Raw genomic sequence first — 72089 nt, 5'->3', positions numbered from 1 at the left:
CAGCTCTGGAGAACCAATTTCATGAATGGTTGTCTCCACTGGACCTGAAACCAGGGAAGGCCGTGTGCGACAATGCTGCAAACCTGGGTGCGGCCCTTCGCCGGGGCAATGTCACACACGTGCCTTGTATGGCTCACGTGTTGAACCTGGTTGTCCAGCAATTTTTAGCCCACTATCCCAGACTAGATGGCCTTCTGCAGAGGGCACGGTCGCTGTGTGCTCACTTTCGCCGTTCGCATCCCGCAGCTCAGCGACTTACATCTCTACAGAAGTCGTTGGGCCTGCCACTTCACCGGCTAAAATGCGATGTGCCTACCCGGTGGAATTCAACTCTGCACATGTTGCAGCGACTGTGGCAGCACCGACAAGCCCTGGTGCAATACGTTCTGATGTATAGCCTGGGCCAACGAGATTCAGAGGTGGGGCAAATCACGCTGGAGGAGTGGTCTCAGATCAGGGACCTATGCACCCTTCTGCACAGTTTTGAAATGGCGACGAAGATGTTTAGTGCTGACGATGCCATTATCAGCATGACTATTCCGGTGATTTACATGCTGGAGCACATGTTAAACAGAATTCGGAGTCAGGTGGTGGCACAAGAGGAGGTGGAGGAAGTAGAGGAGGAGGAGTTGTATGCGGAAGGGCTAACATCTGCAAGGTCCAGACGGTCGGCAGCACCAAGGCGGCAGGCATGTGAGGGTGGGGGAGATGATTTTACCAGGGCGCATGGTAGCAGCCAAACTAGTGAGGAAGGTGCAGGAGCCCAGGAAGAAGTGGAGAACGAACTGATGGAAGACTCATCAGATGAGGCAGACCTTGATCACATTTCTGTTGTGCGAGGTTGGGGGGAGAGGACAGAGGAAGGAAGCATGATTGTTACCTCGCCACCAACACAACAGGGACTTGGTGCTCCTGGATGCGCAACACACATGAGTGCCTTCTTGCTGCACTACCTGCAACATGACCCTCGAATTGTGAGAATTAGAAATAATCCTGACTACTGGGTTGCCACACTGTTAGATCCCCGGTACAAAAGTAAATTTGCAGAAATTATTCCTGCCATAGAAAGGGATGCACGCATGCAGGAGTATCAGCAGAGACTGTTGCAGAATCTTACATGTGCTTTTCCACAAAATACCAGTGGTGCACGTAGTGAATCTCACAGTTCCAACTTGCCAACCGTGGGACCGTCAAGTGTTCAGCACTCAAACCGTAACAGAACCACAGTATCTGCTGGTAACATCAATTTTGCGGAATCATTTCACCACTTTTTTAGCCCATCCTTTGCAAGGCCACAGGAGACAAGAAGTCTGACACATAGTCAACGCCTAGAGACGATGGTACAGGAGTATCTCCAAGTAAACATTGAAGCCACGACTGTGTCACTGGACCCTTGCTCTTTTTGGGCTTCCAATCTGGATAAATGGCCGGAGCTAGCCACTTACGCCTTGGAGATCTTGTCATGCCCCGCAGCCAGCGTTCTGTCTGAACGTGTGTTCAGCGCTGCTGGTGGTGTGCTGACAGATAAGCGCACGCGGCTCTCCACTGATAATGTAGACAGACTCACGTTCATAAAGATGAACAAATCATGGATCCGAAACGACTTTTCTACCCCTGTGTCATCCTGGGGAGAGTAAAAGCTTGATGATTGGTTAAAATCACCCTACCAACCGTTTTAAGCTTTCAAATTACTAATCATGTTTATCTGTATCTTGACTGGAAAATAATTTGGGCTTTGTAGCAGTGTGCAGCACTGATCCTATTAGGCCATCTATAATAAGCTTCACCAGATTTAAAATTAAAAATAATTTTTAGCTGCATCTAGCCCGGAAAATAATTTTGGGGCTCCGAGATGCGCAAGACACATAAGTGCCTTCTTGCTGCACTACCTGCAGCATGACCCTCATATTGTCAGAATTCGAAGTAATCATGACTACTGGGTTGCCACACTCTTAGATCCCCCAAACTTTTCGATCAACCTTTTCATTTTAATAAAGACCAAAAAAATGGTCATTTTTGAAATTATAAGCATTAGCAGGTTGTTAGAAACTGAAATCAAACAGTTTTCAACTCAAAACCTTATTCTAGGTGATGTTACATTTTCACATAGGACCCCTTGTTCGAAAGGAGCTTCTGAACTCTCTCGTCCATTGAATTTGTCAGGTTTTGGATGGTTTCTGCTTCAATTGTTTTGCATGAGGACAGAATACCCTCCCAGAGCTGTTGCTTAGATGTGAACTGCCTCCCGCCATCATAGACACTCCTTTTAATGATGCTCCAAAGGTTCTGAATGGGGTAGAGGTCAGGGGAGCATGGGGGTCACACCATAAGTTTGTCCCCTTTTATGCCCATATCAGCCAGAGATGCAGATGTTTTATGTGCAGCATGAGATGGTGCATTATCATGCAGAAAAATGATCTTGCTGTGAAATACACGGTTCTTCTTCTTGAACCATGGCAGGAAGTGCTGTTTGAGAAAATCCACATACATTATGGAGTTCATCTTTAGCGCCTTCAGGGATCCTAAAGGGGCCGACAATCTCTCTCCCCATGATTCCAGCCCAAAACATTACTCCACCTCCTCCTTGTTGGCGCTGTAGCCGTGTTTGCGTGGGGTGTCCATCAACCAGCCATCCTCCACTCCATTCATCTGGACCATCGAGCGCTGCACGGCACTCATCCGTGAACAAAACAGTTTTGAAATCAGTCTTCATGTAATGTTTGGCCCACTGGAGCCGTTTCTGCTTGTGTGAAGTGGATAGAGGAGGTCGACAGGATGGCGTATGCACAGCTGCAAACCTCTGAAGGACCCTGCATCTTGTTGTTCGGGGGACGTTGGAGGCACAAGCAGCTTCAAAAACTTGTCTGCTGCTATGACAAGGCTTTTTTGCCGCTGCTCTTTCAACCTGACGTAATTGCCTGTAGGAAAGAGTCCTCAATTTGCCCTTATCAGCACGCACACGTGTGTACTGTGAATCAGCTACATACTTCTTGATTGCCAAGACACTTCATCCTGATCATCGCACAATGTTGATTGTAGTCATGCCTTGACCTAAACACTCCACAATTTGTTGCTTCTCAGCAGCCGACACATCCTTTTTCTTTCCCATTTTGGCAGAAAATGTAGGCTGCTTAATAATGTGAGAGATCCTTCTTAAGTAGTCTTGCCTTTCATTGGACACACCTGCCAAACTAATTAGCACAGGTGTCTGCAATTGCTTACAGTGATATAAAGAGCCCTGACACACATCACCATCAATGAGTTTAACTGACAAACAAACAAATTCTTCCCTTATCACTCCTAAACACTTTTTGCATAATAATTTGGAACGCGGTGTACATGTGCTTTTCCACAAAACACCAGTGGTTCACGTAGTGAATCTTACAGTTCTAACTTGCCAACCGTGGTCTGTATGGAATTGTTCAATAAAGGGCCCAAAATTAAGATAACATAGATGGGAGAGGTCTCTATGAATAGGAATTCCTAAGTATTTGATACCCTGTGAGGGCCAGGCAAAGGGAAAGTTGGACTGGATGGAATCCTATATGGATTTAGGGAGGGAGACATCGAGGGCCTCAGACTTCGCTGCATTGATTTTAAAATTTTACCATGTAGCAAAGTGATCTATTTCAGCCATAACAGCAGGGATGGATATATGTGATTGAGTGATATATACTAGGACATCATCAGCAAATAGAGAGCACTTGTACTCGGTGCCTCCCACCTCAATCCACCTAATATTGGGGTTATGGCGAATTGATGAGAGCAGGTGCTCCGTCACTAGGATGTATAAGAGAGGGGACAGAGAACATCCCTGCCTTGTCCCATTGGTGATTGTGAAAGGTGATGAAAATGTTCTGACGCACCCCCTGGGCCTTGGGACACCCGGAGCCGGACCCTTTTTGGTGGATGCTGGTGGTTGTAGTCTTCGTGGCGGCGATCCGGTTCCGTGGCTCAGGGCGGTCAAACCAGTGGCGGAACTATTTATGTGGTTTTGATGTTTAAATGTCCGACTACGCCACCCGTGGATTGCGGTCAGAGTGAACCGCCGCTACAGGGCAGACCGCTAAGGCTGGTGTTGTGGGTGCAGCAGAGCGTAGCATAACTCCCCACGGGAGGAGTATAGCCTCAGGGCAGTGTATGCGGAGGATGGGGGTGATGGTGCAGGGCAGCAGCAGTAACGACACGGAGTCAGTGATGCAGTTCAGGGCCTTTACTCACAGTTCTTATTATCCAGACCACGTCTGCAGGTAACGGCTGCCCACGTCGTACTGTGCTCACCAGGTGAGGGGCTCAGACAACTCCCAGATAACTTTGGAGCGCTTCACAGGACCCCCTTTGTGTGTCCTTTGTCTGGCCTTTCTTACCAACACTTCTGTCCGGCTGCCTCGGGCCTCCTCTTGGTAAGGGGCTGCGCCACATAAAATGTCAGAGCCTCCGGTTTCTAGCTGAGGGTCGTTTCCTGCCTCCACTAGTTCGGGGACCGGTCTCCCCCTTTGGCCTGACCCCTCCACGCAGGTGGATTCGGGCTTGCGGTGGCGACTCGCCCGTCCGCACCCCTGGGATCCCTTCATTCCTCGCTCCTGGAGCCTTCTCCGCTCCTCTTCCTTCCTTCTCCCTCTTGCAGGCCTGGGCCTCTGTTACTAGGCCCGCCTCCGGAGCAGAGCTCATGCAGAGCCCCTGCTCCCTGCCACTTCTGCTCAGACTTCTCTGCACTGAACTAAGATGGTGCCCACCTTTTATACTCCCTTCTCAATGCACCCAGGAACTGCTTCCTCCCTGCTCCTGCACTACAGGGTTCCCCTTCCTCAGTGTTCCCTCCCCCCACTCCAGCCAGGGACAGGGACTGTCGTGCCCATCTCAGGGGCATATTGGTCGCCCTGCCCCACGGCAATGTGGTGTAATGCATGCAGGTGTCGGGTCCTGATCCACACTCCATCCTTATCTGAGAGTGAGATATCACACCTCTGGGTGAGGTGCAATACGTCTGTAGCAACCGAGCCCTCGGTGCTACAGTTCCATTTATCTTCAGCCTAGGTGACGTATTGTGATACAGGGCCATGATTTTGGCTATAAAAGGGTCCCCTAGACCCCTACCCCAAGCTTTTTAAGAGAATCATATATGGCGTGCCAGGAGACTCTATGGAATGCTTTCTCAGCATCCAACGAGAGTATCTACTTACAAATTTTTAACTGCATCTAGCCCAGGAAATACTTTGTGCCTAGTAGCAGTGTCTGCTAGTCAGCGGATTATCCCGGCTGTTAAGCAAGCTACACCACCTGTAGTTTGGACACTTAATTTTTTCAAAGGAAATGCTTCGGGACCACGGGATACTCAGTGAAGAGCATCAGGAGGCACCCCAAGGCATAGGGGCTGGGACTGGCACTAGGATGCCTTGCGGTGGACAGCCGAGCTCGATCCTTATAAAAGCTTTTTAACTGCAGCAGCTTTAGTGGACGCTACTGGAGCTGGAATTACGCGGCTGCTGGCATGAGACTTGCCCTCCAATAGATCCTTGTAAATGGATTTAAAGTGTATTAATTCAAATTAGAGGGGCAATTTAAAAAGCTTAGAGCTGTCTCCACCACAGGGGGGCTCTCTCGACCCACCAGCGGACAGGCACCAGTATTGGGAGAGCGGGGCTGGCCGTCAGGGTTCACCGCGGCTCTGGCACAAACCCGGCGACACGGAGGAGGCACGGGCAGGAGCGGACTGGCCGTCTCGGCTTCTCACTTTTTGGATTTTAGAAGGGCATGACATGCCTATATCTGTGTCTCCCCCTCCTTTTACTCCTCCACCTCTTTTCTTTTCGCATGACTATATGTACTTGTCACTTTTCCATGTGTTAGTTGTGTCTTCTGAGCAGTTTGTCAGCTTTTGGACACCTTTGAAGGTGTTTTCTATGTGTTTCTATGTGTTTTTGTTTGCCTGCCATTGGTTTTAACGGTGTTCGAAGGTGTTCGAACTCGAACACTACGGGGGTGGCTCAACACTAGTTAGGACTAAATTTAATTTGGACCAACCAAAATCTGAGGGATGTTTGAGCTTACGTAGTTTTTGTGGACTGTCTCCAAAGTGGCATAGACTGGGAATAGTCTGTTTTGTGAGATCTGCTGGGGCTGTAAAGACATCAGCCAAGACATATGGTCTATGGGTTGCTTACTGTTAGGCTCAAACTAGAGGGAAACTGTGGGAAGGGACAAGCCGGGAGTTATAGCGATATTCCTCTTTGTTTATGAGTTGAGAGTTCCCAGAAAATGCAGCTACATTCCCTGCTTAGGCTTTTATATAGGCTATGATAGTTTCTCCTGATTGGCTGTGCTATACAATGTGATGATAGGTAAACCTACCATGTCTGAGGTCATGGGAGTCTTTTTTACAATCCTCTCCATTGTTGGTTTTGGGCATTTTAGGTGATTTTCGCAAAGCGAATCACAAATTATTGAAATTCACTGGTTTCAGAGACTTCTCAAAATCTCGAAACACAAATCAACTGTTTTTTTTTTGTTTTTAATGACAAAAATTTAGTCCAGCGCCATGCATGAAACAAATGCTCCTGAGGAATAAACATCAATCGAGGGCGTTGTGCTGTAAAGTAGGTGTCTGTTTTATCTTTTAGGTGTTCCCACATCTAGACCACAGTTATTTCCCCACTGTCAGGAGGGTTAAAGCTTTATTTTTATCTTCATGAATAGGTACAGTCGGATAGTGCCTGTAAATACAAGCAATTTTGAAATTTACTGGTTATTAAAATTTCCATCCGTTCTTGAAATACAAACACTTTTCTTTAGTTTATAGCTCATTGCCTTGGAGACCGACCACCGCTGCTAGACCTTAGAACAGCACAGTGCTCTTTACTATTGAACTTATAAGCACTGTTTTTTGGAGCTAATATTACACTGTTACTTCCAATTTCTTGACAGCCAAACAACAGCGGTGGTCGGTTTCCTAGGAAACAAGCTGTAAACAAAAAAAAAAAGTGTCAATATCTCAGGAACGAGTGCAAATTTTAATACGCAGTAAACAGTAAAGTGCTTATTTTACGAGCCTTATCTGACAATATCCATCTATGATGATGGGAGTAAACCTTAAATCATATTTCTGTTATACCTCCAAGTTTGCCGAATTATTGAAACTATGTCACAAATCTATTAATCCATAAAGTAGCTACAATGTAATGAGGTTTTAAGGCCAACGCCGTAACGTCCATACGAATCAGAAGCGCAATCTAACAATATGCAAACATATTAAAAGCGAGAAATAGGTTAAATCGAAAAGTTTAACAAATCCCGCTCTGCTTTTATTTTCCAGGTCTTTGAATTTCCGTGCTCATTTTTTTTTTGTTTCCCGCTTATTTTTGCCCATTATTACAGACTTCAAGTCTCTTTTCTTGCAGATATATTGAAGCTTTATGTACATTTCTCCTTTTAACATCTTCCCCTCAGGGCATGAAATACACAAACTGACCCCGGCTTGAAAAAATAAAAAAAAAAACTCTAGTAGAACAAAATGTAACAAGGCTTGTGTGTTTGCAGAAACATTTTCTTATTCTGACAGGGACTGAACGCGGCTATTTGAAGTCTGCAAGCTGGACATAGATAATGGTGCATCTTGAGACCATTGTCATTCTTGTCAATAAAACGGCCTCGGGGAACGCTCAACAAAGCCACCTTTTTTGAATCAACATTTTTCTGTCTTGCTAAGACATCTGTAAAGCTCCGGTCTGCGAGGTCACGTTATTTTCATTCTGATGTGTCTCCGTGATAGCATCATGCCGACGAAAAATAAATACAAAATAACATTTGACAGAACGACAATGCCGACGTCCCCTTATCTTATTTACTAGAGTCTCTCATTAACAAACACTTTTATTTCCTATATCAAAGACTTTCTTTATTTTTTTAGGGCAGAGGAGGAGGGGGGTTAGCATTTAGCATTTATTTTTGCTTCATCTGAAATCCAATATTTAAAAATTACAGAATATTTACCTCTATAGGAACTGAAACGTATACATTCTATTAGAGATGAGCCAATTGATTCAATGCAAATGTGAATATTTTTTGTCGAATTTTAGCAAATTTGCGATTCGGCTGCCATTTTGAACAAAGCTTGTATCAGGCAGAGAAGGCTCATATGTCCTCAGGATCAGCTATGCAGACTTCCCTATAATGTCTTTCATCACTTAGTAAAGCACATCACATGGTATAGCACAGCCAATCAGGAAGAACTATCAGGACCTGTATAAAAGCCGAGGCAGGGAATGCAGCAGATATTTTGTAGTGAATCTGGATAGTTAGAAGACATTACAGCCCAACAATAAAGAAAAGGAGAAAAAGCCATAAAACACTGAATAAATACTACATATAGTGTGTGACAACACAGCAGTGAATAACAGATACCATCAGTTTACCCATATATGTTGAGGTCAGTTGGACATTACTAAGGCTGTGTTTGCATTAAAGAGCTTGGAAAGTGTTCAATAGAGTCTTAGGAGACCTTGGAGTTTTACACACGTGGGCTGAGGGTTTTGGGCACTCTCTGAAGCACTACTCCAGCGTTGTTGTTTTTTCAGTGCTTTAGTGGCACTTTAAATGTAAGCCCCCTGCCCCCAGTCATATACTCACTTTCTAACGGTTTCACCTTTTAACAACACCGCTCCAATACCGTGGCGCCATCGTATAGCCGTAACTTCTGACTGGCCGGAAGTCAGAAATAACGTAACAAAAGATCACTGCAAGTCTATGAAAGCTAGAATTGAAAAGTGACCTCCTGCGCACTCCACAAAATACTGGAGCTGCCAGCTGGTCACTTTTCACCGGAGACCGACGGGAGTGAATCTGAAGAATGATGAAGGCGGCAGCAGGTGAGTGTGAGACCGGAGCTGGGAGAATTACATTTAAAGCACCACTCCAGCAGTGCAATAAAAAAAACGGTGGAGTAGTGCTTTAAATCTTGCTATGTTTTCCTTTACCGCTTCCTTATCTGTGTCTGTTCAATCTTTAAAGCAGATTTCTCACCTGATTTCACAATACAAATTGCATACATTGTTATATTTAAGGGCAGCAGGGCTGCTACTCAGTGTCCCTCCTCCTCTGCTGCTGCTGAGATGTCACGCTGTTCAGTACAAGCTGCAGCTGTCAGTCAGGCTGGTTGGGCAGAGACTGAATACAGAGATATTACATTTTACAGCTGGACTCATAAAATGTTCATCTGAACATCTGCATGGATTTTCAAAGTAAATACAACATCCTCATCAGGTCTAAGAAATCTACTTAATAGTGTATATAATTTATGTTGTGAAACAGATCTATTATTATTATTATTATTTATTATTATAGCGCCATTTATTCCATGGCGCTTTACATGTGAAAAGGGGTATACATAGCAAAAACAAGTACAATAATCTTGAACACAATGTGACAGCGACTGGTACAGGAGGAGCGAGGACCCTGCCCGCGAGGGCTCACAATCTACTAGGGATGGGTGAGGATACATTAGGTGAGGGTAGAGCTGGTCATGCAGCGGTGGTTACTGCAGGATGTAGGCTTGTCGGAAGAGGTGGGTCTTCAGACTCCTTTTGAAGGTTTCCACGGTCGACGAGAGTCTGATGTGTTGGGGTAGAGAGTTCCAGAGTAGGGGGAAGCACGGGAGAAATCTTGTATGCGATTGTGGGAGGAGGAGATTAGAGAGGAGTAGAGAAGGAGATCTTGTGAGGATCGGAGGTTGCTTGCGCGTATGTAACGAGAGACTAGGTCAGAGATATATGGAGGAGACAGGTTGTGAATGGCTTTGTATGCCATGGTTAGGGTTTTGAACTGGAGTCTCTGAGCAATGGGGAGCCAGTGAAGAGATTGACAGAGAGGAGAGGCCAGGGAATAGCGGGGGGACAGGTGGATTAGTCAGGCAGCAGAGTTTAGGATAGATTGGAGGGGTGCAAGAGTGGTAGAAGGGAGGCCACAGAGCAGGAGGTTGCAGTAGTCGAGGCGGGAGATGATGAGGGCGTGCACTAGTGTTTTTGCAGATTGATGGTTGAGGAATGTGCGGATCCAGGAGATATTTTTGAGTTGGAGTCGGCAGCAAGTGGAAAGGGCTTGGATATGTGGTTTGAAGGAGAGATCAGAGTCCAGGTTTACTCCAAGGCAGCGAGCTTGAGGGACTGGGGAGAGTGGACAGCCATTGACATTGATAGATAGGTCAGTTGGGGGGGCGAATGGGATGGCGGAAAGATGATGAACTCTGTTTTGTCCATGTTAAGTTTTAGAAATCTAGCAGAGAAGAAGGATGAAATAGCGGACAGACATTGTGGGATTTTGGTTAGTAGGGAGGAGATATGGGGTCCAGAGAGGTAGATCTGTGTGTCATCAGCATAGAGGTGATACTGAAAGCCATGGGACTCTATGAGCTGTCCCAGGCCTAAGGTGTAGATGGAGAAGAGCAGAGGTCCTTGGACTGAACCTTGGGGGACACCGACAGATAGGGGGCGAGATGAGGAGGTGGGAGACACTGAATATCCTGTCTGTTAGGTATGAGGAGATCCAGGATAGGGCCAAGTCTGTGATGCCGAGAGATGAGAGAGTTTGTAGTAAGAGGGAATGGTCCACTGTGTCGAAGGCAAAGTACCTGTGTGGCACCCCAGGGGTCTGGTTGCCACAGTAATAGAAATATTATGTCTGAGAGCAAGTGGGAGGTTTCTCTGGTCAGGAGCCCTAAGCATGCAACACGGCCCACCCAGACCTGGGAGGGGAGGAATCTGCCCTTATAAACTGGGTCTGGGGCGGGAATAGGAGAGACAGAGCCTGCAGAACAAGCAGAGCAATCAGAGCCTGGAGAGGGAAAGTAAGAACCAGAAGCTCTGTAGGAACAGTAGCTGAATACCAGGGGCTGGAGCTGAGCAGAGTTTGCCCTGGTTGAAGACACTAATACCGGACACGGAGTCCGAGGCTGTGGGAACATCCAGGTCCAGCAGCAGAATCCAACCGGCAGGGGATTCCATGTCCTCTGGCCATAAAAACCCGAAGGCACGGTCACAAGCAAGGGACCAGCAACGCCATTGTGAAGCGGAGGCTAACAGAAGGCCCCAAGTCACCGGCCATACGGGTGAGCACCACACGGTATACTCAGGGACGTGGGCTACTTCTACCCGCATAGAGCAAGGTAGCCAGGAAAGAGTACAGATAGTCGGGGAGGCCTACAACTCCACCTGGCCAGGGGAGATCCTACTTGCTTACAGACTGACCAGGCCCCTACTGCTAACCAGTACTCCCGGGAGGGTCTGCATTATACTATCAGTAAAGACCCTGAACTGCACAACACATCTCTGTGTTTCATCGCCGCACCAGCACCATCAGTCCTGGGATGCTCAAAGCATCACTCCCATCATCCACACTAGCTGCCCTGAGGCAATACTAACCCCTGGGGAGTTATCCCATACTCGGCTGCGCAAACAACATCAGCCTCAGCGGTCTGCAGCGCAGCGGCGGTCCCCACTGGCTTGACCGCCCTGGGCACGGACTGGGTCACCGGCACGGAGGATTACAACCCCTAGCGATCCGGCTCCGGGTATCCCCTGCACAGCACAGGCCCAGGGGGCGCGTCACTTGTCTAGGAGGAGGAGGACAGAGTAGTGTCGCTTAGATTTGGCGGTTAGTAGGTCGTTGGTGACTTTAGTCAGTGCAGTTTCAGTAGAATGGTGCGGTCGGAAACCAGATTGTAGGCGGTCGAAGAGGGAGCAGGAGGAGAGGTGGGAGGACAGTTCAGAATGGACGTGTTGTTCCAGTAGTTTTGAGGCATAGGGGAGAAGTGATATGGGGCAATAGCTAGTCAGAGAGGATGGGTCAAGGGAGGGCTTTTTGAGGATGGGTGTGATTGAGGCATGTTTGAAGCATGAGGGGAAGATCTATGTTGTTTCCCGCATGTATACCGTATATGGTACATAACTGTCATGGTGGTTCAATGGTCAGTACTGTATAGTGGCACAGTGGTTAGCACTGTAGCTTTGCAGCGCTGGGTTCTGGGTTTAAATCCCACCAAGGACAACATCTGCAACATCTGGCTTTGGCGCATGCTGACAACTTTCCTGGGAGCATGCGCGTTCGTATGTGGAAGCGTGTGAGTGCCTTACATTGAACATGACTGGTGACCGGTCAGTACAGCCAATATGGCGGACACCCCACAATGGCCATACTCTGTGACTGTACCAAGCATCAGTGGAATGGATTACCTTCTCAGCACCGGTGTTTTCACTCTATGAAGTATTATTTCCTATTTTCCAGGCCTGTGGGATTACGATGTAAATGTGACATTAGCGTGGTGGATCTTAGCGATCACGGCCGTTGTTTGATGTTCTACACATGCTCTTCGTCCCCACAAAGATTTGGATGAAATGCTGAAACTTTGCAGCGCGATGGTCTCGGAGGAGAACGTAGACTGCGCAGTTTACTTTGAACTGACATTGTTTATTTCTAACATTTACAGAAATAAACAGGAAAATCTTTTCAACACTAACAATCGGATTTGATTCCTGATGCTTTCTGGCAACAAATCACATCTTCTCTCAAGCGTCAAGTGCTGGGTATGTAAATACTTGACATAAGAGTCTATAGATCTGCAAAGCTTTAATGCACTTAATGATGCCAAATTGTGTTAGTGTACAGTAGACTTACATGAGATACATGGAGGAAGACCATTAGGCTCCATTTTTCTGCTGTGTCTGAAAGATATGGATTTAATGGGTGTCAATCTCAATTGAGACGCTGGATGATAAATACATTTCTGCAATACAGTACGACAGAGGATGATGCCACGTAGCGATAAAGGCGGGATGGCTGAGAAGTAACCATTGAACCCCAAAGCAAACCTTGGAATTGGGGCGTCACTCCGCCATGAGTACTATAAGATGCCGGTGAGTTTGCGAAATGCAATTGTCATGATTACTATGTGATATGCTAACAATGGCAATAACCCTTCCAACAGCAGAAGACAAGGGATGAACTAGTGTTTGGTATCTTCACCACCCAAGCCCCATACTACTTGTATGGTAAGTACACTAGAAAACAATTGTGATCCCCCATAAATATCTGTATAATACAGTTCAATTCCAGACTCTGAAAATATGGACAACTCTAGGATCCCCAATAATTCCAAATGAAGATCTCCAGTTGATTCTGATTAAAACTTGTTCAACATACTGTATTTATTTCAGCAGCTTAAAATTCCAGGTACGGTGAAATAAGACATTAAGGCATCAACCTACCCATTTCGGAAATGACACTGCCCTTAAGCATGATACCATACTATGACTAAGGACAGTGTGATGAGTAAGGTACTGTACCATGAATAAGGACAGTGTCGAGTCTGAAACGCTTACGTTGATGTTTTCATGCTAAATTTCAGAGTACCTAGAATTTTTACCTGTTGAAATAAATATGGTGAAGAAATTTTAATCCAAATTGGTTGGAGACCTTTGTTTGTAATGATTGCCCTTAGAAACAAATGATCGATTCCGAGGATTAATAGGAGCCACAACAGAAGTGATCTGGTTCATCCCCTAAAAATTGCCTGATAGTATGAAAGCCCATATGTCATCCCAATAAATCCAATGGATCCACAATAGATTCTAATAGATACTGTTATACACCTATTCCAGGTATCCTGGACTCTGCTCCCTTCTCCTGGCTCTGCTGTCCTCTGTTGTGCTCCACCTCGGTTTTTGCAGGTTGACTTAAATCAATGACATCAACTCCCTATACATATTTAAGGTCTATTGGCACACATACCTGTGTCTTGGGATTGAGTTTCTAGACCTTTATGTTGAGTGTGCTCTACTTTCTTTCCATGCTTTGTTTACTTGCTTCCATTACTGCTGGGTTACTCTTCATCATCCCCGCGATTCCTGAGATTTCAGAGTGTCCGAAGTCCTCGCTGCCCACACGCCTTCAAGCTTGTGCATACGCATCCGGGGTCAGTGTGCCCATCTGGGCCTGGGATTTGGAGGATCCACCTCACCTGGTGAGCCTTGACAGATACACTGGGTTCTCCAGGGTGAAGAGCATGCACCTTGCGCAGCTCAAGCATTACTCAAATCTCAGCCACCTACCTTGCATTTTTATTGCAACCTTAAGCAATGTGCCTCTTGCCTTTTGCCTGCCTCTAACCCTGATTATTGATATTGCTGGGTGTTCATGGATCCTATTTTTTGTGCTTTCCTCTGGATATAATATCTTATCTGCAGACTTCTGATCCTTACCTTTTGGCAAGATCTGTGGTCTTATATATGGTGCTGCTCCTGTCTGACCCTTCTTTGGACTTTTTAACTTCACCTCCACCGTCTGATGGCCGTACTACTTTTGCCTCTGATCAGACACTTTGTGTGACATGCAGAAGTAGTGCTGTTGCTTCAAAAGTATCCAGCAACTGTTAGAAGTAACATAAGCACAGGGGATAGGAAGTGTTGTGCTCCAGAAGCATCCAGCAACTAGAGGGGTTAACACAGTCACAGGAGAAAGGGAGTGTTTTAGCAGAGCCCCAGGAGGATTGTGGGGAAGTTGTGTACTGTTTGGCTGGAGCCGAATAGAAAGGTGGTGTGTGATCTGTATCTTACAGAAGGCAAGGGAACAGAATTCAGGTCAGGAGGGAAGCTAAACACAGGTCAGACAGACTCCCTGAGCTAACAGTGTGAAGTATTATCAGGCAGAAAGATAAGGACTGGAAGGAATTGTGTCATAGGGAATCTTCTCCCTTATCAAGCCCCCCCCCTCCATCTCCATGCAGGACAAAGAATCCTGTGCACTATTGAGTCCTTGTGAAGGAAAAGCCTGTGGTTGTGTATGCATAGAAGTGTGCTGCTAAAAGATCTAATCTGTGCTGAATTATGCTACTGAAGAGACTGACGGTACTGTGCTTGCTCTATCAGACTGTACTGTAATGAAGATTGTTGCTGTAATATCCCTGAATTGCACTGACCGTGCTTCAGATTAAATTCCACTGTTAAACTGTTGAAAAAGACTCTTGTCAGATGTGTCTGGTCAGCAACTGAATCTATCATGTGCCTGAGAGAAGCTGCAGCCTATGGTCGCCCTGACTAACGGTTCCTCCAGGATTCCAACAAGAGGATAGGTCATCAATATAATTTTAGTGGAACAGCCCTGTAAGGACTCCAAATTGAAAACATTGTGGTAACATATTAGCAAAATCTTCTCTGAGGTGGAATTTACATCAAATCCACTATGTGGCCACTTGTGGACACAGGTAGTATAAACATTTCCTGACAGAGTATCACAAAATCACATTTTCTTCATTCCTGGTCATTTTACATCCTTTATCTTTGTCTGTCTGTATGTCTATCCCATCTTGTACAAAGGATATGCTACAAATGCATGATATACAGTATGCAGGTCCCACTGCTGGTACACACATCTGTATAGCTAAAACTGGGCCCAATTACGTACCTCTTAACTCATTTGTATGGGTGTTCCGAAAAACCAAGTGTGCTCAGCGATTTTTAGAAACTTGGAAACAAATGAATGGAGAGAATCACACAAATGTAGCCACCTCTTTACCGACAGGACCAAGTTCTGGAGATACAGGACTATAAGAAAATGACACTTCCAAATGCAATAAAAAATGTATATATTCATCTTTATTAGTACAAATCCACAAAAAACATTTGCTAATACAGATGGGTCCACATTGTAAAACAGACTAACGCGTTCCAGGTGACGGTATCGCCCTTAGTCATAGCTGGTGTGGGTCTAGTGGTAGAACCTGCATCTATTTTACATTTATGGCATATTTATGGATGAATGAGGTGGGACAACCCCTTAAAGGAAGAAAGCAATCGCTCCGCTAGCTTCCATACCCCTAGGTTACTCTGGCGAATCTGACCGTCGTACAGAAGGTCCACTACTATCTCCCCCTGCAGCATATTGTGGAGCCTTTCTACTCTACCTTAGTTATGGATCCTAATAGGTGTCCTGCCCTTTATTTTGCCAACATACCCTCCTAATAAAAAGGGATGGTTTATAGCAGTCACCAAACATTAGAACCAATGGCGCAATTACCATAAATGTCTATCTCGTTGTGATCCGTGATCCAAACTGACCTCTTTGTATCCATTTTTCCTATTCCATTTTTTTTTGTTATACAGCTCGTTCAACCTTGACAGATTTAATACATTGTAATTATTATTTTTGGAAAGATGTAATATGTGAGACAATGTTCCTTGGGGCTACATGTTATTAAGCTTGTTATGTACTGTTACTAAAGAGGAAATACCAATTATCATATCATTTAGTGGAGCAAAATATTATCCTTCTTTCATGAGTAACTACTTCCTTGAAGTTTATTCAAGTGTTTATTACCATTTAATGTAATATTGCTTCTTGGAGGTATCCATTACATTGATAGATTCAGCAGGAAATTAGCTATGTCTCCATCATGTCTTGCAAGAAAATTCATATGATTTTCTCTACTTTTTATTTGTATCATTTAAATGACTTGGACGGCATTCAGATAATACTTGAAGAAGGTCAGAGCTGAAGAAGGGAATTTTGTGGTCTTGAAGTTTCAAATAAATGACTACAGGCAAGAAAAGAAGAAAACTAATGTTAACACCAAGGTTGGATCTGTAACACCAAGGTTGTCAGTAATTTGATTGCAAAACCTTAAAAAAATATGGAAGTTGTTGAGAGAAGAGAAAAAAAAAAAGAAGAAAAGAATATACGAGTGAATTCGATTTTATGAGATTCCATCTTGGGGAGAAAAAGTGCGGTGTCCATAAATAATGTGATAAATTGTACATTAGAGGAGCAGGAGAGGGAATCGTTAATTGTGAAACTTTAGGAAAATGGTCGTTTCTTTAATTAAATCTGTTTTTAACACATTATGTCTCCACGTTTGCGAAATGAGACATGAATGTAAAGAGCTGGAATTGCAACTAGGAAACTCACCTCCGGTGTTTTAGAGGTGATCTGCCGGTAGGATCCGACATCCCTCAAATTGAGTTTACATTTATATTGCAACAATAGATGACATATTCCTGGGACAATAAAATTAACTTTAAAGGGCATTTGTCAGTAGGATCAACCCTCCTAAGCCGTCTATATGGGCATGTAGGTAATAGAAAACTGAATAAAATGACACCTTGATATCTACGATCCGATGCCTTATTCCAGAGAAATCCACGTTTTTTTTCTTAATATGTAAATGAGCTGCTAAGATCTATGGGCCGGACATAGATCTCCCCGAGAAACTACCTCCACGGCTTATTGTAAATGAAAGGAGGCATTACCAGTGTGAGACATGTAATGACTGACAGTCTGCTCTCCTGATCTACATGTCTCACACTGGTAATGCCCTGTTCCAATTAGGCTTGGGTCACATGAGAAAATTGGTCCAATTATACTAATCAAAGTTTGATCAGAGTGTGATCCGATTTTCTCGGAGGTGGAGAAAAATAAAAAAGCTTCACCACCTTCTCTATATTGTAAGTCCATGAAAATCAGAGTGCAGATGAATTTTTTCCATGGACCAATAGACCTGAATGGACCAGTACCATCCGATTCCTACAGGCAAACCGTGCATGCTGCGATTCTTTCATTGGTCCATCTGGAGGAAAAAAATCGGACATGTGCACAGCCCCATAGAATAACATGGGAACAAGTGCTATCTGTCAAAGCGAAGGATAGCACTAATCTGATTCTTAGGTTCATGTGCATAAGCCCTTAAAATACGGTCCTGAGGCAGATTCTATGGGTAAACTGCTGGTAGCTGTTCTTTACTGCTGTGCTGTCACACACTATACGTAATATTTATTCAGTATTTTATAGCTTCTATCCCTATCTTTATTGCTAAGCTGTGACTTTCTATGAATATCTAGATTCACCCCCAAATGGCTGCTGCATTCCATGTCTCTGCTTTTATACAGGCTATGCTACTCCTTTTAATTGGCTGTGCTATACCATGTAATATTATAGCTTCAAGGCATTATGTGGAAGCCCGTCCAGCCATGCATCCTTCTCTGGTTGACGCAATCATCTGCAATGAAATATGTAATGTTCTGCAGCCATTTGAAGTACATTAAAAATTGTTTGAATTTGCCGAATTGAGCAAATTCCTAAAAATTTGTCTCAAATTCAATTTCCATCAAATTGATTCATTCATCTCTACACATGCTAATTTTTGATACCAGAAGGGCCTAAAGTTTTTTTTCCACCCACATACCATTTCCATTAATCTTTTGGCCACTCTTCCACCGTTTTTCTCTAGCAGAGCAATTTTCCTGTAAAGATTAATTCTCCAATGCTCTCTCCATTAAATAGCAAATAACCAGTGCTGGACCCTCTACTTTCCAAGGACCCCCCATAGAAGCCACCTTCTGCATTTATCTTGTCTATCAACCCCTATTACCTCTTCTTGATTTGGAATCATTTTGGACCTCATCGTTGGGGAAGTCACATCGCTTGTATCCCTTTATTGCTGACTTGTTACATTGTTACATTTCCGCTGAGCATTAGAAATAATCTTACGACTCTGGCGTTATTGGAAAGTATTTATCCATTAATCAGCCTGTCTGCAACCCCCCCGACAACCATTATAAAGGGTTAAAATGTAATAAGAGCAGTCGTTATTTTTTATAAAAGAAGGCCCTTCCGCGGAATAATCCTTCCCGATGCTACAATCACAAATAACTGACACAACTCATTGTGCCGCCTGAACCTCACCGTCATTTTGCAGCGTATATTTCAATATCGAGGTGACAGAGATAAGTAGAGTGCGCTTATTGAGGCGTCGTCTGCGGATAATGATCTGCTGGGTGACTACGAAATCTGCAAATAAAATTGTGTTCCAACCTTACGAGTAACTCGGTTACGGCGCTTTAATTTATTTCTTAAGAAAGTTACGAACACCAAAAATCTCATTTCGCATGTGAATTTGCGCGAGGTAAAACCACTTACAATGTGTATCGTTATAATGTCATAAATTACTACAGGTTATTGATGGCACATGCTGTTCCCAGAATCAATAATAAGGATTTTTTTCTTTTTTTTTTTGTCTTTTCAGTCGATGGTAAGAGAAGAGGATATGAGTCTATATTCGTGCGGGATCATTGTGTGTTCCTAGACTTGCACGTTAAATACATTTCATTCGCAGGAGGTTTATTTATCTTGTATAGGAAGGGAAGGTCTCGTAATGGAGTATATACTGTTTATGCTGCGATGTCTCAATCATGTCCGAGCGCTGGATATACAATGTATGATCATTTTCTGCAGATTTTCTGCTTCTTGGAAGAATATTTTAAGAAAATACTTGCCGTGTTACGTAGAAATTGCAAAGGACTATTGAGGCCCCCATAAATGCAGCTGTGATCGTGAGAAAGTTGCAATTGACCATAATGTAACATTTCCTTAATTAGATCCTACTGTGATAGATTTATCATCAGATTTCACAATTCAAACTCCATACCTAATTAGATATTTTAAAACTGATGGGGCTGGTATACTAACTGAGAAAAAAATACATGTCAGAATGACTGTATTCTTCATTTTGAACCACTTAGCCTGATTGACAACTCATCAATGTTCCTCCTTCCTGCTGAATCTCTGACCACCTAGATTTTTTTTTTTTACAGCTCCTCAGTGTTCCTTCTCCCTGCTGCAAAATAACCTCCCACATAGCTTGATTGACAACTCCTCAGTGTTTCTCCTCTCTGCTGTTGCAGAATATCCATAAACATAGCCTGATTCCTCCCTGCTGCTGTAAAATATCCTCCCTTGTTGCCTGATTTACAACTGCTCAGTGTTCCTCCTCCCTGCTGCTGCAGAATATCCTCACATGTAGCCTGATTGACAGCTGCTTAATGTCCTTTTTTGCTGCTGAACCTCTGCCCACCTAGCTTGATTGACATCTCCTCAGTGTTCCTCCTCTCTGCCGCTGAACAATATCCTCCTACGTAGCATGATTGACAGCTCCTCAGTGTCCCTCTTACCTCCTGCTGCAAAATATCCTCTCACGTAATTTGATTGTCAACTCTTCAGTGTTCCTCCTCTGTACTGATGCAAAATATCCTCAAACTAGACTGACTGACAGCTCCTCAGTGTCCCTCCTTGCTGCTGCTAAATATCTCCCCACATAGCCTGATAGACACCTTATCACTGTTCCTCCTCTTTGTTTCGGCAGAATATCATCAAACATAGTCTTATTAATAGTTCCTCAGTGTTCCCATCCTCTGCTGCTGCAAAATATCCTCCCACATAGTCTGATAGACATTTCCTCACTGTTCCTCCTCTTTGCTGCTGCAGAATATCCTCACACAAAGCCTGATTGACAGCTCCTCAGTGTTCCTCTTCCCTGCTGCTGCAGAATATCCTCAGCACGTTGCCTGACTAACAACTGGTTAGTGTTCCTTCTCCCTGCTGCTGCAGAATATCCTCATATGTCACCTGAATGACAGATCCTCAGTGTCCCTCCTCCTTGCTGCTACTGAGCTCTCACACTGCTCAGTATAAGTAGTAGTTGTCCGGCTGGGTGGGTGAAGACTATGCCTGGGACTGAAACCCAATTAAGAAGATATTTTTTAGCCTAAAATGTATACATATGAGTAAAAAAGAGCAAAAAAGAAAGTGTAAATATCATGATTATCACTACAACGACATTTTAGTCAATACTCAGCAGGGGGCGACAATGAGCACTGTAGAAAAATCCTGCCAGGACATCTGCAATCATCGTGGATCCTAATGTATCATGGGAGTGATAGTAAAAAAAAAAAAAAGGAGAACAAAAATGCAACTTAGCACAATCTCATTTTTTTTTTTATTATTTCATTACAATGTTTACTGGTGTCATTGCTTTTAATATCAATTTGCCTGGCATTGCCTTTGAAATCTGAATATGTCGGCAAATTTGGCATTTCCTTTGCTGGTTTGCATTTTTTTTTTAAATGAATCTGATGAAAGACACAAAAATACTGAAAAAATACAAATATTTCCTTAGTAATTTTTGGATTACGTATGTAAGCAAATTTACCAAGTCTCCCTGGCTGTGATGTTCTATACTTGTCGGATTAATTATAATGTAAATGTGACATTAGGGAGGACCTTGAGAATAAATTGAGCTCAAACTACTCTGTACGCTCCTCAGACTTGACTACCCTTTATTGCCATCTTTCAACATTATTGCTGTAGCCTGCCGGTTTAATTGTTTCAATATATGGAGGGCTAACTCCTTTCACGACTTAATTATTGTTCATAAGAAAGGGAGACAGCGAGTCATGAGCTTTGTTTCGGAGAATGCTGGATGTAAATACGTGGCTGCATCGTGGCGGTAAAGAAAACGATCGGTTTACCTACCGCTGCTAAGACTTAAACAGGCAAGAAAAAAAGAAATTACGTGAAATCCAGGATGGTCTCAGCTACGTGGAGGTCGCCGGCCTGAAATGTGTCGGAGCCAAACTTGTTATTTTTTTTTTTTTTCCGTTTCAAGAGAAATGAAAAGTAATATTGACATAATATTACCTAAATAATAGTGCCGTATAGTGACGAAATAATACTGCTGTATGTTGTAAAATATAGTAATGCCATGCAGTGCTTAAATAATACTGACACAAAATGCATACTACTGTAAACTATAGGTAAAGTTGTGCAGTGCCTAAGTAATACTCCAATACAACCAATAGTAAAGTAATGCCATGCAATGTCAAAATAATAGTGTTATATAGTGCATAAATAATAATACAATATGGTGACTAAAGAATACTGCCGTATAAGCACAGCTTATAATACAGTAAGGCCATGCAATGTTTAAAGAATAGTGTTATATAGTGCATCAATAATAGTGCAATATGGTGACTAAATAATACTGCCGTACATTAAAAATAAAGTAATGCCTTCATAATACTGCCATACAATGCATAATATATGATAATAATGCTGTGCCGTTGTCTAAATTATACTACCATACAACCCATGATAAAGGCCTAAATAATAGTGTTGTAGAGTGCATAAACAATAGTGCAATATGGTGACTAAATAATACTGCCGCACATTAAAAATAAATTAATGCCTTGCAGTGCCTAAATAATACTGCCATACAACCCATAATATAGTAATACCATGACAAGACTAAATAATGGTGTTACGTATATAGTGCATAAATAATAGTGCGATATGGTGACTAAATAATACGGCTGTACATTGCATAATAAAGTAATGCCCTGCCTAAATAATACTTCCATATAACCCATAATATAATAATGCCACAAATAATAGTATTATGTAGTGCATAAATAATAGTGCTATATGGTGAATAAATAAAACTGCCACACAATCCATAATTAGTAATGTCATGCAATGGCTGAGTAAGAGTGATGAGCGAATCTGCAGAAATTCAAACTTATTTCATATGAATCGATTATCTTGCTGTGCGCTCCAAACCCCAAAGCATAATAAGCATGGAGAAAGGTAAAAAACATCAAACTCACTAGGCCCTTGCCTGTCCCCTACTGTGCAGGTGTCTTCTTGAGGCGGATCACTAGTGTAGTCTCTTCTGGGCCATCTTTAGCGTCTTCAGGTGCCCGGCATCTTCACCGTCTCCCAGCGCCTGGGATATTCGAGTTCTTTGGTGCTCGGCTGCTTCGGAGCCTCCTGAGCTGACTTGGACCTGACCTTATGGCGCTGTACAATGCACATCATTATGTCATGGGTTAGTCAGCAGAGGAGACACCCAAGATCCCAGAACACACTGAAAATGGCCACATGCACTGCATAATAGTAATATCATTCTATAAATAATGATGCCATTCACTGCATAATAAAGTAATGCCATGCTATAAATAATGATGCCTCACACTGCATAATAAAGTAATGCTATGCTGAAAATAACGATGCCATACACTGCACAATAAAGTGATGCTATGCTGAAAATAATGATGCCATACACTGCATAATAAAGTAATGCAATGCTATAAATAATGATGCCATTCACTGCATAATAAAGTAATGCCATGCTGTAAATAATGATGCCATTCACTGCATAATAAAGTAATGCAATGCTATAAATAATGATGCCATACACTGCATAATAAAGTAATGCCATGCTATAAATAATGATGCCATACACTGCATAATAAAGTAATGCCATGCTGAAAATAATGATGCCATACACTGCACAATAAAGTAATGCAATGCTATAAATAATGATGCCATTCACTGCATAATAAAGTAATGCCATGCTGTAAATAATGATACCATACACTGCATAATAAAGTAATGCAATGCTATAAATAATGATGCCATACACTGCATAATAAAGTAATGCCATGCTGTAAATAATGATGCCATACACTGCATAATAAAGTAATGCCATGCTGTAAATAATGATACCATACACTGCATAATAAAGTAATGCAATGCTATAAATAATGATGCCATACACTGCATAATAAAGTAATGCCATGCTGTAAATAATGATGCCATACACTGCATAATAAAGTAATGCCATGCTATAAATAATGATGCCATACACTGCATAATAATGTAATGCCATGCTGTAAATAATGATGCCATATATTGCATAATAAAGTAATGCCATGCTGAAAATAATGATGCCATATACTGCATAATAAAGTAATGCCATGTTGAAAATAATGATACCATACACTGCATAATAATGTAATGCCATGCTATAAATAATGATACCATACACTGCATAAAAAAGTAATGCCATGCTGTAAATAATGATGCCATACACTGCATAATAAAGTAATGCCATGCTGTAAATAATGATGCCATACACTGCATAATAAAGTAATGCCATGCTGTAAATAATGATGCCATACACTGCATAATAAAGTAATGCCATGCTGTAAATAATGATGCCATACACTGCATAATAAAGTAATGAAATGCTGTAAATAATGATGCCATACACTGCATAATAAAGTAATGAAATGCTGTAAATAATGATGCCATACACTGCATAATAAAGTAATGAAATGCTGTAAATAATGATGCCATACACTGCATAATAAAGTAATGCCATGCTGTAAATAATGATGCCATACACTGCATAATAAAGTAATGCCATGCTGTAAATAATGATGCCATACACTGCATAATAAAGTAATGCCATGCTGTAAATAATGATGCCATACACTGCATAATAAAGTAATGAAATGCTGTAAATAATGATGCCATACACTGCATAATAAAGTAATGCTATGCTGAAAATAATGATGCCATACACTGCATAATAAAGTAATGCCATGCTATAATTAATGATACCATACACTGCATAAAAAAGTAATGCCATGCTGTAAATAATGATGCCATACACTGCATAATAAAGTAATGCCATGCTGTAAATAATGATGCCATACACTGCATAATAATGTAATGCAATGCTGTAAATAATGATGCCATACACTGCATAATAAAGTAATGCCATGCTATAAATAATGATGCCATACACTGCATAATAAAGTAATGCCATGCTATAAATAATGATACCATACACTGCATAATAAAGTAATGCCATGCTGTAAATAATGATGCCATACACTGCATAATAAAGTAATGCCATGCTATAAATAATGATACCATACACTGCATAATAAAGTAAAGCTATGCTGTAAATAATGATGCCATACACTGCATAATAAAGTAATGCTATGCTATAAATAATGATACCATACACTGCATAATAAAGTAATGCAATGCTATAAATAATGATGCCATACACTGCATAATAAAGTAATGCCATGCTATAAATAATGATACCATACACTGCATAATAAAGTAATGCCATGCTGTAAATAATGATGCCATACACTGCATAATAAAGTAATGCCATGCTATAAATAATGATACCATACACTGCATAATAAAGTAATGCCATGCTGTAAATAATGATGCCATACACTGCATAATAATGTAATGCCATGCTGTAAATAATGATGCCATACACTGCATAATAAAGTAATGCTATGCTGAAAATAATGATGCCATACACTGCATAATAAAGTAATGCCATGCTGTAAATAATGATGCCATACACTGCATAATAATGTAATGCCATGCTGTAAATAATGATGCCATACACTGCATAATAAAGTAATGCTATGCTGAAAATAATGATGCCATACACTGCATAATAAAGTAATGCCATGCTGTAAATAATGATGCCATACACTGCATAATAATGTAATGCCATGCTGTAAATAATGATGCCATACACTGCATAATAATGTAATGCCATGCTGTAAGTAATGATGCCATACACTGCATAATAAAGTAATGCCATGCTGTAAATAATGATGCCATACACTGCAAAATAAAGTAATGCCATGCTGTAAATAATGATGCCATACACTGCATAATAAAGTAATGCCATGCTGTAAATAATGATGCCATACACTGCATAATAATGTAATGCCATGCTGTAAATAATGATGCCATAAATTGCATAATAAAGTAATGCCATGCTGTAAATAATGATGCCATACACTGCATAATAAAGTAATGCCATGCTGTAAATAATGATACCATATACTGCATAATAAAGTAATGCTATGCTGAAAATAATGATGCCATACACTGCATAATAATGTAATGCTATGCTGAAAATAATGATGCCATACACTGCATAATAATGTAATGCCATGCTGTAAATAATGATGCCATACACTGCATAATAAAGTAATGCTATGCTGAAAATAATGATGCCATACACTGCATAATAAAGTAATGCCATGCTGTAAATAATGATGCCATACACTGCGTAATAATGTAATGCCATGCTGTAAATAATGATGCCATACACTGCATAATAATGTAATGCCATGCTGTAAATAATGATGCCATACACTGCATAATAAAGTAATGCCATGCTGTAAATAATGATGCCATACACTGCATAATAAAGTAATGCCATGCTGTAAATAATGATGCCATACACTGCATAATAAATTAATGCTATGCTGAAAATAATGATGCCATACACTGCATAATAAAGTAATGCCATGCTGTAAATAATGATGCCATACACTGCATAATAAAGTAATGCCATGCTATAAATAATGATGCCATGCTATAAATAATGATGCCATACAGTGCATAATAAAGTAATGCTATGCTGAAAATAATGATGCTATACACTGCATAATAAAGTAATGCCATGCTGTAAATAATGATGCCATATACTGCATAATAAAGTAATGCCATGCTGAAAATAATGATGCCATACACTGCATAATAATGTAATGCCATGCTGTAAATAATGATGCCATACACTGCATAATAAAGTAATGCCATGCTGTAAATAATGATGCCATACACTGCATAATAAAGAAATGCCATGCTGTAAATAATGATGCCATACACTGCATAATAAAGTAATGCATTGCTATAAATAATGATGCCATACACTGCATAATAAAGTAATGCCATGCTGTAAATAATGATGCCATACACTGCATAATAAAGTAATGCAATGCTATAAATAATGATGCCATACACTGCATAATAAAGTAATGCCATGCTGTAAATAATGATGCCATACACTGCATAATAAAGTAATGCCATGCTATAAATAATGATGCCATGCTATAAATAATGATGCCATACAGTGCATAATAAAGTAATGCCATGCTGTAAATAATGATGCCATACACTGCATAATAAAGTAATGCCATGCTGTAAATAATGATGCCATACACTGCATAATAAAGTAATGCTATGCTGAAAATAATGATGCCATACACTGCATAATAAAGTAATGCCATGCTATAAATAATGATACCATACACTGCATAAAAAAGTAATGCCATGCTGTAAATAATGATGCCATACACTGCATAATAATGTAATGCCATGCTGTAAATAATGATGCCATACACTGCATAATAAAGTAATGCACTGCTGTAAATAATGATGCCATACACTGCATAATAAAGTAATGCTATGCTGAAAATAATGATGCCATACACTGCATAATAAAGTAATGCCATGCTGTAAATAATGATGCCATACACTGCATAATAAAGTAATGCCATGCTATAAATAATGATGCCATGCTATAAATAATGATGCCATACAGTGCATAATAAAGTAATGCTATGCTGAAAATAATGATGCTATACACTGCATAATAAAGTAATGCCATGCTGTAAATAATGATGCCATATACTGCATAATAAAGTAATGCCATGCTGAAAATAATGATGCCATATACTGCATAATAAAGTAATGCCATGTTGAAAATAATGATGCCATACACTGCATAATAATGTAATGCCATGCTGTAAATAATGATGCCATACACTGCATAATAAAGTAATGCCATGCTGTAAATAATGATGCCATACACTGCATAATAAAGAAATGCCATGCTGTAAATAATGATGCCATACACTGCATAATAAAGTAATGCATTGCTATAAATAATGATGCCATACACTGCATAATAAAGTAATGCCATGCTGTAAATAATGATGCCATACACTGCATAATAAAGTAATGCAATGCTATAAATAATGATGCCATACACTGCATAATAAAGTAATGCCATGCTGTAAATAATGATGCCATGCTATAAATAATGATGCCATACAGTGCATAATAAAGTAATGCCATGCTGTAAATAATGATGCCATACACTGCATAATAAAGTAATGCCATGCTGTAAATAATGATGCCATACACTGCATAATAAAGTAATGCCATGCTATAAATAATGATGCCATGCTATAAATAATGATGCCATACAGTGCATAATAAAGTAATGCCATGCTGTAAATAATGATGCCATACACTGCATAATAAAGTAATGCCATGCTGTAAATAATGATGCCATACACTGCATAATAAAGTAATGCTATGCTGAAAATAATGATGCCATACACTGCATAATAAAGTAATGCCATGCTATAAATAATGATACCATACACTGCATAAAAAAGTAATGCCATGCTGTAAATAATGATGCCATACACTGCATAATAATGTAATGCCATGCTGTAAATAATGATGCCATACACTGCATAAGAAAGTAATGCCATGCTGTAAATAATGATGCCATACACTGCATAATAAAGTAATGCCATGCTGTAAATAATGATGCCATACACTGCATAATAAAGTAATGCTATGCTGAAAATAATGATGCCATACACTGCATAATAAAGTAATGCCATGCTATAAATAATGATACCATACACTGCATAAAAACGTAATGCCATGCTGTAAATAATGATGCCATACACTGCATAATAAAGTAATGCCATGCTGTAAATAATGATGCCATACACTGCATAATAAAGTAATGCAATGCTATAAATAATGATGCCATACACTGCATAATAAAGTAATGCCATGCTGTAAATAATGATGCCATACACTGCATAATAAAGTAATGCCATGCTATAAATAATGATGCCATGCTATAAATAATGATGCCATACAGTGCATAATAAAGTAATGCTATGCTGAAAATAATGATGCCATACACTGCATAATAAAGTAATGCCATGCTGTAAATAATGATGCCATATACTGCATAATAAAGTAATGCCAAGCTGAAAATAATGATGCCATATACTGCATAATAAAGTAATGCCATGTTGAAAATAATGATACCATACACTGCATAATAAAGTAATGCTATGCTGAAAATAATGATGCCATACACTGCATAATAAAGTAATGCCATGCTGTAAATAATGATGCCATACACTGCATAATAATGTAATGCAATACTGTAAATAATGATGCCATACACTGCATAATAAAGTAATGCATTGCTATAAATAATGATACCATACACTGCATAAAAAAGTAATGCCATGCTGTAAATAATGATGCCATACACTGCATAATAAAGTAATGCCATGCTGTAAATAATGATGCCATACACTGCATAATAATGTAATGCAATGCTGTAAATAATGATGCCATACACTGCATAATAAAGTAATGCTATGCTGTAAATAATGATGCCATACACTGCATAATAAAGTAATGCCATGCTGTAAATAATGATGCCATACACTGCATAATAAAGTAATGCCATGCTGTAAATAATGATGCCATACACTGCATAATAATGTAATGCCATGCTGTAAATAATGATGCCATACACTGCATAATAATGTAATGCCATGCTGAAAATAATGATGCCATACACTGCATAAAAAAGTAATGCCATGCTGTAAATAATGATGCCATACACTGCATAATAAAGTAATGAAATGCTGTAAATAATGATGCCATACACTGCATAATAATGTAATGCCATGCTGAAAATAATGATGCCATACACTGCATAAAAAAGTAATGCCATGCTGTAAATAATGATGCCATACACTGCATAATAAAGTAATGCCATGCTGTAAATAATGATGCCATACACTGCATAATAAAGTAATGCCATGCTGTAAATAATGATGCCATACACTGCAAAATAAAGTAATGCCATGCTGTAAATAATGATGCCATACACTGCATAATAAAGTAATGCCAAGCTGTAAATAATGATGCCATACACTGCATAATAATGTAATGCCATGCTGTAAATAATGATGCCATACACTGCATAATAATGTAATGCCATGCTGTAAATAATGGTGCCATACACTGCATAATAAAGTAATGCCATGCTATAAATAATGATGCCATACACTGCATAAAAAAGTAATGCCATGCTGTAAATAATGATGCCATACACTGCATAATAAAGTAATGCCATGCTGTAAATAATGATGCCATACACTGCATAATAATGTAATGCCATGCTGTAAATAATGATGCCATACACTGCATAATAAAGTAATGCCATGCTGTAAATAATGATGCCATACACTGCATAATAAAGTAATGAAATGCTGTAAATAATGATGCCATACACTGCATAATAAAGTAATGCTATGCTGAAAATAATGATGCCATACACTGCATAATAAAGTAATGCCATGCTATAAATAATGATACCATACACTGCATAAAAACGTAATGCCATGCTGTAAATAATGATGCCATACACTGCATAATAAAGTAATGCCATGCTGTAAATAATGATGCCATACACTGCATAATAAAGTAATGCAATGCTATAAATAATGATGCCATACACTGCATAATAAAGTAATGCCATGCTGTAAATAATGATGCCATACACTGCATAATAAAGTAATGCCATGCTATAAATAATGATGCCATGCTATAAATAATGATGCCATACAGTGCATAATAAAGTAATGCTATGCTGAAAATAATGATGCCATACACTGCATAATAAAGTAATGCCATGCTGTAAATAATGATGCCATATACTGCATAATAAAGTAATGCCAAGCTGAAAATAATGATGCCATATACTGCATAATAAAGTAATGCCATGTTGAAAATAATGATACCATACACTGCATAATAAAGTAATGCTATGCTGAAAATTAAGATGCCATACACTGCATAATAAAGTAATGCCATGCTGTAAATACTGATGCCATACACTGCATAATAAAGTAATGCATTGCTATAAATAATGATACCATACACTGCATAAAAAAGTAATGCCATGCTGTAAATAATGATGCCATACACTGCATAATAAAGTAATGCCATGCTGTAAATAATGATGCCATACACTGCATAATAATGTAATGCAATGCTGTAAATAATGATGCCATACACTGCATAATAAAGTAATGCTATGCTGTAAATAATGATGCCATACACTGCATAATAAAGTAATGCCATGCTGTAAATAATGATGCCATACACTGCATAATAAAGTAATGCCATGCTGTAAATAATGATGCCATACACTGCATAATAATGTAATGCCATGCTGTAAATAATGATGCCATACACTGCATAATAATGTAATTCCATGCTGAAAATAATGATGCCATACACTGCATAAAAAGTAATGCCATGCTGTAAATAATGATGCCATACACTGCATAATAAAGTAATGAAATGCTGTAAATAATGATGCCATACACTGCATAATAAAGTAATGCCATGCTGTAAATAATGATGCCATACACTGCATAATAAAGTAATGCCATGCTGTAAATAATGATGCCATACACTGCAAAATAAAGTAATGCCATGCTGTAAATAATGATGCCATACACTGCATAATAAAGTAATGCCAAGCTGTAAATAATGATGCCATACACTGCATAATAAAGTAATGCCAAGCTGTAAATAATGATGCCATACACTGCATAATAATGTAATGCCATGCTGTAAATAATGGTGCCATACACTGCATAATAAAGTAATGCCATGCTATAAATAATGATGCCATACACTGCATAAAAAAGTAATGCCATGCTGTAAATAATGATGCCATACACTGCATAATAAAGTAATGCCAAGCTGTAAATAATGATGCCATACACTGCATAATAATGTAATGCCATGCTGTAAATAATGATGCCATACACTGCATAATAATGTAATGCCATGCTGTAAATAATGGTGCCATACACTGCATAATAAAGTAATGCCATGCTATAAATAATGATGCCATACACTGCATAAAAAAGTAATGCCATGCTGTAAATAATGATGCCATACACTGCATAATAAAGTAATGCCATGCTGTAAATAATGATGCCATACACTGCATAATAATGTAATGCCATGCTGTAAATAATGATGCCATACACTGCATAATAAAGTAATGCCATGCTGTAAATAATGATGCCATACACTGCATAATAAAGTAATGAAATGCTGTAAATAATGATGCCATACACTGCATAATAAAGTAATGCTATGCTGAAAATAATGATGCCATACACTGCATAATAAAGTAATGCCATGCTATAAATAATGATACCATACACTGCATAAAAAAGTAATGCCATGCTGTAAATAATGATGCCATACACTGCATAATAAAGTAATCCCATGCTATAAATAATGATACCATACACTGCATAATAAAGTAATGCCATGCTGTAAATAATGATGCCATACACTGCATAATAAAGTAATCCCATGCTATAAATAATGATACCATACACTGCATAAAAAAGTAATGCCATGCTGTAAATAATGATGCCATACACTGCATAATAAAGTAATGCCATGCTGTAAATAATGATGCCATACACTGCATAATAATGTAATGCCATGCTGTAAATAATGATGCCATACACTGCATAATAATGTAATGCCATGCTGTAAATAATGATGCATTACACTGCATAATAATGTAATGCCATGCTGTAAATAATGATGCCATACACTGCATAATAATGTAATGCCATGCTGTAAATAATGATGCATTACACTGCATAATAAAGTAATGCCATGCTGTAAATAATGATGCCATACACTGCATAATAAAGTAATGCCATGCTGTAAATAATGATGCCATACACTGCATAATAAAGTAATGCCATGCTGTAAATAATGATACCATACACTGCATAATAATGTAATGCCATGCTGTAAATAATGATACCATACACTGCATAATAAAGTAATGCTATGCTGAAAATAATGATGCTATACACTGCATAATAAAGTAATGCCATGCTGTAAATAATGATGCCATACACTGCATAATAAAGTAATGCCATGCTGTAAATAATGATGCCATACACTGCATAATAAAGTAATGCTATGCTGAAAATAATGATGCCATACACTGCATAATAAAGTAATGCCATGCTGTAAATAATTATGCCATACACTGCATAATAATGTAATGCAATGCTGTAAATAATGATGCCATACACTGCATAATAATGTAATGCCATGCTGTGAATAATGATGCCATACACTGCATAATAAAGTAATGCCATGCTGTAAATAATGATGCCATACACTGCATAATAAAGTAATGCCATGCTATAAATAATGATGCCATACACTGCATAATAAAGTAATGCTATGCTGAAAATAATGATGCCATACACTGCATAATAAAGTAATGCCATGCTATAAATAATGATACCATACACTGCATAAAAAAGTAATGCCATGCTGTAAATAATGATGCCATACACTGCATAATAAAGTAATGCCATGCTGTAAATAATGATGCCATACACTGCATAATAAAGTAATGCCATGCTGTAAATAATGATGCCATACACTGCATAATAAAGTAATGCCATGCTGTAAATAATGATGCCATACACTGCATAATAAAGTAATGCCATGCTATAAATAATGATGCCATGCTATAAATAATGATGCCATACACTGCATAATAAAGTAATGCCATGCTGTAAATAATGATGCCATACACTGCATAATAAAGAAATGCCATGCTGTAAATAATGATGCCATACACTGCATAATAAAGTAATGCATTGCTATAAATAATGATACCATAGACTGCATAAAAAAGTAATATCATGCTGTAAATAATGAAGCCATACACTGCATAATAAAGTAATGCCATGCTGTAAATAATGATGCCATACACTGCATAATAATGTAATGCAATGCTGTAAATAATGATGCCATACACTGCATAATAAAGTAATGCTATGCTGTAAATAATGATGCCATACACTGCATAATAAAGTAATGCCATGCTATAAATAATGATGCCATGCTGTAAATAATGATGCCATACACTGCATAATAAAGTAATGCCATGCTGTAAATAATGATGCCATACACTGCATAATAAAGTAATGCATTGCTATAAATAATGATACCATACACTGCATAAAAAAGTAATGCCATGCTGTAAATAATGATGCCATACACTGCATAATAAAGTAATGCCATGCTGTAAATAATGATGCCATACACTGCATAATAAAGTAATGCTATGCTGTAAATAATGATGCCATACACTGCATAATAAAGTAATGCCATGCTGTAAATAATGATGCCATACACTGCATAATAAAGTAATGCCATGCTGTAAATAATGATGCCATATACTGCATAATAATGTAATGCCATGCTGTAAATAATGATGCCATACACTGCATAATAAAGTAATGCTATGCTGAAAATAATGATGCCATACACTGCATAATAAAGTAATGCCATGCTGTAAATAATGATGCCATACACTGCATAATAATGTAATGCCATGCTGTAAATAATGATGCCATACACTGCATAATAATGTAATGCCATGCTGTAAATAATGATGCCATACACTGCATAATAAAGTAATGCCATGCTGTAAATAATGATGCCATACACTGCAAAATAAAGTAATGCCATGCTGTAAATAATGATGACATACACTGCATAATAAAGTAATGCCATGCTGTAAATAATGATGCCATAAACTGCATAATAATGTAATGCCATGCTGTAAATAATGATGCCATACACTGCATAATAATGTAATGCCATGCTGTAAATAATGATGCCATACACTGCATAATAAAGTAATGCCATGCTGTAAATAATGATGCCATACACTGCATAATAATGTAATGCCATGCTGTAAATAATGATGCCATACACTGCATAATAAAGTAATGCCATGCTGTAAATAATGATGACATACACTGCATAATAAAGTAATGCCATGCTGTAAATAATGATGCCATAAACTGCATAATAATGTAATGCCATGCTGTAAATAATGATGCCATACACTGCATAATAATGTAATGCCATGCTGAAAATAATGATGCCATACACTCCATAATAATGTAATGCCATGCTGTAAATAATGATGCCATACACTGCATAATAATGTAATGCCATGCTGTAAATAATGATGCCATACACTGCATAATAAAGTAATGCTATGCTGAAAATAATGATGCCATACACTGCATAATAAAGTAATGCCATGCTGTAAATAATGATGCCATACACTGCATAATAATGTAATGCCATGCTGTAAATAATGATGCCATACACTGCATAATAAAGTAATGCCATGCTGTAAATAATGATGCCATACACTGCATAATAAAGTAATGCCATGCTGTAAATAATGATGCCATACACTGCATAATAAAGTAATGCTATGCTGAAAATAATGATGCCATACACTGCATAATAATGTAATGCCATGCTGTAAATAATGATGCCATACACTGCATAATAATGTAATGCCATGCTGTAAATAATGATGCCATACACTGCATAATAAAGTAATGCCATGCTGTAAATAATGATGCCATACACTGCATAATAAAGTAATGCTATGCTGAAAATAATGATGCCATACACTGCATAATAAAGTAATGCCATGCTATAAATAATGATACCATACACTGCATAATAAAGTAATGCCATGCTGTAAATAATGATGCCATACACTGCATAATAATGTAATGCCATGCTGTAAATAATGATGCCATACACTGCATAATAAAGTAATGCCATGCTGTAAATAATGATGCCATACACTGCATAATAAAGTAATGAAATGCTGTAAATAATGATGCCATACACTGCATAATAAAGTAATGCTATGCTGAAAATAATGATGCCATTCACTGCATAATAAAGTAATGCCATGCTATAAATAATGATACCATACACTGCATAAAAAAGTAATGCCATGCTGTAAATAATGATGCCATACACTGCATAATAATGTAATGCCATGCTGTAAATAATGATTCCATACACTGCATAATAAAGTAATGCTATGCTGAAAATAATGATGCAATACACTGCATAAGAATGTAATGCCATGCTGTAAATAATGATGCCATACACTGCATAATAATGTAATGCCATGCTGTAAATAATGATGCAATACACTGCATAATAAAGTAATGCTATGCTGAAAATAATGATGCCATACACTGCATAATAAAGTAATGCCATGCTGTAAATAATGATGCCATACACTGCATAATAATGTAATGCCATGCTGTAAATAATGATGCCATACACTGCATAATAAAGTAATGCCATGCTGTAAATAATGATGCCATACACTGCATAATAAAGTAATGCCATGCTGTAAATAATGATGCCATACACTGCATAATAAAGTAATGCTATGCTGAAAATAATGATGCCATACACTGCATAATAATGTAATGCCATGCTGTAAATAATGATGCCATACACTGCATAATAATGTAATGCCATGCTGTAAATAATGATGCCATACACTGCATAATAAAGTAATGCCATGCTGTAAATAATGATGCCATACACTGCATAATAAAGTAATGCTATGCTGAAAATAATGATGCCATACACTGCATAATAAAGTAATGCCATGCTATAAATAATGATACCATACACTGCATAATAAAGTAATGCCATGCTGTAAATAATGATGCCATACACTGCATAATAAAGTAATGAAATGCTGTAAATAATGATGCCATACACTGCATAATAAAGTAATGCCATGCTGTAAATAATGATGCCATACACTGCATAATAAAGTAATGAAATGCTGTAAATAATGATGCCATACACTGCATAATAAAGTAATGCTATGCTGAAAATAATGATGCCATTCACTGCATAATAAAGTAATGCCATGCTATAAATAATGATACCATACACTGCATAAAAAAGTAATGCCATGCTGTAAATAATGATGCCATACACTGCATAATAATGTAATGCCATGCTGTAAATAATGATACCATACACTGCATAATAAAGTAATGCAATGCTATAAATAATGATGCCATACACTGCATAATAAAGTAATGCCATGCTGTAAATAATGATGCCATACACTGCATAATAAAGTAATGCCATGCTGTAAATAATGATGCCATACACTGCAAAATAAAGTAATGCCATGCTGTAAATAATGATGCCATACACTGCATAATAAAGTAATGCCATGCTGTAAATAATGATGCCATACACTGCATAATAACGTAATGCCATGCTGTAAATAATGATGCCATACACTGCATAATAATGTAATGCCATGCTGTAAATAATGATGCCATACACTGCATAATAAAGTAATGCTATGCTGTAAATAATGATGCCATACACTGCATAATAAAGTAATGCCATGCTATAAATAATGATGCCATGCTGTAAATAATGATGCCATACACTGCATAATAAAGTAATGCCATGCTGTAAATAATGATGCCATACACTGCATAATAAAGTAATGCATTGCTATAAATAATGATACCATACACTGCATAAAAAAGTAATGCCATGCTGTAAATAATGATGCCATACACTGCATAATAAAGTAATGCCATGCTGTAAATAATGATGCCATACACTGCATAATAAAGTAATGCTATGCTGTAAATAATGATGCCATACACTGCATAATAAAGTAATGCCATGCTGTAAATAATGATGCCATACACTGCATAATAAAGTAATGCCATGCTGTAAATAATGATGCCATATACTGCATAATAATGTAATGCCATGCTGTAAATAATGATGCCATACACTGCATAATAAAGTAATGCTATGCTGAAAATAATGATGCCATACACTGCATAATAAAGTAATGCCATGCTGTAAATAATGATGCCATACACTGCATAATAATGTAATGCCATGCTGTAAATAATGATGCCATACACTGCATAATAATGTAATGCCATGCTGTAAATAATGATGCCATACACTGCATAATAAAGTAATGCCATGCTGTAAATAATGATGCCATACACTGCAAAATAAAGTAATGCCATGCTGTAAATAATGATGACATACACTGCATAATAAAGTAATGCCATGCTGTAAATAATGATGCCATAAACTGCATAATAATGTAATGCCATGCTGTAAATAATGATGCCATACACTGCATAATAATGTAATGCCATGCTGTAAATAATGATGCCATACACTGCATAATAAAGTAATGCCATGCTGTAAATAATGATGCCATACACTGCATAATAATGTAATGCCATGCTGTAAATAATGATGCCATACACTGCATAATAAAGTAATGCCATGCTGTAAATAATGATGACATACACTGCATAATAAAGTAATGCCATGCTGTAAATAATGATGCCATAAACTGCATAATAATGTAATGCCATGCTGTAAATAATGATGCCATACACTGCATAATAATGTAATGCCATGCTGAAAATAATGATGCCATACACTCCATAATAATGTAATGCCATGCTGTAAATAATGATGCCATACACTGCATAATAATGTAATGCCATGCTGTAAATAATGATGCCATACACTGCATAATAAAGTAATGCTATGCTGAAAATAATGATGCCATACACTGCATAATAAAGTAATGCCATGCTGTAAATAATGATGCCATACACTGCATAATAAAGTAATGCCATGCTGTAAATAATGATGCCATACACTGCATAATAAAGTAATGCCATGCTGTAAATAATGATGCCATACACTGCATAATAAAGTAATGCTATGCTGAAAATAATGATGCCATACACTGCATAATAATGTAATGCCATGCTGTAAATAATGATGCCATACACTGCATAATAATGTAATGCCATGCTGTAAATAATGATGCCATACACTGCATAATAAAGTAATGCCATGCTGTAAATAATGATGCCATACACTGCATAATAAAGTAATGCTATGCTGAAAATAATGATGCCATACACTGCATAATAAAGTAATGCCATGCTATAAATAATGATACCATACACTGCATAATAAAGTAATGCCATGCTGTAAATAATGATGCCATACACTGCATAATAATGTAATGCCATGCTGTAAATAATGATGCCATACACTGCATAATAAAGTAATGCCATGCTGTAAATAATGATGCCATACACTGCATAATAAAGTAATGAAATGCTGTAAATAATGATGCCATACACTGCATAATAAAGTAATGCTATGCTGAAAATAATGATGCCATTCACTGCATAATAAAGTAATGCCATGCTATAAATAATGATACCATACACTGCATAAAAAAGTAATGCCATGCTGTAAATAATGATGCCATACACTGCATAATAATGTAATGCCATGCTGTAAATAATGATTCCATACACTGCATAATAAAGTAATGCTATGCTGAAAATAATGATGCAATACACTGCATAAGAATGTAATGCCATGCTGTAAATAATGATGCCATACACTGCATAATAATGTAATGCCATGCTGTAAATAATGATGCAATACACTGCATAATAAAGTAATGCTATGCTGAAAATAATGATGCCATACACTGCATAATAAAGTAATGCCATGCTGTAAATAATGATGCCATACACTGCATAATAATGTAATGCCATGCTGTAAATAATGATGCCATACACTGCATAATAAAGTAATGCCATGCTGTAAATAATGATGCCATACACTGCATAATAAAGTAATGCCATGCTGTAAATAATGATGCCATACACTGCATAATAAAGTAATGCTATGCTGAAAATAATGATGCCATACACTGCATAATAATGTAATGCCATGCTGTAAATAATGATGCCATACACTGCATAATAATGTAATGCCATGCTGTAAATAATGATGCCATACACTGCATAATAAAGTAATGCCATGCTGTAAATAATGATGCCATACACTGCATAATAAAGTAATGCTATGCTGAAAATAATGATGCCATACACTGCATAATAAAGTAATGCCATGCTATAAATAATGATACCATACACTGCATAATAAAGTAATGCCATGCTGTAAATAATGATGCCATACACTGCATAATAAAGTAATGAAATGCTGTAAATAATGATGCCATACACTGCATAATAAAGTAATGCCATGCTGTAAATAATGATGCCATACACTGCATAATAAAGTAATGAAATGCTGTAAATAATGATGCCATACACTGCATAATAAAGTAATGCTATGCTGAAAATAATGATGCCATTCACTGCATAATAAAGTAATGCCATGCTATAAATAATGATACCATACACTGCATAAAAAAGTAATGCCATGCTGTAAATAATGATGCCATACACTGCATAATAATGTAATGCCATGCTGTAAATAATGATACCATACACTGCATAATAAAGTAATGCAATGCTATAAATAATGATGCCATACACTGCATAATAAAGTAATGCCATGCTGTAAATAATGATGCCATACACTGCATAATAAAGTAATGCCATGCTGTAAATAATGATGCCATACACTGCAAAATAAAGTAATGCCATGCTGTAAATAATGATGCCATACACTGCATAATAAAGTAATGCCATGCTGTAAATAATGATGCCATACACTGCATAATAACGTAATGCCATGCTGTAAATAATGATGCCATACACTGCATAATAATGTAATGCCATGCTGTAAATAATGATGCCATACACTGCATAATAAAGTAATGCTATGCTGAAAATAATGATGCCATACACTGCATAATAATGTAATGCCATGCTGTAAATAATGATGCCATACACTGCATAATAATGTAATGCCATGCTGTAAATAATGATACCATACACTGCATAATAAAGTAATGCTATGCTGAAAATAATGATGCCATACACTGCATAATAAAGTAATGCCATGCTGTAAATAATGATGCCATACACTGCATAATAATGTAATGCCATGCTGTAAATAATGATGCCATACACTGCATAATAAAGTAATGCCATGCTGTAAATAATGATGCCATACACTGCATAATAAAGTAATGCCATGCTGTAAATAATGATGCCATACACTGCATAATAAAGTAATGCTATGCTGAAAATAATGATGCCATACACTGCATAATAATGTAATGCCATGCTGTAAATAATGATGCCATACACTGCATAATAATGTAATGCCATGCTGTAAATAATGATGCCATACACTGCATAATAAAGTAATGCCATGCTGTAAATAATGATGCCATACACTGCATAATAAAGTAATGCTATGCTGAAAATAATGATGCCATACACTGCATAATAAAGTAATGCCATGCTATAAATAATGATACCATACACTGCATAATAAAGTAATGCCATGCTGTAAATAATGATGCCATACACTGCATAATAATGTAATGCCATGCTGTAAATAATGATGCCATACACTGCATAATAAAGTAATGAAATGCTGTAAATAATGATGCCATACACTGCATAATAAAGTAATGCTATGCTGAAAATAATGATGCCATACACTGCATAATAAAGTAATGCCATGCTATAAATAATGATACCATACACTGCATAATAAAGTAATGCCATGCTGTAAATAATGATGCCATACACTGCATAATAATGTAATGCCATGCTGTAAATAATGATGCCATACACTGCATAATAAAGTAATGCCATGCTGTAAATAATGATGCCATACACTGCAAAATAAAGTAATGCCATGCTGTAAATAATGATGCCATACACTGCATAATAAAGTAATGCCATGCTGTAAATAATGATGCCATACACTGCATAATAACGTAATGCCATGCTGTAAATAATGATGCCATACACTGCATAATAATGTAATGCCATGCTGTAAATAATGATGCCATACACTGCATAATAAAGTAATGCTATGCTGAAAATAATGATGCCATACACTGCATAATAATGTAATGCCATGCTGTAAATAATGATGCCATACACTGCATAATAATGTAATGCCATGCTGTAAATAATGATGCCATACACTGCATAATAAAGTAATGCTATGCTGAAAATAATGATGCCATACACTGCATAATAAAGTAATGCCATGCTGTAAATAATGATGCCATACACTGCATAATAATGTAATGCCATGCTGTAAATAATGATGCCATACACTGCATAATAAAGTAATGCCATGCTGTAAATAATGATGCCATACACTGCATAATAAAGTAATGCCATGCTGTAAATAATGATGCCATACACTGCATAATAAAGTAATGCTATGCTGAAAATAATGATGCCATACACTGCATAATAATGTAATGCCATGCTGTAAATAATGATGCCATACACTGCATAATAATGTAATGCCATGCTGTAAATAATGATGCCATACACTGCATAATAAAGTAATGCCATGCTGTAAATAATGATGCCATACACTGCATAATAAAGTAATGCTATGCTGAAAATAATGATGCCATACACTGCATAATAAAGTAATGCCATGCTATAAATAATGATACCATACACTGCATAATAAAGTAATGCCATGCTGTAAATAATGATGCCATACACTGCATAATAATGTAATGCCATGCTGTAAATAATGATGCCATACACTGCATAATAAAGTAATGAAATGCTGTAAATAATGATGCCATACACTGCATAATAAAGTAATGCTATGCTGAAAATAATGATGCCATACACTGCATAATAAAGTAATGCCATGCTATAAATAATGATACCATACACTGCATAATAAAGTAATGCCATGCTGTAAATAATGATGCCATACACTGCATAATAATGTAATGCCATGCTGTAAATAATGATGCCATACACTGCATAATAAAGTAATGCCATGCTGTAAATAATGATGCCATACACTGCATAATAAAGTAATGAAATGCTGTAAATAATGATGCCATACACTGCATAATAAAGTAATGCTATGCTGAAAATAATGATGCCATTCACTGCATAATAAAGTAATGCCATGCTATAAATAATGATACCATACACTGCATAAAAAAGTAATGCCATGCTGTAAATAATGATGCCATACACTGCATAATAAAGTAATGAAATGCTGTAAATAATGATACCATACACTGCATAATAAAGTAATGCTATGCTGAAAATAATGATGCCATTCACTGCATAATAAAGTAATGCCATGCTATAAATAATGATACCATACACTGCATAAAAAAGTAATGCCATGCTGTAAATAATGATGCCATACACTGCATAATAAAGTTACATAGTTACATAGTTACATAGTTTATAAGGCCGAAAAAAGACAAGCGTCCATCCAGTTCAGCGTATTTCTTGTGCACTGCAGCTATTCCGCTATTCCTATACCATGCGGTATAGGCCAATTTACATCATTGAGGAAAAATTCACTTCCCGACTCCAATCTGGCAGTCAGATTAAATCCCTGGATTAATTAACTATCACTAAGCATAAGATGTAATTTTATTGTTCTCAAGAAAGGCGTCCAGGCCTCTCTTGAACTCATTAAGTGAGTTGGACATCACCACTTCCTCTCCCAGAGAGTTCCTGAGTCTCACGGCTCTGACCGTAAAGAATCCCCTTCTATGCTGGTGCAGGAACCTCCTTTCCTCCAGACGCATAGTGTGCCCCCTCGTCTTTGTCACCATCCTTGGTATAAACAGGTCATGGGAGAGATCTCTGTACTGCCCCCTGATGTATTTATACATGTTTATGAGGTCTCCCCTAAGCCTTCTCTTTTCCAATGTAAATAGGCCTAATTTTGACAACCTCTCTGGGTATTCTAGTCCCTCCATTCCCTTTATTACCTTAGTCACCCTCCTTTGTACCCTCTCTAGCTCCAATATGTCTTTGCTGAGCACCGGAGCCCAGAACTGTGCACAATATTCTAAGTGCGGCCTTACCAACGCTTTATACAGAGGAAGAACAATGTTCTCATCACATGCCCCTATTCCTCTTCTGATGCATGCCATGACTCTATTTGCCTTTGCAGCTGCTGCCTGACACTGGGCACTCCAATTTAATTTGCTATTAACCAAGATGCCTAGGTCCTTCTCCATGTCAGATTTCCCCAACGGTTTCCCATTTAATATGTATGGGTGACTGCTGTTTTTCTTTCCCATGTGCATGACCTTACATTTATCGGCATTGAACCCCATTTGCCATTTTTTGGCCCAACTCCCCAATTTATCTAAATCCTCCTGTAGCTGTGCCCTATACTCATCTGTATTAACTACTTTACAAAGTTTAGTATCATCTGCAAATATTGCTATTTTACTATGCAACCCTTCCACTAGATCATTAATAAATATATTACATAATATAGGGCCCAAGACAGACCCTTGAGGCACCCCGCTAGTAACCCTGACACACCCTGAGCTTACTCCATTGATAACCACCCTCTGCTTTCTATCACTCAGCCAGCTATTTACCCACTTGCACACATTATCCCCCAGACCAAGCATTCTCATTTTATATACCAACCTTTTGTGTGGCACGGTATCAAGCGCTTTGGAGAAGTCAAGGTCTACAACATCCACTGACTCTCCCCGGTCCAGCTGTGAGCTCACCTCCTCGTAGAAGGCCATCAGGTTTGTTTGGCAGGAGCGATCCCTCATGAATCCATGTTGATATGGAGTTAGACAGTTATTATCATTAAGATATTCTACAATAGCATCTCTAAGAAATCCTTCAAACAATTTACCCACAACAGACGTTAAGCTGACTGGTCTATAGTTCCCAGGGTCACTTTTAGACCCCTTTTTGAATATTGGTACCACATTTGCTTGGCGCCAGTCTAGTGGGACAGTCCCTGTCAATAAAGAGTGCTTGAATATAAGATACAGCGGTCTGTCTATCACATTACTTAATTCTTTTAGTACCCGGGGGTGTATGCCATCTGGGCCTGGTGACTTGTCTATTTTGATATTATTTAGGCGTTTCTGAACTTCCCCCTGGGTTAGGTGGGTGATATTTAGCGGAGGGTTTACTTTATCACTCTGCATTTCCTCCGATAAATTGTTTTCTTTTGTGAAAACAGTGGAGAAGAAGCTATTGAGTAGGTTTGCTTTACCCTCATCGCCCTCTATGATTTTACCCAGGTTATTTTTCAATGGGCCAACGCCATCAGTTTTAATCCTTTTACTGTTTATATAGTTAAAGAACAGTTTGCGATTCGTTTTACTTTCCTTGGCAATTAGTCTCTCTGTCTCCTCTTTTGCTATTCTTATTTGTTTCTTACAGATTTTGTTTTTTTCCCTATAAGATATTAGCGCTTCCTCGCTGCCTTCTTGTTTAAGTTTACCGAAAGCCCTTTTTTTGTTTTCCATTGCCCTCTTGGCTTCCTTATTTAGCCACATTGGCTTCCTCCTATTCCTAGCCCTGTTATTCCCATAAGGTATGTACCTTCTACAGTGACTATGTAGGACTGTTTTGAAAATTTCCCATTTTCTATCCGTGCTCCTATTACTGAAGATACTATCCCAGTCTATAAGGTGAAGGGCATCTCTTAGCTGATCAAACTTTGCCCTCCTGAAGTTCAGTGTTTTTGGGACTCCCTTGCTGGGCACCCTACTGAAGCTCATGTGGAATTGTATAATGTTGTGGTCACTATTTCCCAGGTGCCCCCCGACCTGCACCTCAGTTATTCTGTCTGGCCTGTTAGTTAATATTAAGTCTAAAAGGGCCGTCCCTCTAGTTGGTTCCTGCACAAGTTGTGACAAATAATTGTCTTTGATAATTGACAGAAACCTGTTTCCTTTCTGAGATCTACAGCTTTCGGTTTCCCAGTCTATATCGGGGTAGTTGAAGTCCCCCATAATAATCACCTCGTTATTTTTTGCTACTTCGTCTATTTGTCTCATTAATAGACTTTCCGTGGCTTCTGCTATATTTGGTGGTTTATAACAGACTCCTATGATAATTTTATTATTGTTTTTTGCCCCATGTATCTCCACCCATAAGGACTCGACCTCCTCATTTCCCTCCCATACATCTTCCCATATTGTAGGCTTTAGACACGACTTTACATATAGACAGACTCCACCCCCTTTCCGACTTCTTCGATCCCTTCTAAACAGACTGTAACCCTGTAAGTTAACTGCCCAGTCATAGCTTTCATCTAACCATGTCTCGGTTATTCCCACTATGTCATAGTTACCTGTAGATATTTCTGCTTCCAGTTCATCCATCTTGTTTGTCAGGCTCCTGGCATTTGCTAGTGACGCGCCCCCTGGGCCATGTTGTGTAGCGTTGCGCACGCGGGGAATACCCGGAGCCGGATCCGATAGGGGTAGTAGTCCTCGTGGCAGTGACCCGGTCCGTGCCCAGGGTGTCAAACTAAGTGGCGTTATTGGTATGATGGTATTAGTGTCCGACTACGCCACCCGTTGAATGCGGCTATGAAGCCGCCGCTGCAGGGCAGTCCGCTGAGGCCGGTGGTATGGATATGCAGCGTGGATGGTATAACCCCCAACGGGAGGGGCATGGCCTCAGGGCAGAGGATGTGAATGATGTTGGGAGAGATGGTGTGAATGTCCCAGCACTGATGGTGCCGGTGCGACGAGGAATCACTGAGACGTGCAATTGCAGTTTTCACAGCTTTACTCACAGTTCTTTATCAGGTCCCTTGTGCACAGTTAGGACCACCCGAGCCGTGCTGCGTCCACCAGGCGCGGGACTCGGCTAACTCCCAGGCAGTTCCAGAGCGTAGTCCTGAGCTCCCCTCTCTTCCTTCCTACTGGCCGTCCCCACCAGGGACCCACCTTTGTCCGGCTCCCTCGGGCCTTCTGGTGGTGAAACCTTTCCCGGTTTCCCTGACCCTATATGGTATGCCTTCCTGGTGGATGTGGTGAGGGGTCGCACCAAAAATTGACCACGACCTCCGGTTCCTGGCTAAGGATGATTTGCCTCCACCAGTTTGGGATCCGGTACCCTGTTCTGCCAACCCTTCACCCGATATTCCGTGGGATCTTAGGGTTCCCTCTTTTCTTGCGTCTCTGGGCCTTTCCTGGTGTTTCTGTTCCTTCTTCCTCTTACTTCTCTCTCTCCCTCACTCTGCTTCAGGCCTCCACTCCAGGCCTGGCTCTGGAGCTGGGCCCAGACTGAGCCACAGCTCCCTGTCAGCCCTCTCTGGCTGAGCTCCTCTCTTCTTCTCCTCCTCTCTGAACTCAACCGGACTAAACACTGATCTAAGATGGTGCCCACCTTATATACCTCCTTCTGACACCCGAGCCCAGGTGACCAGCAACCAATGGGCTCCTACCTATGCCCAGAGTCCCTCCCCTGTCTGCTCCTACACCACTGGGATATTCCTCCCCCCTCCCCACTCCAGCCGGGGACAGACGCTGTCGTACCTGCACATCTATCTGGTGGGAGTACCGTTGATCTGTCCCCCGGAAATGGGGTGAGTGTAGTGTATGCAGCTAACTGAGCTCCGTTCCACACTCCATCCTTACCCGGGAGTGGAATACCACACCTCTGGTTCGAGGTGCAATACCCCTGTAGCAGCCGAGTCCTCGGGGTGCTACATTCCCCCCTGGTAAATCACAGCACGTCCTCGGGCTGGAATAGAGCAAAAGCAAATTACAACATACAAAATTTTAAAGTGCACTCATATATAAGACGTTAACCAAAAACTCATCCCTTTATGGGAGGTACTCTTTTCTTCTTTCTCTTAACGTTACAGGTATAAAACATTTCTATAAAACATTATATAAAACTTTTGGCATTCTTATCTTAGCAGCATTTTAAACTTTCCATATTAAGACATTTTCACACAAATTTTTTCAAAACATATTCTTGTTCTTCTGGCCACGGTGCAACTTGTGACCAGGTAAAAGTGCAACAGTCTATATTAATCTTGAAGTAAACGTTGTGGTTCCTGTATAAAACCAGTAGGGGGCGCTTTAAGAAGCGCAACTATTTACAGGGTGGCCGCTCTCAGTCCTTGGCCAGTGGGAATAGAGGAATGGCTGCTCACAGTCCTCAGCCTGGTAAGGGATCAGGGGCACACAGGTAACAGTTCACATAATCACCAATTTTACGACAGTTCTTGTACCCCGACGGGTAACTATATACAGTTCTTTGTTCATGCTACTTCCCTTCAGTAGCTATGTCCTCTCCGTGCTCCCTCCTGAGGGTAGTCTTCAGACCCGTCCGGGTCCTCTTGGCTTTCCTCATACTGCAACTCCTCCTCAGTTAGCCGGTGTACGTGAAGGGCGTACGGTCCCTTGGCACACTGGTGCCGGGTGAAGGTGACCACGTCACCCGGGTAGAGATCACGTCCACGGTGTCCCTCCGGCAGGTGGCTCTCGACATCCCTGCGGGTAACAAAGATGTCGCCGGGAGTTTGGTGGTCCCGGATAAAGCCCCAGCCATGCTCTAGCTGGAACTTTATTACGGTCCCGTCAGCGCGGGGACCGTGGGCTGCTCGGGAGTTTTGCCGGGCCCTGCGCTTCTGTTCCGCGCTCCGGACCTGCAGCTGTTCTTCGCGGATCCGCCTCTCTCGCCGCTCTCTTCCAAAGACCTCCAGCTGTTGACGGCAGCACTCCTCACGCCGGGCTGCGTCCGCCCGGGTCTCCTGGGTAAACCCCATTAGGTTCTCACCGGTGGGGTCCCATGCAAACTGGGCATCCTCCAGTGGAAGCGGAGTGATTTTGGCGGGCTCCGGAGCCGGGATCAGAGGCTCACACAGGGGCCGTTCCTTCCGGAGTCGGGGGTTGACGTACTCCGGTGGCCACACGAAGGGCAGCCCGTCCGGGCTGGTGTGTTGCGCGAAGAGATCCGCGCCCAGGGGTGGCACTGTGGAGGTAGAGGGCGCTGTGAGGGCCGCGGCACCCGGGGGTGCTCGGCCTTGCGACCAGGCCGGGGGAATCCTATTTGGGTCAAAGGATGGCACCGTTGAGGAAGAGGGCGCTGGAGGGGCAGCGACGCCCGGGTTCACCAGGCCCTGCGACCAGGCCGGTGGCACTTCCTGTTTTGCCGCGCTCAGGGTCAAGGGGCGTGGCGCGGAAGAGGGCGTGACCGCGGCTCCTGCCGCTTGAGGCCTAGTTGAGAGCAGTGGCGGTGCGGCAACGGGCGTGGTGAGTAGGACTTCGGGCTCTGCGACGGGGAGCTGGGGCAGGCTTGCGGCTACTGGGCTCGGGGTAGTGACGTCCCCATTACCTGCTTCCATCCTTGCAGCTCCCTCCGCGGCATCGTCTCCGGCCTTCGTCCCTCCTGCACCATCCTCAGAGGCGGACATGCCCCTCGTTGCGGGTGGCGCCTCCTGCTGGCGAATTCCAGCCTGCCGGGCCATCTCCCTTCTCCACCCGGCCAACGCATCCTGCTGTGCCCGGGCCATCCTCCGGTCCAAGTCCTCCAGCGCCACCTGTGCACGCTCCGGATCTCTGGGGAGCTGTGCCAGGATCTCCACTAGGCTGTCTGGCGTTGCGGCCTGCAGCAGGCCCAGGCCCGAGGTGCTGGCATTGCTGGGCGCTTCCTCCATTCCCGGGTGCGATCCGTCCAGACTCCTCCAGGCCGCACCCATCCTCTCAGTTTTGTTCCCTATCCGCCCCCATGGGGAGTGGTCCCGGGGCAACTTGGTGACTGTCAGTTTCAGGGGCAGCCCCCCCACTCTGATGGACATCTCCATTATTGTACTCTCGGCTGGTGGGGGCGGTCTCTTCCTTTGGCGCCACTCTGGGACCATGCCCACGATGGGAGGTGGTCTCTTTCCACCCTCTGGCACGCCCACAATGGCGTTCGCTCTGCCAGGGCAGGAAACTGTCCAAGATGGCGGGAATCGTCCACCGATGGCGGGAAACTCCGCAGATGGCGGGCAAAGGCTGCAGATGGCGGGCAAATGGCGGGAAACGACCCCAGATGGCGTCCGATGGCGGGAACCCTCTGGAAGCGGCGGGAGACTTCTTTTTAAGGTACCTGTGAACTTTCCTTCAGGCACGCAGTACCCGGTGGTTGCGGGCACGAGATCCTGCCGACTACGCCAAAGTTGACGCGCCCCCTGGGCCATGTTGTGTAGTGTTGCGCACGCGGGGAATACCCGGAGCCGGATCCGATAGGGGTAGTAGTCCTCGTGGCGGTGACCCGGTCCGTGCCCAGGGTGTCAAACTAAGTGGCGTTATTGGTATGATGGTATTAGTGTCCGACTACGCCACCCGTTGAATGCGGCTATGAAGCCGCCGCTGCAGGGCAGTCCGCTGAGGCCGGTGGTATGGATATGCAGCGTGGATGGTATAAACCCCAACGGGAGGGGTATGGCCTCAGGGCAGAGGATGTGAATGATGTTGGGAGAGATGGTGTGAATGTCCCAGCACTGATCGTGCCGTTGCGACGAGGAATCACTGAGACGTGCAATTGCAGTTTTCACAGCTTTACTCACAGTTCTTTATCAGGTCCCTTGTGCACAGTTAGGACCACCCGAGCCGTGCTGCGTCCACCAGGCGCGGGACTCGGCCAACTCCCAGGCAGTTCCAGAGCGTGGTCCTGAGCTCCCCTCTCTTCCTTCCTACTGGCCGTCCCCACCAGGGACCCACCTTTGTCCGGCTCCCTCGGGCCTTCTGGTGGTGAAACCTTTCCCGGTTTCCCTGACCCTATATGGTATGCCTTCCTGGTGGATGTGGTGAGGGGTCGCACCAAAACTTGACCACGACCTCCGGTTCCTGGCTAAGGATGATTTGCCTCCACCAGTTTGGGATCCGGTACCCTGTTCTGCCAACCCTTCACCCGATATTCCGTGGGATCTTAGGGTTCCCTCTTTTCTTGCGTCTCTGGGCCTTTCCTGGTGTTTCTGTTCCTTCTTTCTCTTACTTCTCTCTCTCCCTCTCTCTGCTTCAGGCCTCCACTTCAGGCCTGGCTCTGGAGCTGGGCCCAGACTGAGCCACAGCTCCCTGTCAGCCCTCTCTGGCTGAGCTCCTCTCTTCTTCTCCTCCTCTCTGAACTCAACCGGACTGAACACTGATCTAAGATGGTGCCCACCTTATATACCTCCTTCTGACACCCGAGCCCAGGTGACCAGCAACCAATGGGCTCCTACCTATGCCCAGAGTCCCTCCCCTGTCTGCTCCTACACCACTGGGATATTCCCCCCCCCTCCCCACTCCAGCCGGGGACAGACGCTGTCGTACCTGCACATCTATCTGGTTGGAGTACCGTTGATCTGTCCCCCGGAAATTGGGTGAGTGTAGTGTATGCAGCTAACTGAGCTCCGTTCCACACTCCATCCTTACCCGGGAGTGGAATACCACACCTCTGGTTCGAGGTGCAATACCCCTGTAGCAGCCGAGTCCTCGGGGTGCTACATTAGCACGCAGTTTACACGATTTTGTTTTGTTCCAATCTTCTCCCTGTGGATTGTATTAGAAATTTTCTTACCTCCCTTCCAAGTATCTTGTCTTGGACCTTCTTTGCCGCACTTCATATCTTTCATTAGTATGTTCTCTGGTTGCATGTTCGTGTCCGGCGTTTTTCTTCCCATCCCCTCTTCTTCTAGTTTAACGCTGTCCTGATGAGTGTTGCGAGTCTCCTGGCGAATTTGTGTTTCCCGGGTTTGTTGAGGTGTAGTCCGTCTCTGGCAAGGAGTCCGTCATAGAGGTAATTCACACCGTGGTCCAGGAATCCAAATCCTTGTTGTCTGCATCATCGTCTCAGCCAGTTCACATCAAGGATCCTGTTCCATCTCCTGACGCCATGCCCGTCTACTGGAAGGATAGAAGAAAAAACTACCTGCGCATCCAGTTCTTTTACTTTCTTCCCCAATGCTTCAAAGTCCTTGCAGATTGTCGGTAGGTCCTTCTTTGCCGTGTCATTGGTGCCAACATGTATCAGAAGAAATGGGTGGACATCCTTGGAACTGATGAGCTTCGGTATCCTATCGGTAACATCCTTGATCTTCGCCCCTGGGAGGCAGCATACTTCTCTTGCGGTTATGTCTGGTCTGCAGATAGCTGCTTCTGTTCCTCTCAGTAGTGAGTCTCCCACCGCCACCACTCTTCTTCCCTTCTTGGCTGTCCTTTTTCTTGTCGCTTCTGGGTGTTTCTGGGTGCTCTTTTCTTTTTTGCTTGCTGGTAGTTCCTCATCCTTAGGTGTGCCATCTTCGTCCTCCACAAGTCCTTGGAATCTGTTTCTCAGTTGTGTGGTTGGTGGTGTCTCCATGGTCTTCTTGCTTCTTTTGGTCACTTGCCTCCACTTGTCTACCTCTGGAGGTTCTCTGACGCTTCCTTCACTTTCCGTGACCAGTAGTGACGCTTCTGTTCTGTCCAGGAAGTCTTCATTTTCCTTGATGAGTTTTAATGTCGCAATTCTTTCTTCCAGTCCCCGCACCTTTTCTTCTAAAAGAGCCAGTAGTCTACACTTCTGGCAGGTGAAGTTGGTTTCATCTTCTGGTCGATCTGTGAACATGTAGCACATGTTGCAGCTCACTATGTAGGTTGTCACATCTGCCATGCTGCTCCTTGTCCCTGCTGACTTGATGTCTGTCTTCTTTCTTGTGATACCCTAGGATAAACAAAGCAGCTGATCCCGGCTGTACCCAACGATCTTCTAGCTGAAGGAGACTCTTCGCTTTTCCCAGAAGGCACCTGGAATATGCAAATTGTCCTCTTCAAGCTTCAATCCCTGGCTAGTAAGTACCAGGGATTGAAGTAATGCTATGCTGAAAATAATGATGCCATACACTGCATAATAAAGTAATGCCATGGTATAAATAATGATGCCATACACTGCATAATAAAGTAATGCCATGCTGTAAATAATGATGCCATACACTGCATAATAAAGTAATGCCATGCTGAAAATAATGATACCATACACTGCATAATAAAGTAATGCTATGCTGAAAATAATGATGCCATACACCGCATAATAAAGTAATGCCATGGTATAAATAATGATGCCATACACTGCATAATAAAGTAATGCCATGCTGTAAATAATGATGCCATACACTGCATAATAAAGTAATGCCATGCTGAAAATAATGATACCATACACTGCATAATAAAGTAATACCATGCTGTAAATAATGATGCCATACACTGCATAATAAAGTAATGCCATGCTGTAAATAATGATGCCATACACTGCATAAAAAAGTAATGCCATGCTGTAAATAATGATGCCATACACTGCATAATAAAGTAATGCCATGCTGTAAATAATGATGCCATACACTGCATAATAAAGTAATACCATGCTGAAAATAATGATACCATACACTGCATAATAAAGTAATGCTATGCTGAAAATAATGATGCCATACACTGCATAAAAAAGTAATGCCATGCTATAAATAATGATGCCATGCACTGCATAATAAAGTAATGCCATGCTGAAAATAATGATACCATACACTGCATAATAAAGTAATGCCATGCTGTAAATAATGATGCCATACACTGCATAATAAAGTAATGCCATGCTATAAATAATGATGCCATACACTGCATAATAAAGTAATGCCATGCTATAAATAATGATACCATACACTGCATAATAAAGTAATGCTATGCTGAAAATAATGATGCCATACACTGCATAATAAAGTAATGCTATGCTATTAATAATGATGTCATACACTGCATAATAAAGTAATGCCATGCTATAGATAATGATTCCATACACTGCATAATAAAGTAATGCCATGCTGTAAATAATGATGCCATACACTGCATAATAAAGTAATGCAATGCTATAAATAATGATACCATACACTGCATAATAAAGTAATGCCATGCTATAAATAATGATACCATATACTGCATAATAAAGTAATGCCATGCTATAAATAATGATACCATATACTGCATAATAAAGTAATACCATGCTATAAATAATGATGCCATACAAAATACATAATTCCATATACACATAAGGATTGTTTCACTGCAGAAACTCAGAACAGGCTGTGTGTGATAGGTCTGGATTGGTTGGCATAGTGGTAAATGCCACCATTGCCCTTGGTAAAATTTGTCCCTGTGACAGACAAGTAGTGACTATTATCATCAATGTTGATTTATACTTAAGCTTTTTCGATGCTTTCCATTCCCCGGAGAGCTGAGAAATAAGCAAAATCCAAAAGGATAAGAAAAACAAAACTATGAAAGTTTATCAACTTTCACACACTTCCAACAGCCTGTTAGCTGTAGAAGTAAAAGTACCAAAAGATGAGATGGATTATTTTGGCTTCTACTGTGACAGAAAGAGCATGAGAATCTGCACTAAACTTCCCAAATGCTGGGAATGACAAAGTGTCCATAGTGGCAAATTGAATACTTCTTCAAGACGTGGTGCAAAAATGAACGATGGAGAAAATATCTTGCAATATCCGTGGAAAGATGATTTTTGCTGACTTGAGACATAAAAATTACACAACCCAAAGTATGTGTATATCCAATCTCTGCGCAACATAAGTAACCAGAACGTAATTGACCACTGAGTATCTTCAGTCTGATCTGGAAATGCAAAGATGGCCAAAATGCAGACTCTGTAGGCAACATCTGACTGTATAGGATTCAGGGCCATGTAGCAAAATCATAATTAGTATATTTTAATCAACAGTTTGTTTTCAAGGGTAGGCAGAGTTCATACTGTTGTGTGATAGAAGAAAGAGGTCAGGGCAGGCGGAAGACAATAATCAAAGTCAAAATCATATGAAAAATCACTACCAGGAGTCCAAACTTGATAGAGGTGTGCACTGCTTAGTAAATTGCAACAAACTATAGTACGCTTTTAGTTTAGGCACGGATATTCGGGGGATCCCTTCCATAACTTGGCCAGTATGGCACTTTCTGGGGTAGGAAATTGTAGTTGCATGTTGTTTTTTTAAGATATGGGAGTAAGAGGGCAACCTAACATGAATAAATTCAAGAGGAAGCGAATTGTACTCAAATTTCACACACATAAAATCCGCATTCACCAAAAGTTGGATTTTTTGTAACTTTGCGTCTGTGCAGATTTAGCATAATGGCGGCTACTGAACCATAAAAGACCATCAAAATGTTAAAAAATAAAAAATCATCTTCAAATTGTTGCCACTTGCGCTAGAATTCCAGGGAAGTGAAAGTTCATGGTGTAATGACGTCATGGAGTGCTGAGTGACTTTGAGCAAAGCCAGAAGTCCCAGTCAGTGTGAAAAAACAAGGGATTTCAGTGCGAGCGGTGGCAATCTGAAGATGTGACAAGGATCGGATGGGTGAGGGTGAGCAGTGGAGAGGCCGGAGAGGTGAGCGGTGAAGTCAGTATAAGGATTTTTAGAATTTTTTATGTTTATTATGCTCTAGGGTCTAGAGAGATAACTTTTCCTGGACTCCTGAAATAAATCCCTGCCAACGGGTAAATTCGAATTTTGCCTCATCCGCTCATCTCTAGGTGCAAGAAACCTGAGGTGGCATGGACAAACGTGATGCTCTGGAACAATAGTGAGTCCCAAAAGTTCTTCAAATCTTAAACTAGTGCCTAAAACTTGTAACCTACAATATCTCAGAAGGAAATACCAAAAATAAAGACAAATCAAACCTTCAAAAATGCCAAGTTATACAAACCGAAGACCAGAACGACTAAATACCTCGACACCCACAAAAGAGAAACAATACTGAAATTTCACAAAATCCACGATTTTATTAATACAGAAAAGCCTTAAAAACAACAACACGCACGAAGACATGATTAAAACAGTGAGAGCGAAGAACGAGAAGAATGCAATTTTGTAATTAGTGGTTTTAGTATCTAAAACTTTATTTGAATAAAGAAAAGCTCTGATTTTTCAAAAATTTCAAAATATTAAAAGTCTTTAGAACTGTTGAGGTGCCATCATCTTCACACAAGAAATTCGACAAGCTTTCTAGAAATATGACACATCATGGCATAAACCTTTAAATTTTTTTTACGTTTGGAAGCCATTTCCAACCCTTGCAACTTACAATGAGAGATTTCTAAAAAAAACAACTGAGATATTTCAAGCTGTATCAATCCTCCTAGGATTATAATGGCACAGTTCCACTTTTTTTTTACATAATTAAAATTGATGTCAAGGTTGTAAATGAAATTCAGTCCACTCACCCCTTAGATGATGAGAATGTTCAATCTGGCATTATATGTCGACAGTCAACAAGGTCTGATTTAAAACAGAACTGAAATTAACAAAACCATCCAACATAGAATCATCCCTTCAAATTAGCTATGATAAACAGGCAAAATCACGAAAAATTGCGACACTTAGAAAAAACATGTATCAATTTCTGTCTACGGATAACTTATCCCAAAGAGAAAATTTACACCAAAGTACTTGGGGTTCAAAACTTGGTCAATTAAATGTTCTTCAAACTTGTTAAATAATGAGAAGTTTAGCTCAGCAGTTTTTTAATTTTTAGATTTTTTTGTTCATTTTTCATTTCTGTTTATCAAATGAGATACATATGGGTTGTAGCTTAAAGAAGAGTTCCTCTATTCTGTGCTTCTGTTATCCTCAGCCACAACCGAGCCTGAAGAAGGGCATATAAATGATTCTGATCATTTCTGGTGGCGATTATACCAAAATTCCCAAAATGCAAAGCTGATCACTCAAGTACTTTTGTCTTTTTGGATTTATACTGCATGTGGCACCAAAGACCATGTGGCACAGTGGTCTTGAAAGGGGCATGCACCTAGTGACAAAAGTTGTACTGTTGGCCAAACTTTGGCATATTTTTATTTCAACAGGAACCGTTGCCAACATATCCTAAGCATTGTGAAGTTGGTCGGTCATTTGGTCACAATATTATTTTGGGGAGGTGAAAGAGACTATACTTATGGGAGTGATTGTCTCCAAAAAAAAGGTAAGGTGTGTGCCAAAATAGTATGTACCTTTGTTTCCAGTAAAAAGCCTCCTTGGAGGGGGTCGACCTGACCAGAGAGAGAAGCACTGGACGTGCAGGGAGAAAAGTTGTTGATAAGTGGTCTGAGAAAGCAACAGAATGAGATATCGGCAAGAGACTAAATTTACTTTTACTAGGTGATGTAATTTCTACAAAAATTATTCCTGCATCGCATTTGTTTGTGAAAGGACCGAGCCTTCTCCTGAGTAGGACTATCCAGCGTTGCACCTCGTAATGAGTAGTAACCACTAAAAATCATAATCTTCTTCTGAGCAAATAAAAAAAGACTGTTACAATACTAACTACTCTCCACAACTGTAGAAATGGAAAAAAACAAGGTTCATTCCCAAGATCTAGGTGAAACGCGTTGTTTTCATTAAAGTGTAACTATACGTTCATTTTTTAATTGTTTTAGCATTTGTTCAAGGTTATACCCACTTTTTTTGAAAAATGGTCCACAAACGATAGGATATGGTCATGTCATGACTACAGGACACATCATAAGTGCAGCCAGTCATTGAGCTCAGCAACTTGTACCGTCTACATCAGCCAAGTTCAGTGATTGTCTACAGCGGTTATATGCACTTTCGCTTGATGTTGCTATTGAAGCCAAAACAAAGAGACAAGAGCAGTGGTTTTGAGCCAATGCTTGACTGGAGGATGAGTGCTATCTCTATTCGTTTTTTTAATAGTATCCTATCATTAAGGCTTCACTTTCTTTAAAGTGGAAAACCCCTTTAAGGACTGTTAATTAGCTCAGGTACAAGCCCTGAAACATCATTGTGCACGCAGTCTTACTGAAGGCACCCTTGATGAGAAATGTTGGTAATTTATTAAGAGGTTTACGCCTCTCAATGAATTTGGTGCAACTGCTGTGTACCTCAGCCATAAATGTTACTCATTTTAGGGACTACAGTACATTTCAGCCATAGTTTATGGTGGATTTTACTCTTTCAATCCTACCCAAGCTCCGACCACTTTGGTAAAATCACCAAAAGTCGCAAAGTTTTTGTGTAACTTCGAGTTGCAATTTTTTTTTTAACATTTCAAGGTGTTTTACGCAAAAAAATGGTGAAAACATTTGATGAATCAAGTACATACACTTTTGAGCCAATACACAGCTTTGCATGCATACATGCTTGAAGTGAGTATTTCTGCTTTGTGTTTGAAGAGACCGGTGGGGGTCTCAGTATCTAACAAATATTACAATAGATCAATACATAAAAGTTTAGTTACACTTTAAGCTGTTTCATTCCAAGATAATAATAAAAATATTGCAAACGCTACATACTCTTACATCATCTCTTACTTTTGTTTTTTTATCCAATTGAGATGGAAACAGATGACAGGATCTCCAATGTTGTTATTTTCCTAGAAGATGGGAATTGGTACATGTGCTCTTCAAAAAAGCATAAGAAGATCTCTCTAACACATGACATGCCCAACTGTAATGATAGAGTGTCCAAAAATGGGCCACTCTTACAAAGGACTGTAATCTGTGGATATATTTAAAACATCCAAGTAAAGGGCAGAAGGTTGATTGCCCTGATAGAAAATTAAAATTTATTAAAAGTGGTAATTATAGGTAAAGTTTACAGTTTGGGATAAACTTGTTCAATTATTTATGGCCATTGAAATCCTGCATCATCTTATAAATCTATGGTAAATAGGTGTCCAACTGCCCATACAGGTAAGAGCAAAGCCAACGGCACCTGCTGAAGATTTGGGCTGGACTATCTTATGTGTGTGGGGCCTCCTGACTCTACCCCAATCATTAATGTTGAAGGAAAGAAAGATAGAGCATGTTGACTTTCAACATTGGATTATTTTTGTCTCAAGGTAGTTAAATCTCTAACAGAAGGTTACGACATCTCCCCATTGAAACCTCGTAAATGCTCGGCCAAACCGACAGCTATTGAAGGAGTATGGGAATCTTAGAAAATGTAATGGGTTGTTTATTCAGGAACCCAATTATGAGATATGCTACTAGAGAATCTGGAGTTAAAAGTTCTCCCTTTAGGAGTCATAAGTTTCAGATGAAGCAGGGAGACAACATCTTCCAATATGGAGGACACAACATGTCCATTCATCAATTGGGCAGTCCATGGATTGATTCGCTCATCTCTAGTTAGATTAGAGATGACCTTGGTGGTCTCAGAGGAAGGACTTATGATTCTGATAGGCCAAAAATTTTTGAAAGCCTTTTTTTAAGAAGGATTAGAATTCCACGTCTAAGTCTCAAAATCTAGAAAACAGGTGGAAAGATTTTTTTTTCCTTAGATGCTTGTCTCTACCTAATGAATAAATCTCAACGAGTTTGTCTAATTCACCAATAAGTATATTCTTTACTAACTACAGGGAGCTAACATTCCTTCCAACTATAATTGTCTTAATGCCTGTTTTAATCAGTATTAACTACTAGCAATACGATGCTTTTAATTATGTTTTAAACGAGTCCTTTATTGGCCTGTTTTGGGAAGCAAATTAGTCAAAAGGAGCTGTTAATCAAAAACGTGTTACTGGCACAAAATAAATGTTCATTTAAGGAGCCATTTAAAACAAACCTGGCTCATTGACTCTGACAACCTACAAGGACATGAAGGTCTCCTGAGGATATTTCCTCCCGTAGTCTTCCAGATACGCCTAGCTGCTCGCAAGTTATAAGTAGAAACATATTAAGCAGTTTGGGTCATTCATCAGCTAACTTTTACTACTGTATTCAGGAAAATGAGCCTCCTAGGAACTTCTCAGCAGATCTATCCCTTCATTAGCTAAGTAATATTGAGAGAGATGTTACCCTGTCAGTATGAATGGACTGAATTACAGTCAAAAGGCCATTTCGTCAGGGAGCCACTTGTAAGGACCGGCAAGTATTTAATTAATAATCATCTCTGATATAAGGGTAATAAAAAAAAATGATTGAGTCAGATGACTAGAAATATGACGATATGTAAGATAGATCTCGAGGGAGAGTATTGGAACTGAGTATGCTTTCTACTGAAGCGCAGCCTCCTGGCATTGGCTTCATTTTTGGAGGTTTTGAAACATATTTTGAGTCACATGAACAAACTAATCCAAAGTATAATACCAAAATGTTTTATACGTATAACATCCATGTTGGTACCGGCCTCTTATGTTTCTGCTTCAGCCTTCTTCATTGCAGGCAATTCAGAGCGACAACACTTCAGTCCTGTTTAGTTCCCTGGGACTTATGGTGCTGTCCAGGCAGGGAGCTTGGGGGTTAATTCCTAGTTTGTTTAGTATTGTCTCCTTCTGGTGCATCCTGGGAAGTGTTGTGCTTTATTTAAACTCTTGAATCTTTGTCTCCCACTGACAGTTATACATTTTACTTTTTCTGGTCCATATCTCTGTGCTCTGCTTTGTTTTAGCGACTCCCTGTTTCAGACCTTGACTCATTGACTGATTTTTCTTCTGACTGATTATTTTAACCTGCAGACTGATTATATTTTAGACCTATACCATCTATGTCTTTACCTGCCTCCTCTGTTTCTGCTTTTGTCACAGGGTGGCAATGAACCTTCATTGAAGGAGACGATGTAGGATAACAATGTTGCAGTCCTGTTTAATTCCTTGGGACTTGTGGTGCCATCCAAGCAGGAAACTTGGGGGTCAGTTCCTAGTTTGTTTAGTATTGTTTTCCTGTTGGGAATCCTGGGCAGCATTGCCTTGTATTGGTCAGATCTTGGCCTGTTACTGACTTTTAGTATGACGATTTTGTCCCTATTCTGTATCTACTGGTTATGAACCAGCTACCTGATTTTCCTGCCAGCCTGCTCCATCTGCCAGCAGCTACACGAAGGACTAGGGATGGGCGGACCGGTGGAAGTTTGGGTTCTAGTACCTGACCTGAACTTTTCAGAAAGTTCGGTTCAAGTACCAAAACAGTACCCAAATTCTACCAGAACCCGAACCGCATTGAAAATAATATATATCAGAATTGCTAAGTAAGGGAAAAAATTATCTCTTTCCTCTGCGCCACCATGAAGTCTGTGGACGGAGTAAGTCTGTGTTCGGCGTTCAAGCCCAAACAGTGACTGTCTGGTACAAAAGCCAAGCATTTCAGTTCTGGTTCGCCCATTTCTACCAAGGACTCAACTCAGGGTCCTTCTATAAGTCCACATTCCTGTACAAGAGTGAAGGCCAGGGCTTCCCTAGGACCTAATAGTCAGAGTAGATAGAGCAAAGCCTGTCCGTGTCAGCCCTTATTAGAGCTGCCTAGCGACCACGGACAGAGCCACTTTACAATATATGACCCCTAAATTAAAGAGCTAGAAGTGAACAGATTGAAGTGTACTTTTCATGGTTTATAAGTACCTCTGTTGTATATAGTAGATGTGTAAAGATGGTAATAAGAAAATCACTGTGAAGGAGCCCAATCACATAATAGAAAACGTGGGTTCTGGAAAACTCCAATATACACATGCTGGTTCAGGTCACAAAAACCGTGCAAGTATTTTGAGCGTGGAGTCATCCATTGCCAAAAGTATGAACAACTGGTCAGGCATGCTGAAATCCAACGTGTCTAATTCTTTTTTCAGACAACAGCTGATGTAGGGGCGAGGAGAGTTGAAACACATACATATAGGATATTAGTCCGGACATGGTGAAGTTAGCAGGTTCTCCTGACTTTCCTCTTATGTGCATGGTCACCTTTGGTCCCTTGTTAACATTGAAAACACATGGACGCTCAGGTGAGTCTGGTGCATGTGTGTATGAAGGAGTCTGAAAGAACAGCTGTCAGATGAGACTTATTGAAGGTGTATGGACAATTACTGCCCTTAACTGAAGTATGATGGAAAATACTGCTCCACATTTTCCCATTATAGTAAATATCGTTCTGTTTTCACATGAGAAATAAGAATAAATATGTTTAAAACTGAGAGATATCCATGAAAGTAGACAAATATACATGGAAAAGTAAGAAAAACACACAATGGTCTCTGAAATAACTTGAAACTGACAAAAGTAATTTTCGATTTAAATGTCCTGAATATCAACTAATGAAGATCAGTTATTGATTTTTTTTTCCTTTGGAATTTTGGTTCAACAGAAGAAAAAAACAATTAAATTTGTCTGGACAAAAAATAATGATTCTCTTAACTTAATATTTTATTGCATGACCTTTTGAAGCAATCACCGCAAACAAACGATTTCTGTGGCTCTCAATGATACCTCTGCAGCTGTCCACAGATATTTTGGCCTCTCCTTGCGAGCAAACTGCTCCTGCTGTCTAAGGCTGTGTGCCCACTATGCGTTTTTTAAGCGTTTCCACAGCGGCAATTCCGCTGCAGAAACGCTTAAAAAATGCTTGGTAGAAGGTCTGCCATGTTCCCTAATGATAATCCGCATGTGCTGTGCACATGCTGCGGAAATTTCCGCTGCGGATTATCATTGCGGAAAAATCCGCAGCACTACCAATTATTTTGCGGAAGCGCTGCGTTTTCGCCGCCATTGACTTGCATTGGAACGCATGGAATCCGCATCACTGCATCTGTACATGTGGATATCATGTGGTTCAATGTGCAGATGCTACCCGGGTCTAGAGGACAGGAGACTCTCCTCCGGACCCGGGTACCATAGAACCTGTAAAAAAAAAGGAATAAAATTAAAAATAAATATTATACTTACCTTCTGATGGCCCCCGGTGTGCTTGTCTTGGCTTGCCGGCAGTTCGCAGTAGACTAAAGGACCTGTGTTGATGTCATTTAGTCATGTGACGGGTCACGCGACCGCTGACGTCAGCAGGTCCTTAAATCTACCGCGAGCTGACGGTAAGCCAAGACAAGGACACCGGGGGCCATCAGAAGGTAAGTATAATATTTATTTTTTATTTTTTAACATTCTTTCGGTCACACTCTATATATCCATGCCGGTTGCATGGATTTATATAGTGTGACAAAGTTGTCAAGCACTATTCCAAGTGATGCTAAAATCGCTTGGAAAGCGCTTCACAACTCGCATGCGGAAATGCATGTGAAGAACGCTTCACATCTGCATGTCCCTGGCAGGAAAAACAGATGTACAATCCGCATGCGTTTTTTCTGCCAGGGAGATGTAGAAACGCTCAGGAAAAAATCCGGAGCATTTCTGCATCGTGGGCACATAGCCTAAGGTGTGAAGGCACCTTCTTCAGACTGCAGGTCTCAGCTCCTTCCACAGATGTTCAATTAGATTTAGATCAGAGCTCATAGAAGCCCCTTCAGAAGAGTCTGATGCTTTGCTCTCAGCCATTCTTGGGTGTTTTTAGCTGAGTGTTTTGGTTCATTAACCTGTTGGAGTACCCATGACCTGTGACTCAGACTGAGCTTTCTGACACTGGGCAGCACATTTGACTCCAGAATGCCTTGATAGTCTTGATATTTCTTTGTACCTTTAAAAGATTTAAGACTCATTGTACCAGATGCAGCTAAGCAAGACCAAAACATAACTGAGTCTCCTCCATGTTTCACAGTAGGTATAATGTTCTTTTCTTTGTAGGCTTCATTTTTGCGTCTGTGAACATAGAGCTGATGTGACATTGAAAAGCTCCAATTTTGTCTCATCTGTCCAAAGGACGTTCTCCCAGAAGCTTTGTGGTTTGTCATTACGCATTTTGGCAAATTCCAGTCTAACTTTTAATGATTTGCTTTCAACAGTCGTTTCCTTCTCAGTCGTCTTCCATGAAATCCACTTTGGCCTAGAAAGTGTCGGATGGTGCGATCTGACACTGATGGACCTTCACCTTGGAATTCACCTCTAATCTCTTTGGAAGTTGTTCTGGGCTCTTTGTTTACCATTCGTATTATCAATCTCTTCAATTTTGCTCAACTTTGACACATGGTAAGGTTTTTAATATTAGAGTAGCTTCTATCCCGAACGAGGTCACCTTTTCGCTGGTGGGATAGCTTTCATACTATTTTTGATCAAAAACAGTGTTACTAAGAACCTTATTTTATTTAAATGCACTTGCTTTTTATTTATTTACAGCAGGGTTTATTTTAATTTTGCTTCTCATAGGTTTTTCTGCTATTTAAAACTGTAGTTCTTTGTCAGACATATCATGTATAACAGTGTTCCAAAATCAGTCATTTCTTCTCTTTTCATTTCGTTTTAGTGTGTCGGTCAAGCTATTCACACTAGGTCTCTGTGTAGAATAATATTAGTAAATTATAGGCCTGCTATTTAAAACCGTGGTTCTCCGTTAGACGTATCACATATAACTGTGTTCCAAAGTCAGCCATTTCTCGTGAACGTGGAAAATATTGTTCTCCACTTAAAATGGGAAGGTGCGTGGCAAGGGACGGGAAGTGGACGTCATGGTGATGGTGCATGCAGGGGCCGAGGCCGAGGACGTGGCGTGGGCAAGCTGAAATGACCTACCTGTCCCAATTACTAGGGGACTGCAGTAAACCACTATTGAACCCAGAGCAGTGTCAAAAGGTTGTTGGTTGGATAGCAGATAATGCTTCCATTCACTTTGCCACCCCCACCACCCCCCTGTCTTCCACACTGTCAAGTCTCAGTAGCCGTGAGTCTGGACCGCATGTTCCTCACCCTGATCCTGCTTCCTCCCACCTCATACTATCTCACTGATGACACACTGGGTTAATATAGTGGACGCCGGGACCTAGTCGGACCTTGAGATGGAACACGTCCTTCCGGCGCCGAGGATTGCGGGCCCTGGGTCAATTAGGATTGCCCCTACAATCTACAGCTCCTGCACCTCCTCCACCTCTTCATCCTCCATCTCCAAAATGACCACATCAGTCGCAAGCTGGAAGCACTGCAGCACTGCCTCAGCCAAGCGGCAACAGGCTGTGCTGAAGCTAATATGCTTAGGTGACAAACCGCACAATGCTGAAGAGTTGTGGACAGCTCTGAAAGAGCAGGCAGATCTGTGGCTGACACCGCTGACCCTACAGCCAGGCATGGTCGTATGTGACAATGGTCAGACCCTGGTGGCAGCTCTGAGGCGAGGCGAACTCACACACGTACCATGCCTGGCCCATGTGCTTAACTTTGTGGTTAAGCAGTTTCTCAAAACCTACCCGGATCTGACGGATCAGCTTGCTAAAGTACACCGCCTGTGTGCCCACTTTAGAAAGTCACCTACAGTTTCCGCCGCCCTTGCCGTGTTTCAGCAGCATTTGCAGCTTCCAGCTCACCGACTGATCTGCATTGGAACTCTACATTGCAGATGTTGGGAAGGATTTGTGAGCAGAAGAGGGCAGTTGTTGACTTCCAGCATCAACAAGGCCGTTGGTATTCAGTTCAGACTCCACAGATAAGACCTCAGGAGTGGACATGGATGTCAGACATATGTACCATCCTCCAAAACTTTGAGGACTCCACCAAGATGGTGAGCGGCGATGACACCATAATTAGCATCACCATCCCGCTTCTCTGTCTTCTGAAACGCTCTCTGCTCACAATTAAAGAGGATGCATTGCAGGCGGAGCATGATGAGATGGAGCAAGGAACCCTACAGGGTGATTCCACACAGCCCAGCCTCATCTCATCCCAATGTGGATTGGGTGACAATGAGGAAGAGGAGGAGTAGGAAGAAGAGGAGCTAGATAATGAAATAGATAGATAATAGAGAGATAATGAGATAGATAGATGGATAGATAGATAGATAGATAGATAAATATTATAGATAGATGATAGATAGATATGGATATTATAGATAGATAGATAGATAGATAGATAAAGGGATAGATGATAGATAGATAGATAGATGATAAATAGATATGGATATTATAGACAGATAGATAGATAGATAGATAGATAGATAGATAGATAGATAGATGGATAGATAGATAGATAGATAGATAGATAGATAGATAGATAGATAGATGATAGACAAATAGAATAAATTATATATCCATGCTGACGTCTTACTATCTAGTAATATCTGGTATAATGACAGCGGAGTAGGTTATTGCCCTGTATATCAGAATTTGTTTTCTCCGTCGCTGACAGGAGGCTCTGCACAGATGATTACTCTGTAAAAATCCGTTCCTAGTAAATGACAATAACAAAAACGTGGATTGATCAGAGGAATAATAAATGACATAAAATGATAGAAACGGAAATTGTGATAATTAAGCTTCATTTTATTTACTGTGGATTCAGGAGAACATTTTATGGACATACTATACTCTGATCACTATCTCTGGAGAATACAGACATGGGACACAATCAGGGTTATCTTATCATTGAAGAAAATGACTGTTCATAAGGGAGAAATACTACATTTATGGGGTGTAGTAAAAACAGGTCATCACTATCCATTTTCACTGAGTATTTCTATGTTAGAGCTAAGTATAACAAACTCCACCTAAAACTATTCTTTAATGCTCAGAATTAAAGGGACATTACCATTTTGGCAAATAAAATATACAGTTTTCCTAAAATATTGACAGTAATAATTTCTTCCAGTTTTCAAGATCTCTGCTTGTTGTCACAGCTCATTACAAGACGCTGATACTCTGTAACTCTTTTGAGATATGATTAGTGCAGATTTTTATCCTCCAAAAGAAAACAATGTTGTTTTTTACTAAATGACAGCAGAGATCCTAAAAAAAGGTATAGAAAGTATAGTCAAAAATTATATAAGAAGTAAAACTAGTCTCTCTAGCCTACCACCTATAGCCACCTTTTCAAGACCTGGCGATTTTTCGTTTATGCTCTTTCATCTTTTCCTCGGCTTCTTTTAAGAGCTATAACTTTTGTATTTTTCCAGTGAAATAGGCATATGAGGGCTTGTTTTATGCAGGACGAGTTGTAGTTTTGAATGGTACCATTCATTTTATCACATAATGTATTGAAAAATAGGGAAAACAATTCTAAGTGGGTTGAAATGGTGAAAATAATCCCAAATTATTATTTTTTTTTTTGGGGGGGGGGGTTATTTTTACAGCATTCTTTGTGCAATAAAAATAACCTGTCAACATGAATCTCTAGGTCAGAATGGTTACAGTGAACTTTGGAAATATATACTGTATATATATGTGTATATATATATATATATATATATATATATATATACATATATATATATATATATATATATAGTGGCTAAAAAATTGTTCAGAAGCTTGTAAAAAGAATTGTTTGTGTTGTCTGTTTCTGAGACCTGTAAATATGTCCCCATCGATGGAGTTGGGCGAAGGCTTGTTCCTTTGCATGCTGAGCTGTAGTTTTCATCAATACCACTGTAGTAGTGGGGAAGGAAGTAGCTTCCCTCTGGTACTAAAAGAGTTAAAGAGTATGTTCCCAACAGTTAGATCTCTCTGGGCTGCAGTTAGGTCCAGTTAAGGGGTTAGCTGTGATAGTCCAGCCCAATAGAGGGAGAGGGAACCCAGTGCTATGGTTGAGCACAGAATGTGAATAAATACTCTTTTCCTGATAAGTTTCCTTGTGGGCTGTAGTATTGGTAACCAGCCACAAGATGCCACTGTAACGAATGCAGATGACAGGCTAACTCTGCCAGTAGTATTGCCGGCATTTAGGACAGCGAGCGAGTTAATTGTGTGTGAGGACAGCCCATACAGGGTGGGCACGTTAGGAAAATCTCTGGATAGTTTCCAGGAGCAGGAAGTGAAGAGTCAATGAGATATAGTTCTTGGGACAGTACGGGCAGCCTCGGTATAGTGGCTGCTAGGGCAGACATGAGCCCCATACCCCAGACAGTGGATCCCCAAAGAGAAGAATCCCTCCACAAGAGTCCCCCTAGCAGGCCTGGGAAACTCAAGAGAGTCATTGAGGACCCCGGGACACATTCTGTCTGCAGGCTGCAGAAGAAGTCAGGACTCAAACCTAAGATGTGGGGAGAACTAGGATCCAGATATACTGTCACTGGTGAGGAAGATTCCCTAGGGCTAGAGAACAAGGCAACAGAGATGCTTCACTTAAATTGGGAATCAGGGATGAAGTTGTATCAAGTACCTGTGGGAAAGATGACAACCCCTTGGGCCTTATCCATTATATCTGCCTGTAACTATTGTACTTATTCATCTTTCCCAAGTAAAGTCCCAGTTATGGTTATGAACCCTGTGTCCTCTAAATTTATTGCTTCCCTGGTTCCAGAAGAGAAATGCCTGGAGACAGACGTGACCGACTGGTCTGAATTAAGTGGAAAGCACCACATACACTGCAGCACATCAGAGGGAGGACACATTTTGTCTGTAGGGTGCCAAAGTCAGCAGGAGCCACAGCTCACCCACGACTACCTCACTGGGGCACCTTACACCACTTTAAGGTACATATTACATTTTGATAATTTTTTATTTCTATTTTATTTTGGAGGTAGTGTGGTGTCTTAAAAAACAGTGTTTTAACTGCTCTGTTTAAATGCAATTGACAGCGGCATTTAAATGGTTAAATGGTAGCAATCGGAGCTAGCTCTGTTCACTGCTGTTATATTTTGATGCCAGCTGTATATAACAGATAGCAACTGCTGCGTGTGATAGATAGATAGATAGATAGATGGATAGATGATGATTGATAGATATGAGAGATAGATAACTATTAGATAGATAGATAGATAGACAGAAAATTGCATTGTATGATTTTTAAATAATTAAATTGCATTTTATTGCATGAAATAAGTATTTGATCACCTACCAACGAGTAAGAATTCTGGCTCTCACAGACCTATTGGTTTTTCCTCCTACTCTGCATTCATTACCTGTATTAATTGCACCTGTTTAAATTTGTTACCTGTATGAAAGACACCTGTTCACACAATCAATCACACTCCAAGCTCTCCACCATGGCCTAGACCAGAGATGTCTAAGGACACCAGGGACAAAATTGTAGACCTCCACAAGGCTGGGGTCGGCTACAGGACAATAGGCAAGCAGCATGGTGAAAAGGCAACAACTGTTGGGGCAATTATTAGAAAATGGAAGAAACACAAGATCACTGTCAACCTTCCTTCGTCTGGGGCTCCATGCAAGATCTTGCCTCGTGGGGTAAGGATGATTCTGAGAAAGGTCAGGAATCAGCCCAGAACTACAAGGGAGGACCTGGTCAATGACCTGAAGAGAGCTGGGACCACAGTCTCAAATATTACCATTAGTGACACACTGCGCCTCCAGGCCATTTGAAGTTCGCCAGTGACCATCTGGTTTATCCAGAGGAGGTATGAGAGAAGGTCATGTGGTCTGATGAGACCAAAATAGAACTTTTTGGTATCAACTCCACTTGCCTTGTTTGGATGAACAAGAAGGATGAGTACAACCCCAAGAACACTGTCCCAACCATGAAGCATGGAGGGGGAAACATCATACTTTCGGGGTGCTTTTCTGCAAAGCTGACAGGACAACTGGACCGTATTCAAGGGAAGATGGATAGGATCGTGTATCATGAGATTTTGGCCAACAACCTCCTTCCCTCAGTAAGAGCATTGAACATATGTTGTGGCTGGGTCTTCCAGCATGACAATGATCCAAAACACACAGCCAGGGCAACTGAGTGGCTCTGTAAGAAGCATTTCATGGTCCTGGAGTGGCCTACCCAGTTTTCACAGCTGTGTCAGGTGTGACAGACAGTCATTCTGGATAAAACTGTAGAAGGTCATTGCGCTTGGCTCTGCAGGCAACTTCTTCCTTCTTGATCTTTTCTTCTCTGTAGTGTAGTGATATCCTTCTCCCTCTAGGACCTAGCAGTGACCTCCACCTTCTGCTGCTTATTGGCACACCCTTGCTGGATGTTTAAATACCTTCAATCTCCCCAGAGAGTCGCCGGTAATAGCTATGTTTTCCTCAGTCCAGGCTTGAAGTACTAGTAGTTGGTTAGTGTCTTCTTGCAGTTCCCTTGGAGGATAGTTGGTGTGATCTCTTTGGTGTCTTCTCTAGCTAAGTGTTTCCCTTGTCTGTTTACCTGTTTGTCTTTAGTGGCAGTGGGGGCTTACTAGAGCTCACCCTGTCCCCTCCCTATCTAGGGCCTATCACTAGGGGCAGTCAGGGATTATATTTCCTGCTCGGCAATAGGTGCGGAACCTATTTAGGGACGTTAGGGGAGCTAGGGTGTTGTCAGATCTGCCTAAGGGTCTCCACTTCCACTTTCCCCAGTGTTTGGGCTTCCTCCCCCTCTTCCCATTGTTGTGCACTTAGTCTTTCACTCACCTTGCGTGACATTATCACCGGCGACTCTCTGGAATGATTGATTGAATATTTAAACGTCCAGCAAGGGTGTGTCAATAAGCAGCAGAAGGTGGAGGTCACTGCTAGGTCCTAGAGGGAGAAGGATATCACTACATTACAGAGAAGAAAAGATCAAGAAAGTGCTTGCAGAGCCAAGCGCAATGACGTTTTACAGTTGGATCCAGAACGACTGTCTGTCACACCTGACACACCCGTGACACCAGTCTCCAGACCTGAACCCAATAGAAAATCTTTGGAGGGAGCTGAAACTCAATGTTGCCCAGTGACAGCCCCGAAACAGGAAAGATCTGGAGAAGATCTGTATGGAGAAGGACCTGCAGTGTGTGCAAACTTTGTCAAGAACTACAGGAAACTTCTGACCTCTGTAATTGCAAACAAAGGTTTCTGTACCAAATATTAAGTTCTGTTTTTTTATTGTATTAAATACGGTACTTATTTCATGCAATAAAATGCAAATTAATTATGTAAAAATCATATAATGATTTTCTGGATTTTATTTGTAGATTCTGTCTCTCACGGGTAAAGTGTACCTACAATAAAAATTACAGACTTCTCCATTCTTTGTAGGTGGGAGAATTTGCAAAATCAGCAGTGTATCAAATATTTACTTTCCTCATTGTAAGTGCCTCCATAGAGTGATAGTATCCTCTCTGTGCCAAGTGGTGTAAATGATGCGCCCCCTGGGCCGTGGGGTGCTCGGTGCCGGGCCGGTCGTTGCTAGGGGAGATGTCACAGTGGCAGTGACCCAGTCCGTGACCTAGGGTGGTCAATAAAAGGGGAAGTTGAGAAAAGGGGATTATAGTTTTTATATAGTTTAATGTTCATGACGCCACCTGTGGTATGCGGCTAAAGGGAGCCGCCGCTGCGGAGCAGGTGCTCTGGAGCTGATGTTAATGCAGCAGAGTTGGTTTAGCTCTCCACAGGTAGAGCTTAGCTCCAGGGCAGAGTAGTGGGGATGTAATAGATGTTGCTGTAACTGTGGTTGTGCAGTGTAGTGCAGGGGATGATGGCGCAGCAATAATTCACAGAGACAGTGGGGTGCAATCTTCAGGGTTTTAGTCACGATTATCACGTTGCCCCTGGTAACAATTGCAGTTCATAACCACCCATGTCATCCGGTGTTTACTCAGGGAGGGGTTCAGCAAACCCTCAGGTAATTCCAGAGCACTTAGCGGGACCCCTTTCTGTGTGTTCCTCCTGGTCGTCTTCCTGCTCTGGCTCTCACCCTCCTGCCCTGCGCTTCGCAAACAGTCTCCCAAAGCCGGTAACCTCAGATCTTGGAGGGCAACCTGCAGTTCCCTGAATCTTATATGGCTTCTTTTTTGGCGATTAATTGCGGCTGTGGCCACTACACCCTGGAAATGTAGAAGCCTCCGGTTTCTAGTTGAATATTGCAATTCTCACTAGTTAGGGGCCGGTCCCCTTTGCGGCCTGATCCTTCCACTCCTGGTAGATTCGGGCGCACGGGTGGCATCCGCACTGCCCGTGCCCCTGGGATCATTTCTGTTCTGGAGCCTTCCTTCCTGCTCCTCTCCTCTCTTCAGTCTGTCCTGGGCCTCTCTCACTAGGCCCTGCTCCTGAGCAAAGCTCCTGTAGAGCTCCTGCTCATTTCACTCTCCTCCTCTGACTGAACTCTCAGACTGTTCTCACTGACTGACAAGATGGCTTCTCTTTTTATATCCTCCTTCTCAAGTGCTCCCCTGAACTGTTTCCTCCACCCACACCCACTACATGGTTCCCCCTCTCTTGCCCCCCCCCCCACTCCAGCCAGGGACAGGGCTCAGCCGTGGAGCAGTGCATATTGCCCCACCTGTTGGTCTGGAGTAGTGTAGTATTGAATGCAGGTGTTTGGGTCCCGGGCAGTACTCCATCCTTACCTGAGAGTGAGATACCACACCTCTGGGTGTGATGCAGTACCTCTGTGGTGACTGAACCCACAGGGGCGCCACATAAACAGAGTACAATGGGCCCCTGTGCAAAATTTGGACCTGGGCTCCAACCTGCATGTATGGGCCCTTGTAGCATTCTAAATTTTATAAAGACATATGTGTTCACCCCCATATAATGATGTCCCTCATCCTAGAGCCTTCCTGTAATAATGTCCCCAATCATAGCCCCCTTCCAGGTATAATATCCCCCATCCTGGCCACTTCCTATATTAATGTCCTCCATCCTGGCCCCTTCATATAATAATGTCCCCCATCCTGAGCCCTTTCCAGTAATAATGTTCCCAGTCCCATTCCAACACATTTAAAAAAGAAAAAAAAGATTTGTCTTACCTTCCTCGGCTCCCATGATGCCCAGAGTCCTCTGCTATAGTCGGCATAGGAGCCCCCAGCTGACTTCGTATGACGTCACTGCCATGCGCTGCCCATGGCCGACGTCAGCTGCCAGCTTCTTATTGGCATGTACTGCCATACAGAGAGCCGACAAGTCTCTGTGCTGCAATACACGTGTGTCCTCGGATGCACATCCAGCTGAATTATGGGTTGGTGTCAGTGGGACCCCCTCCCGCACGGGCCCGGTCACAGTTGCAAAGGATGTGTTAC

The sequence above is a fragment of the Phyllobates terribilis genome, unplaced genomic scaffold, assembly GCF_046119375.1.
Source record: "Phyllobates terribilis strain yellow unplaced genomic scaffold, ASM4611937v1 Scaffold_9__5_contigs__length_417890890, whole genome shotgun sequence".
NCBI classification, from domain to species: Eukaryota; Metazoa; Chordata; class Amphibia; order Anura; family Dendrobatidae; genus Phyllobates; species Phyllobates terribilis.
The sequence above is the reverse complement of the archived record's forward strand: the minus strand, read 5'-3'. Positions refer to the sequence as shown.